Consider the following 72,089-nt stretch of genomic DNA (forward strand, 5'->3'; position numbering starts at 1 on the left):
TCTTCAGGGCTTCTTTTCCATGATAGGCTTTGACACAGGATACATTAAAATACACGGAGTATTTTAGCCATGGAGCCGTGAGAAGCTGGGGTATGCTGGGAGCGGGAGCAATGGCCTTATCTAAGCAATAGACCTCTAATTAGTTATCCAGTCTCAAGTGGTCAGCCCTAAGATCATATATATGTGGGGGTTGGTGTGGTGTGTGTTTGTGTGTGTATGTGTGTGTGTGTCTGTGTGTGTGTGTGTGTGTGTGTGTGTGTGAGAGAGAGAGAGAGAGAGAGAGAGAGAGAGAGAGAGAGAGAGAGAGAGAGAGAGAGATAACAATTAGAGAAAAATATAGAGAGACATAATATAGTGGGTAGATTACTCTGGAGCTATGCTCCGGGTGTCAAATATTTACCCAGAAATTATTGGGAATACTTACAGATTGATAAAGGTTCTTTGTATATAAGGCCTTGGAGTGACCAGAAGCAATAAGATTTAATCTGTAGATACGATGTTTAAATGCATAACTGCAAAATCAATTAAGTGAAAATACACACCAATATTGTTCCTTAGTAACCCAATGAGTCCTGATCAGTTAGGCTCTTTCTTGGACCACGGTTTTCTTCCACGAGTTGCTGGACTCAGGTGTTTCTAGACACAGGCTGAAGAACTCAGAATAAAACACACTCGCAGCATCTTTTTCAGCTGAATGTTTCTTTATGCTGAGCACAGTTAATAGCAGAGAAAGCTCAGACTTGTATGCCTGGAATGACATCCATCTGACTGTAAAGACGTATTTATTATAAGACACGGATTAGGATTGTCTGGCTTTTTATCACGAGATCCCACATGTAGGCTTCAACCATCAGCAGGATAAGTACGTCTTCTATTATAAAGCTTCCTCTCAGTCTCTTCTCCCTCCCTTCCTTCCTTCTTCCCTGCCTTCCTGTGTCCCTCCCTTGTCCTCTCACTCACTTGATTTGCTCACTCTCTCCTTCCTCTCTTCTGTCCTCCACGCACCCCCTGTTGGTTTATATCCGGGTCCTGTTTCTCGTCTGTCATGTATGCTGCTGGCTCTCCTTCATCCATACTCTCTGCTTCATTGTCTTTGATCGCAGTGACTGAAAGCATCGACTGCTTGTGAATTTTCCTGACTACATGGTTCTTTTGTTCACAGTATTGCCTTTTGACACTGTGATTGAAGGAGGGGGGATTCTAGTTACTTAGCTTAGTTCAGATGCCCAAGAAGCTGAGACCCAGTGGCCCAAACAACTGAACATACTTATATCACAGACAGAACAAGGCACTTCCCAGGGAGGAGGTATGAGTCTCATTTGCCTCTTGCCCATGAGATCAATGCTCTTTAAGGGTATTTCATTTTTGAATACATCTGATTCCTTGACTTCCGGGCTTCTCAGTGATACCATGCATAGTCTCTATGATATTTGTAGACATACCTAGATGTGTCATTTACTAGGTCTCTCTATTTTCTGGTCTTTCCCCCATTCAAGCTCTGCCTCGGTGGATAATCTACCTCCTCTATTGCTGTCCTGAAGTTGGCACAAGGTTTGTCTGGTACAAAGTTTATGCAATATAAATGTTGGCCTGCCTTCCCACACAGGACCCTACAGCACCTGGAAGCACCCAACATAAACTTTGATTGCCACTAACTTTCTTACTCAGGATGCTGTGTTTGGGAGTTATCATCACCATAAACCCAACTGTAAACTATTGTAAATTTTATATAAAAAATGCATTTATGGCCGGGCAGTGGTGGCGCATGCCTTTAATCCCAGCACTCGGGAGGCAGAGGCAGGTGGATCTCTGGGAGTTCGAGGCCAGCCTGGTCTACAAGATCTAGTTCCAGGACAGGCACCAAAGCTACAGAGAAACCCTGTCTCGAAAAACCAAAAAAAAAAAAATGCATTTATGACAAGAAATAACCAAAAAAAAAATCCAAAGCTTATTAACAGCCAAGCACTAGGTTGTGAGTTCAGACACTGCTGACAAGAAGGTCCCAGAGAGCAGGCACAGAGAGCCTTAGTGGCTCCGTGTTCCCCTGCAGCATCTACTGCCAACCTCACAGAATACTTTCCCTGTACCCTTGTCTCGTATGCACTCAGACTGGTCATGTGCCTAGAGTCTGGGCAGCCTGTCTGAAAACTAACAGGAGTTAATGCGCATGTGCAGTAGGAGAAAGGACCGGGAGTCACTGTGCAAGTGCAGTATGAGGCAGGACCCTGAGTTAGCCCAGAGTAGCTAGAGACACGAGAGAACAAAGCCCAGAGGAGGACACTTTGAATCAGTATTTCTTACAATGTATAAAATGAGCTGTCGCCTCTGGACCTGGCCACAGAAACCGCCCAAGCTGGTCGAATTATTTTAGACATGTTTTCCCATGCTAGCTTTTATAGTACGCAGAGTCTCCTTCTCCTTGGCTCCCCCTCTTCTGTCTCAAACCCTACAGCCTGTTTACATCAAATCCTGCAGGAGGAAAAGGGAGCCAGCTCCCAATTACTCAGACTCCCCATGGGCAATTGGAACACAAGTTCAAACTTGCTTCTTGCTCTTCCCTTGATGAGTTTTGACAGCATGTCAGTTCTGCCCTCCTCTCAATAGCCATCAAATATTGATGGGTGGAGCAGGTGTGCTCCCTGGGGTGCAAAGAAAATGATGATCTGAACTCCAAGTCCCTTTCAGAAGCATAATTCCCTGGTATGGGCACAGAAGAAAGAGGCTGTCTGTATAGTGTTGTGTTACAGTTCTAGTGTGCAGTGACATATACCGTGCGGATTCTTAAAAGACCCCCCCTAGCAAACCATGCTGGTAGCAAACATGGTCCCCGGGTCTCAGTTAAAGGGTGCTGTATCAAGAACTTGCTGCATCAAGAGTAGACATTCTCTCCTAGTCTGAGGACCGTGTGTGTGTGCATGTGCATGCATGCATGTGTGTGCATGCGTGTGTGCGTGTGTGTGTGTGTGTGTTTAAAGTGGCTTCATGAGAAAATGGAGCACCAACACAGAGGCAGTTAATGCCTGGTGTACAACTCTTCACAGTGAAGAATGAGGCCAGAACAAACACTAATTTGGTGCGGTTAGCCCAAAATGATCTTTTGTGAAGGTACACTACTCCAAGTCAGCAGATTCTGCTTCCTCAGAAGCCGTCCTGAAGAGGTCACTAACCAACTTCAAACCTACCCTCCCAGTGCGTGTTCTCTGAGTCATTTGATCAATATGGCCTATGGGAGAATTACAAGCATATCATCCCATGGGAGAATTACAAGCATATCGCTATGTATCCACTAGTACACTTTTTTTTACTGACATCTACAATTTTCCATCATAAACATAAAGAGTTGCAGTGTATTATAAAAATGACATTTAAATGTAAAACTGCTGCATCACTCTTCCGAATATATTAGATGGGAATCTAAGCTCTGGGGCCATTTGACCGCTCACCATCATCCATTTTAAAAACACAACCAGCTCTTCCTTAACAATAAGAAAACATATTTGCTGTTTTTTTCTCCTTTAATTTGTATTTCAGTCCACTTCATCCACGTTCCTTCATCTCAGTGTAATTCATTTACTATGCTTGAAAGTCTTTTATTGATCAACCTATCAAAGTTCTCAAAAAAAAAACCCTTACATATGTAAATTAGATTTTCCCCCATTTCCTGGAACATAAATCACTGTTAATTTTTTTCTTCTTGATTGAGTTGTAATTATAATTATTATTTACATATTAATCAAACCATGTGCACATATTTTAAGAGAAATAATTATTAGAAATGGAAACAAGATTTTTTAGAAAATGAATATCAGTCAGATAATTCTTTCATTCGGTGCATGTGTCCATGGCTGACTCTAACTCCCAAAAAGAATGACAGAATACAGAATAGAGCAGATTCAATGTCAGTCTTCTTATTATCCAATACTTTTGCTAATTACAAGCATTGAGAAGACGTTTGCACACACATAGGTGAGCACAAGTAGACAGATTCTGTTACAGCAACCCCTTTTTACTTTTTATCTCCCTTTGAATAATATTCCAAAGATCATAGCATGATCTGTCACCCAAAATTATTTTTTAATGATTCAACAGTTGACAGTTTTATTAGGTCTTTCTTCACTGTCTTCGATAGCCAAGAATAAGCAAGTCCTTTGCCAATGGATTTATGACCAATCTTGGCCTTTCTGCTTTGCGATTCTTCAGCCACCTTGTGACTTATCCTCTGCTCAGTGGCCATCATATCCTTCTTGCTGGAGCAGTGGGCTCAGGTGAAGCAGGTCTGGGTGATGGGGCCTAATTGCTTTAATGGAGGAGATGCATGATCAAGGAGAATTAGAAAATACAAGTCTAGTATGCATCTCACTCAATCCTCATGGCCAAGGCTTGGAAAAAGTTGTCTCCAAGCTTAGACAGAATTTCTTACCTTCATGCTGCTTGAAGATTTGGGGAACCTCTCATTTATATGTCTATATATGTGTATTTACATATTTATTTACATATATTTGAATGAACATATATAGACAAAAATGCACTGCTTTGAATAAACATCTCATTTCTTTTTCATTTCCTGATCTTTTGCTCTGCCCAAACTCCTGGTAGCTCTACCTAGAACCAACATTTAGAAAATATTTGCGGGGAGAGATAACATGAAATACATTAGATTTGAATTTTCTAGTAGTATGTGAAAATAGTAAAAAAAAATGCCAATTGCCTTAGTAATAAGCAAATTTTAAGCCATAAGAGACGTATTACCTTTTCAATGTATAGACTTGTAATAATAAGCTTTGTATTACTTTGTACTCAGGTTGTTACAATCTGCGTGCACCTTATACTTAAGGTCCATCTCTATTAGGACTAGCTGTACTTGAAGTGCTTTTCAGATACATTTGGCTGGACTACTAGCCAACATATTACAGAATAATACCCCATCAGAGTGCTATACCAATCATAAAAAAAGAAAACTCTTGGCTTTTACTTGCACTTTGGGATGGATCTCAACCATCTCTGGAGCAACACCTGAAGTCCTTCTCATGGGTTTGGCTCCGCATTGTCACTGCCCACCATCCTTCTTCTAGTCCCCACCCTGCTCAGAGTCTATGCTCTTTATACCCCCATCTCCTCCTTGTCTGGTGCTCCCCTCATAGAGCGTACCCCTCTCTACTTTCCCCCTCTTCTGTGATGTGCGATCCAAGGCTGATCCAGAAGCTGAACCACAAAAATAAATTACCCGGTGAATAAGTTGCTCAATAAATAAATTTAATAACACTGTTTACCAGATGATGATCTTTTTAATGTCAGCCATTATGTCTGCAGAACAGAGTGGAGGAACTTGTGGGAGTATATATACAATGTTGATTCTTTCTTAAAAATAAAGATGGTGTATTTCCACATACTGCTGTACTGAGCAATTGAGCCAGTGTTTAGTCTCAGAATAGAAGGGGTTTTCTCTCTGTAAGCTCTGGTGCCTATCCTGAAACTCACTCTGTAGACCAGGCTAGCCTTGACCTCACAGATAACCACCTGCCTCTGCCTTCCTAGTGCTGGGATTAAAAGTGTGCACCAACACCATCCAGATAGTATCTCCATCTTTTAAAGGGAAGCACTTAGCCAAGGCCAGCTCCCACTCTATGCTACCCAACAGTTAACAGATTACCTTTAAAGCAAGCTCTTTTCTCAAAGACTAAGTCAAAGATGCAAGATGACTTAACAGTGCCGATCATGGGGATATGGGACAGCACTTTCCTTTATGATTCCTAGAGTGAAACTCAATATCAATAACCCAGTGCTGAAAGTCACCAATGGAGGCTCTCTCTGTGGGTGACGGTCCCATTTTCTGGATATTGATGTGACAGAGGGTCTTGGTCACAAGGAGATGATATTATCCACTGCAGCATCTGCTGAACATAAATCATGAACGTGCCTGTCTTCTGATTGAACACCTTAGTAGGAAATCTGAGCCTGCAGAAAGCTGCTGCTAATGCTACTTACTTCCTAGATAGAGTCTTGTGTTGCAATCATATTATCATATTCTTAAAGAAAATGCTAGATCTCCGATGTCTTAACTCTTAACACGGCCTTGACCTAGGATTTAGACAGACAGTGATAAATTAGTCTGTCTCCCTTCTCTGAGGATTTAAAACCTCAGAGTGTTGTTGAAGGGAACATGCAAAGATAACTCCCTGCTGGAGGTGTGAAACCCTCACCCTCGAGCATGGATGCTTATGGAGTATGTGGCAAAGGTGAGACAGTACACTTTTAGGAGCTGCCTGCCAGGACACCTGTAATCCTCACAGTAAGAGGTCAGCAAAGAGCATCGGAGCACGTGAGAGGAATGTGCTAGACATGTCCCCCATCCTCTCGTGTCACTGACCATAGTTCTCTCTCAAAAGACTCAGGACATGAGAAACAAGGGGAGCAGAGAGAGAAAGTAAAGTTGAAATGCCCCATCCACTACTCTAAGCTAATGACCCAGCCAACCCCACCCTTGAAGGGTTTTCCATTGGAAAGATCTGACTGAAATGTACCCTGGCATTGTGCTGAGTTCACCCATACAATCACCCTTTGAGTCTAAAATGTTTCTTGATAAAATTGAAAGAAGAAGGTATTGGAAGGGCATTCCAAAAAGATCTCTGAAAAGTTTAAATGTCCATTCCAGACACAGGCCACTAGTCTTCATGTGTGATACTCATTCACTGGGGAGATTATGACTGTTATTTTGGGAGCTCTGCATGGAATTGCTTTGTATACAACTTTATGTTTACCTAGAAGACCACGTCCAGATATGTCAAACAGAGAAAACAGAATATTTTGCTAAATCCCCTATTAAACAGTAGGGCATTTGTTTGTCGTTAGTACTAATTACCCAGTTATTTGTGAGCAAATAAGAGTTTTATCTTGGTTACCTAATTGAAATTTTATTATGAACAAATGAACAAATGAAAGTGTAGGAAATGCCCATTCATGTGTACATACACACACATGCATACAAACACACAAACACAGAGAAAGAGAGAGAGAGAGAGAGAGAGAGAGAGAGACAGAGACAGAGACAAATTCTACCTGCGATCTCTGATATATCCTTATCTTTCCAGAGCCACTAGCATCTGTTCCCCTATACCCAGCTCCCTGTGGTAGAGTCAAGGAGGGGAGCATTACCCAAGCTCCCTGGAGGCTCTCAGTGCTTTCACCTGGGACTGAGGCTTCTTGTGGGAGGCTGTCAGAACCCCAATTCTCAAACTGTATATGATGTAGTTTAGAGACACAAATTGTTTCTCAGTAACTTTGTATATTTATATTCACAGAATTCTAATTGTATTTATCTTGACTGTAAGGAAGCTCAAAGAAAATTGAAAATCAGTTAAAATACTCCAACTAATTTTCAAAGCATTTTATTCTTTTACTCCATTATTTTTATTATTTACATTTGTGTATAATATGTATGCTAATGAACTTTTTTAAAAGAAAGATACTTTTATGTAATCCACAATGGGAATATCTATCTATTGTTACAAAGAAAAGTACTATGACTGTGGACTTAAATTCAGTGTGGAGTAGCAGAGATTCTATAAATTGATGTTTTGTAATTTGTAAATGGAGGAGGGCATTGTCTAGCTTATCTTAGTTTGTGAAAAGAAAAATCATTTCAGTTTGCTATCAATTTATGGGGCTTTCATTTTTTGTTTCGTTTGGTTGGTTGGAGATGTAGCTCAGTGAGGGGGAACATGCTTTGTACATACAAGGCCATCAAACACACAAACAAATCAGATAAAACAAATGTGGTGGGGGTTTTTTGTTTGTTTGGGATTTTTTTTTTTTTTTTTTTGGTTTTTTGAGACAGGGTTTCTCTGTAGCTTTGGAGCCTGTCCTGGAACTGATGGAGGAAGGTCATTGGTTGAATAAAAAGAAACTGCTTGGCTCTCATTGTTTAGAAGATAGGTGGGAGGAGTAGACAGAACAGAACGCTGGGAGGAAGAGGAAGTGAGCTCAGACTCGACAGCTCTCCTCTCCGGAGCAGATGCCTCAGAGAGACGCCATGCTCCCTGGTCCAGGGAAGATGCACGCTATGAAGCTCCGACCCAGGATGGACTTAGGCTAGAATCTTCCCGGTAAGACTGGTGCTATACAGATGATAAGAAATGGGCTAGTCCAGGTGCGAGAGTTAGCCTAGAAGAGGCTAGGTAGAAATGAGCCAAGCGGTGTTTAAATGAATACAGTGTCTGTGTAATTATTTCGGGGCAAAAGCTAGCCGAGCAGGTGGCTGGGGTGTTGGGGACGCAGCCCCGCTGCCGCTCCTTATTACTACATGGAACTAGCTCTTGTAGACCAAGCTGGTCTCAAACTCAGAGATCCGCCTGCCTCTGCCTCCCGAGTGCTGGGTTTGTGTGTTTTTCAGTCATCATCATTATGATTTTGTTGCACTTTGATTCCAGTCATGGTGGTGAAATTGATAATATTTTTATTTATAATTAGCTTATGGGGAAGTATGTTTTAGAGGTAGGGTGGGAATTCTCTAATATATTTCTGCCGGGTTGAAAGGTACCAAGGAAGCAAAGCCCAGGAGATAACCAGGAATGTCTCCTGGACCGGAGGAGGCTGGGAGCTGAATGTCACGTTGTTAGTTTTAAATAATACAGGTGAATAAAGTGTGTTGATGTAATAAACAGCTACATGAATGAACGGTATTGGCAATTCTTCTAAATAGAGTGCCACGCTTTCAATTGTGATCCTTGATAGGGATGATTGCTGCCTATTACTCTCCTGTCTGAGGGCTTTCTCAAGAACTCGGAATTCAAGAATGTTCATAGGCTCTGAGACAGAAAAGATTGTAAGTAAGGGAAGGAAAGTAGAAGCTGTGTAACAATCAGGAGAGTCCAGCTATTAACTGGGCATGTCAACTTCAGAAATCCTTCTATACTGGGGAAGTTGGCAAGAGTCATATACATTGGCTAAGATAACTCTAAAATCAAAAACCAGTTCATGTCCTTTAGAAGATAGGCTTACTGTGTGTGTGTTTCTGTGTTTCTGTGCATGTGTCTTGTGTGTCTGTGTGTTTGTGTGTGTGTATTCTTAGTGAACTTTCCATTCAGAGGTCTCCTTTGGAAATGATTGGGGAATGATAAATTTATCAGAGTTCACAGCTTTTGCTTCTGTTTTTATTTTTAATCTAAAAGTAGAGATGATGGTGAAGATCTCTGTGATGTGTTTGGTGCTCTAAAAATTTCTATAACTTCTATTAATCTCAATGACGAGACTGTAGCTTTCCAGGTTAGAGCTGCACAAGTCTTCAGTTTGACCTAACCTTAAGTCCCCTGCTGTTACTACTTCTGACTTCAATGCTTCTAAAAAATAGGCACTGGATGGTGATGGGTAAGAACCATGGGCTCAAGTTTGAGCTGAACTTGAAGGAATTACTACAACATTAAGATTGATTCAGTTGTCTTTGCAGATGGAACCCTAAATTATGAGACACATATTGACCAAAGTCATCAGAAGAGACTTATAATGTGCGAGAGAAGTTTTGACAGTTTTCTGCCTCCCAGAGATGAGGAAGAGTGAGGGGCCACATACCCAGGCTTTTTCATATCTGAGAGTGCAAAGTTACCTTCTGTAGAATGGTTTCTGAAAAATAATTCACAATGTTTCATTTATTACATTAAGCAGATGCTATATGTAATATAACATGCAGATAATTAGATGAGTTAATAGGTAAATAAATAGATAATTAGTAACTGAACCAGTGGTTTCTCAATCTGTGGGTCACTACCCTTAGTGTTGAAAGATTTTTTAACAAGGTTTCCTGAGACCATCAAAAACCACAGATATTTACATTAAGATTTATGACCAAGGTAACATTACAGTTATGAAGTAGCAAAAAAAATATTTTATTGTTGGGAGTCATCAAAACATGAGCGACCCCTTCCGAGTCACAACTTTAGGAAGGCTGAGAACCACTGATCTGACCAATGGCGAAAGCCCAAAGGCATTTTGAACTTGAAAATTTCTACGGCAGTGGAAATAGACATTGTGCCCCTACGATGAGGATTGCTTTCAGGGAAATACTAGCAATCCTGGGCTTACTGCTTAATTTGGAATCAGGCATTATTTTACAGATAAAGGATGCTGAAGACGCCTCTAGACTACCAGGAGCATATCTCTTTACAGGGAGGAGAGTATCAATACAAGTAGCATACATCTCACTTTGGAAAAAAATCCCTCGTCCTTGTCCACAGTTGTGACCACCTTCCTATGCATTCCTGCCTTCTTCTTCGCTTTTCTCTGTAATCATGTGTTTGTAAAGCCATCTGATAACAATGCACAGCTGCCGTATTGGGGCAGCAAATTCCACAGTAAATAGTGAATAGTGGCTGGAAAAAAATAGTAGGCGTAATCTGTTTCCTTAATAAAAGCAGGGAAATTGTTAATATAAATTTTGTTCAGAAAGTACAGAAATAATCAGCTCATGACCTTGCTCACAGTATCCCGTTTCTCCAGTGCCCTAAGCCAGGCTGGTCCCTGGAACTCATGGCATTTACTGTTCCAATTTGTAGCCTTCTAAGTAGTTTCCAGAAGTAGAGATTATCCGGACTAGGCAGTCTTATTCCGGAGAATCAAGATTCACCTCACAGAGACACAACTTCCATTCATTCTCTGCACATAGGTACAAGCTGCATTTTCTTTCAGGCATTCTGAAGGACAGCAGATACTCCCCTGATTGCTTCAATTATTAATCTCTTAATAAAGAGAGGCAGTGAATGCCACCTTGGTTCTTGGAAAAGGGATTCCAGGTCAATCCGAAAAGAACTGAAGTGAAGTGAAGTGAGTTGAAGACAAGGATACTTCAGCAAACAGACTTTGGCATAGGGAGCTCACGAAACCCTGCAGCGTTAGCCAATGGGTGCAGATGCAGAGGAAAGAAGAGACAGGCAACAGGCTGGAAGGGGACACATCCGGGCTTCAACAGCCCAGATAAGTGCTGGAGAACACTGAGACTGTTGGTTTCTTATCAATTACACAAAGGAAGGGGCACTTTCCATAGTAATGAAAACCTGTGTTGTTGTGTAATTAAAGTCTTTCTTCATGTGCTTTCCTCTCTTCCTTTTCCTTGCAAGTCTCCTGAAGTTTCTAAGTGTGGTCCAGTGTGAGGCTTCAGCACTGTGGCTGTCAGAAAATATGTTCTCTGAGGAAAAAAGAAGTATAAGCCTATTTCACGTTCTAATGAAAATGATTTGGTTTTGGATTTTGGCCCAGCTGACACTGAAGACCAAAGTAGTTAAGGCAGGCAGGGACCTCTCCACACTGGGTGTTTATTAGACTCTCTTGTATGTAGCAGCAGAGATGCCATTTGAATTGCAAATTAAATGTTCTCTATAGCTCTGCCGGTTCTCTAAACAGTATCAGTGTCTTGAACTATCTGCCTCTTCATTTTCCAAGTGGTTTCTAGCAAAACCTGCTTTAAATGATTAACGAAGGAAGCCTTTCCAAGACAAAGTGAGAAAAGCCAATACTAGCAGAGCAAGTTCGTGCAGTAGCTTCAGGAATATGGAGTCCTACTGCTCTGGGTGTAAATTCGAGTACACACTAGCTGTGTGGCCTGGTACAAGTTAGCTAATGAGTTCCTCTTGCATTAAATAGGAATCAAACCATATCTGGTTAATAGGGTAGTTCTCTTAAGTGCATGTACATATCTAACAGTGGAAAATTCATAAATATTAGCATTCTTTATTTTCATCTTTTATGAAGAAATGAATTACAGTGAGGGACATGAGACACTGAGATCTTGACTCATAAACTAAATTAGGGGCAGACTCCTTATGTGAATGAGAATCTTATTCTCTATATATAATCACGATAGGTTTGCTAGACTACAAATTTGCCAACAAGGTTTTCCTAACACACTGGCATGTTAGAGGGGAAGATTTGACTGTGCTTTTGGGGTCCTCTTGGGACATTCAAAATAGTGTTTTGTGTTGAAGTGCGGGTCCCAACCATTAACCACGTAGTATTCTAGTATAGGTGTGTGTTCTTGTGACGTTATTAAAGTGAGTGGCGCTGGCCAGTGGCTGACCACGTAGATGAGTGGGTGATGTGGATTTGCCTAACTTTCCATTCTGTAGGCCATGTGACCATTCAGTTCCCCATAATTAATCACTTTATTTGGCCAGAAAGTTGAAAGCCGTGGTAATCCTGTGTGACGGGAGCGGTGATGACAAAAGCAGGTGGGGACAATGCCCGCCGTAAGTGCTGATGAACGCTAGTTTACCAACTGGCCTCTTTTCTGAGGATACACAGTAGGTCCTCATTTCCCAGCTCCCCTTGCACATATCATCAAGCTGGTAGGACACTGGTGAGACAGAATCAACCTTCGAAAGCAGTTATTTAAAACAAAGAGAAAGCCACATACAACTCTGTAGCACTCGTGTTAGCGATACATTGATTTGATAAAAGCAGCCAGAGCCTGGAGTCACGACTCAGAAGTCCTGGAGGGTATAGGGCTTCCAAACACACCGGTTTTAGAGTGACGGAAAAAATAATTCTTTGCGAAGGTAAGCCTGGGGAGGAAGCTAATTCACTTCAAGGCCAACCTGGACTCTTCTGCTGCTGCAGCCATGGACACTCAGCCCTGACTGTGCCTGGCTGATGCAACATTCTCACCACATAGTTCAGTCTCCGAAATAGAGATCCGAAGTACCTACAACCACTTTTCAGACGGAAATAAAAATTAGATCTGTTCATAAAACGGCCCAGAACTTAAGAAGCTGAGAATGGACGAACTAGATCTTATACAATACCTGGTGGTCTCTGAAGCAGGCGGCAATGCTAAATACGTAATCTTCCCATGTCATTGATGAATAAGTTATTGGGCTGAGCATGGAAAATCTCAGCATGTGAGTCAGCTAACACACTGGCTGCAGAGCCGATGCAATGATGCACTGCTCAAGAGGACTCCGGCAACTGCACAGAGCACAGCAGTGAAGTATCAGAGGCCACTGCAGTGGCTTCCACCACACGCAGAGGCATAACGTACCGAGCTGCGTGCTGAGATCTCTGCTGGCTAATTTCCTGTCCACTTGACTCAAGCTGGAGTCATCTGAGAGAAGGAAACTCCATGGAGGGAATACCTTCCTAAGTGCAGGCTGTGGGCAAGCCTGTGGAAACTTGCTCTTGGTTAATGGGGGAGAGAACAGCCCATCCTGGGTGGTTCTGCCTTCAAGCAGAGGTGGTCCTGAGTGGTTCAAAGAAAGCAAGCAGAGCATATCATTGAGAGCAAGGCAGTGAGCAGCATTCCTCCCTGGCCTTCTTTCAGTTCCTGCCTAGAGTTTCTGTTCTCACTTCCCGCAGTGATGTTGTAGTAAACAAGCCCTTTCCTTTCCTGTTTTTTTCTGGCCATGGTGCATCACCGCAATAAAAACCCTAAGAAAGACTTTTCTCAGGTCAAAAGAAAATTCCGGTTCCCCAAACTTCAAAAGGCAATCCAAATATCGAGAAATGAAGTTAATCTGGACTCCGGGATTTCTGCTAGTTAGACAAAATCCAAAATTGCTCAGGAACTTGCAAAACAAATTCCCATCTGTCAAAGTGAGCTATTTCCCTCACCTCTAGCAGAAGGGACATATGCTACCTGCGGTGCCTGTCAGCATATCAAAGCCCATGGTGGCCTCCAGGCTCCCTAGGTGTCACAGGTATCTTTGACACATTTCTTTTTTTTTTATTTTTATTTATTTATTTATTTATTTATTTATTTATTAAGGATTTCTGCCTCCTCCCCGCAACCGCCTCCCATTTCCCTCCCCCTCCCCCAATCAAGTCACCCTCCCTCATCTGCTCTAAGAGCAATAAGGGTTCCCTGACCTGTGGGAAGCCCAAGGACCGCCCACCTCTATCCAGGTCTCCTAAGGTGAGCATCCAAACTGCCTAGGCTCCCCCAAAGCCAGTACGTGCAGTAGGATCAAAAACCCACTGCGATTGTTCTTGAGTTCTCAGTATTCCTCATTGTCCTCTATGTTCAGCTAGTCCGGATTTGTCCCATGCTTTTTCAGACACAGGCCAGCTGGCCTTGGTGAGTTCCCGATAGAACATCCCCATTGTCTCAGTGAGTGGGTGCACCCCTCGCAGTCCTGAGTTCCTTGCTCGTGCTAATATACCCAAGAGAGGCCCTATCATACAACAAAAGTATATGCTCAACTATGTTCATGGCAGCATTGTTTGTAATAGCCAGAACCTGGAAACAACCTAGATGCCCTTCAACGGAAGAATGGATGAAGAAAGTATGGAATATATACATATTAGAGTATTACTCAGCAGTAAAAAACAAGGACTTCTTGAATTTTGCATACAAATGGATGGAAATAGAAAACACTATCCTGAGTGAGGTAAGCCAGACCCAAAAAGAGGAACATGGGATGTACTCACTCATATTTGGTTTCTAGCCATAAATAAAGGACATTGGGCTTATAATGCATGTTCCTAGAGAAGCTAAGTAAGAAGGTGAACCCAAAGACAAACACATAGGCATCCTCATGAATATTAACCTTCATCAGGCGATGAAAGGAGACAGAGACAGAGGAGCACGGGACAGAAATCTCAAGGTCCAAATCAGGAGCAGAAGGAGATGGAGCACGAGCAAGGAACTCTTTGACACATTTCAAACTCTAGGCAAGCAACCCAAATTTCTCACCTCCTCCCCCACCCAAAACTTTCTTCAGGGCACAGACTTCCCTTCCCCCAGCTACTCACCCTTCTTTTTTTATTATTATTATTTTCTATTTTTTTAAATTTCTTTTATTTTTATTTATTTATTTTTTCTTTTTGGTTTTTCGAGACAGGGTTTCTCTGTAGCTTTGGAGCCTGTCCTGGAACTCGCTCTGTAGACGAGGCTGGTCTCAAACTCACAGAGATCTGCCTGCCTCTGCCTCCCGATATTTTCTATTTTAAAAAAGTAAACAAACTACCTTTTTTTATTTTACATACCAATCCCAGTACCCACTCACTCCCCTCTACCATTCCCTCCACCTTCCCCTCCCACCCTCCATCCACTCTCCAAAGAGGGCCAGGAACATTGCTCCTAGGAAAGCCTAAGGCCTCCCCACTATATTCAGACTGAGCAAGGTATCCATCCAAAGATTGCATGTCTTTTTCTTTCGGTTCTGAAAGGTGAAGATACGAGGGATGACATCAGACTTTGACACCATCCATTCAGGATTGGGCTTTCAGGAGACTTGTGTTTGGGCTCTAATTTCCTTGCTACCCACACAGCAGAGATAATTTAATGCCTGCTGTCTTCTTTGAGAATAAATCACACAAATGCTGCAGGATAAAAATCAGATAAACTAGGAAAACAAATAAGCAAAAACTATTAAGATTCCTAATATCATTTATTATTTATGTGTACCACAGAAACTAATTCCTTTTGCATCCATAAATATTTAGTTGTGCCCCAATGTCTTAAACTACTTAAAATGACTTGCTGGACACACATTCCATCCTATTAATTCCAAGTATAATTTGCCTTATAGGTAAAAAGAGAAACCACTTAAATCATATATAGTCTATCTTGTAGGCCTTTATAAACTAACCCATATCTCACATCAAGTACTTTTTCTTAATAATTTATTTGTAATTAATGTTAGGAAGATTATACCTATGGCATGGTTGGTTTTGATCCACAATTTTAGCATTTAGTGGTTCCTTTAAAAAATATCATCTAAAATCATTGAGTTGTATCTCAATTGGTAGAGTGTTTGCCTAGCATGCCCCAAAACCTAAATTCAGTCCCCAAACTGTATATGCTGTTGCATTTTTTTAATTCTGGCACTAGGGAGGTAGAGGCCAAGATCAGAAATTCTTTCATCGCATAATTAATTTGAACCCATCTTGAAATATTGTGACCCACAGTCAAAAATCATTAAAGAAAAATAATGAATTGTGGCTCTCACTTTAAGACTTAAAGTAGGAATATTTACAAGGCGATAAATATGGTATGTGTTTACACTTAGTTGGAGCATATTAAAGTGTATGTCACACACTTCTGAGAGTCCCAACGTAGGGAGCCAATGAGGTCAAGACTATTTTCATTACAGTGCTGAGCAGTTACTTTCCTTTTAAGCTACGATGACATTTGAACTAATGATGCAAAATTAGAGGCAGGCAGAGTTGATGACCCACAGTGTAAATCAGGGCAGTGAAGCTGGGATGTCACTGTGCTCCTCTGGATTATTTCCAGTTAAATAACAGGAACATTCTTGATGAGCTAGGAGTACCTCAGTTTTATCAAACTCTAGAACACACGATGCAATGTTCTTGTCTGAAGTAAAGAATCTCACCCTTAATTAAGATGTGACTTTTAAGTTATGAGATAAACTAGCCACTTGTTCACTGGACATCATTTTTATTTGAAATAAGAATAGACAAATAAAATTCTCGTAATTCGCAATTGGCTCTTGGTGGACATTATCTTGAAGATGGAAAAAATGAACCTGTCACTTCAAGAAACACCTTTGTTTCAAAAGATGCAATACAAGCTTCCAAGAAGAATCTAGAGTTTTAAGAAGCTTGTACTTACCACACTGAGCCTGATACCTCCCCAATACTAACAGATTCCTGTGCTCATACCAGGGGTGATATGAGCAAAGCCCTATTTTTTTGGAATATGTATAACGAGCTGTATCAACATCTGGAATATCTGAATAAATAATGAATCACTATTTCTCATACATAACACAAACTCCAGCATAGATGAAACACTCATCAATGTACAGAATAGGTCAAAGGTCAATGGATATAACATGAAAATGTATTGACATGCTTTTTCACAGTGCAGCTAACCTGCAAGAGCTCCACTTGTCAAGTTTCATGCTTTATCAATTATCTGAAAGAGCTATTAAAAGAACCTTTAATTTTTAAATTATATATGTGTGTGTGTGTTTATATTTTCTTCATATACTTCAGTAAAAAATACATGTATATAAAACCAAAATATACTGTATGGAAAAAAAGTACCCTAATTAAGACTATATAGGTAAAAGAAGAAATTTATGAAGATTGCCTCTGCCCCAGCCTCTGCCTTTCCTCTCTTCTTTCTTTCCCCTTTTCTTCTCTAATTATTGCCCATTCATTTTTCTACCATGGATTCAGTGTTCCTATTGAAACTTCATTTGCTTGCAACTAAGGTATCAGTGATTATGCAAAGAAACCAGTGCTTACAGATGAAGCATTAGCTATGAAATTAACAGGGATCATATAAAATGGGGTGATGGGTATACGTTTATCTACAGAATTATAACAGCACTCATCTGTAACATGAACAGCAAACTTTTGGTTTGAATGATTTTTTTTTGTATCAGGCCTATAAAGGTTTAAGCACAGATCACTTTTTAGCCACCAAGAAGTGTGCGTACTATCCTAGTGACAACCTTCTGCTTGCCATAAGCGTCTCTGTCATCAAAAAACACATGGCCTTATTTTAGGCTGATATAATACTTTCAAGACTTTTGAGTTTTTAAAAAATTGGGCTTTTCCACATCTGAATGAGCTTGACATTTTGAGATCTCTGTAGCTGGATTCTAGATTATGGGAAGCACAGCAGCAAAGTTTGCAGGGCAGCTGGACTTTTGACAGATAGATGTTACGTTCCTGAGTGGAAGTCCTTCACGATGCATAAATTGGTGACACTAACCTCTCCTAGGGCTGCACACACCATTATCTATTCCCAGAAATTTGACAGTTTCTACTGACTCTGATTGCAATGCCAGCTGTGTGACAGACACTCTTTGGCAGACACAATAACTTCACTTCAGGAGAACTTCAGAGTACTGTGTAATCTTCCTGAAGACATGTTCAGTGGCAATTAGGGGTGCAAATTTAATACACACTCAAATACCTAACATCATAAATCAAAGTGGTCTAACTTTGTTAATAATAGTATAAACACACGTATGTGCAAGGCAAAGGAATTACACTTACAGGCTGTCAATTTGTTCTTGCATTACAAATATTATAGTGTATATTCTAATGTTAGATAGTTTGGAATGCAACAAACATCAATACATATATGTATATGTGCTTGATTGTATACAGTCATTAGTAAAACAAAATTGCCTGATTATTTGTGTCATATCTTAACGACAATATGTTCACTTGAACATATGTGCATTGAAAAGGCAGTGGGTCCAATACCCAGCAGCCGTTTTATCCTTCACACTGAAAGAAGAAAACTGAGATGTAAGATAAGTGAGCAGCTTTGAAAGCATACAAAGTTGTAACCGATCCGTAAAGCATGGAGACATGTATTATGTGAATGCAGGACTATTATTACTTCTTTGTTATATCAAACCTCTCTTATGCTTATTTTTAAAAAGAAAAATATATACGCATAGATGTCATTCATCTGTCATTAATCATTATTTGATGCATCCTAGCTGCCTTTTCCATTGCTTTGATAAGAGATCATGACTAGAGATACTTAAAGAAGAAAGAGTTAATTTGGCACAGATGGTTTCAGAAGGTTGGAATCTTTGACCATCATGGTGGGGAACGTGGCACCGGGTAGGAGGGTGTGGCCCTGCAGTGGCAGCTGAGAGATCATGCTTTGAAATACAGCCTGGAGGCAGAGAGAGCTGACTGGCAAATTGTATGGCTTTTTGAAATGTCAAAGCCCATTCTCAGTGAAACCCTCCAAAACAAGGATTACCTCTTAGTCCTTCCCAAATAATTCCACCATATAGGGTCCAAGCATTCAAAGACATGAGCCTACGGGCGCCATTCTCATTTAAACCTCCACTCTTGCCTTGCCTAATGAACTCTGATGAAAATCTACTCACACCGATGTATGTGAACGCAATTTGTAAGAGTTTGTACTCCTTAAGAGAAATAATTAGTAGTTTCATTGTCTTTAGCTGCAGTTGGAGATAACCTCAATGTCTATTAAAGCTGCATTCACCCTCAGAGAACACCTGAAAAGAGCAGTATGACTGTGAATGGTTCTAGATTTTTGTTGCTGTCAAATTAGAACAAAGTAGATAAAGATTAGAAACATAAATGGGGCCGAAGCTATACCCCAACTATAGTATACATTTTTCTTTTTTTTCTTGGTTTTTCGAGACAGGGTTTCTCTGTAGCTTTGGTGCCCGCCCCGGAACTAGCTCTTGTAGACCTCGAACTCCCAGAGATCTGCCTGCCTCTGCCTCCCGAGTGCTGGGATTAAAGGCGTGCGCCACCACCGCCCAGCTACCTTGTGCAGGCCCAGGGTTTTATTTATCCCCATATAAAACAGTCAGTTCACTAACAAAATAAACAAATAAACTGAATTTTTGCTCTCACTAAAATTTTAGATGCATTAAAACATTCCAGACACTAACAGGCAGCTTTTATTATTTAAAATGTCTGAAGTGTCATGTTCGTGTTCTGATTGGAGCACCGGCATTATCTTTCCCTCCAACAGTGAAGTGATCAGTGCCTGAAGAACAGACCTTCTTAGGGATGTTTTCATTGTAAAATGCATCTTCAAGCTGTGAAGTTGATCTCCTGTCAAGATCACTAGCCTATCCTGTCTGCTAATGTATAGGTCACCATCTCGGTTTCAACACTGAGTTCTTGGCCTATGTGACTATTTTTGACACTAACTAGAAAGCAAAGATCTGTAATGTATAAAGGTCACTCCTACTTTACAAATTTAAATATATATTTTTCTTTTACAAAATTGAGAAAGTATCTCAAAGGACGTACAAACAGTATGCAACAAATTTCAGCACGTCTTCATGATAGAACTAAAGAAACTAGCATTAGACAGATAATTTGACGACATAATAAAATACATGTGACCTAGAGAAGCTAAATAAGAAGGTGAACCCAAAGACAAACACATAGGCATCCTCATGAATATTAACCTTCATCAGGCGATAAAAGGAGACAGAGACAGAGGAGCACTGGACAGAAAGCTCAAGGTCCAAATCAGGAGCAGAAGGAGGCGGAGCACGAGCAAGGAACTCAGGATCGCGAGGGGTGCACCCACACACTGAGACAATGGGGATGTTCTATCGGGAACTCACCAAGGCCAGCTGGCCTGGGTCTGAAAAAGCATGGGATAAATCCGGACTAGCTGAACATAGAGGACAATGAGGAATACTGCTAACTCAAGAACAATCGCAGTGTTTTTTTGATCCTACTGCACTTACTGGCTTTGGGGGAGCCTAGGCAGTGTGGATGCTCACCTTAGGAGACCTGGATAGAGGTGGGCGGTCCTTGGGCTTCCCACAGGTCAGGGAACCCTGATTGCTCTTCGAGCAGATGAGGGAGGGTGACTTGATCGGGGGAGGGGGAGGGAAATGGGAGGCGGTTGCGGGGAGGAGGCAGAAATCCTTAATAAATAAATAAATTTAAAAAAAATAAAAAAAAGATGAATTAGAAAAAAAATACATGTGACCAATCTACTTGCAAGATATCCTAAACAGGGACAAATCAAGTGCAATGACATGAATACCTGTTGGACCAGAACTTAACATCTAAGTAAATGTTTACTGAATGGATGAACTTGAGTGTGTGTTCAACATAAGCCCCCAATGAGTCAAGCCTACAACTTCGGCCCTCTCTCCTTGACCTTGAAGTCCAGACTGAGAGATCTGATTTTGAATACACTTGTACATCTTTGGAAGTGATTTGGACAGAGCCTTTCTGGTTGTTTGAACAGCACAAGAATGTTTAGAAATAGGGCAGACCATAAGAACTGTCTGCTTCCAAATTTATTTTTAGATGGTTCTGTAGGATGGTTAATACTTCATGCAAAATCTTTGGTAGTATAGCTCCATTCTGACCATTCTGAAGAGAGTTGTAAAAATTAAAAAAATGCTGGTGGCAATTCTCACAATGTGCTGGGAATCCTGAGATGTTCTTTGGGGTTGGAAGAGGTGTTTGGATGTGTATTTCTGTGGTTACTGTTTGTTTTCTGTTCTTTTTTTTTTTTTTGAAAGAAAGTGAAAAATAGATTAAAAGAGAGACAACACTCAAAACATATTTTGTTATGTTGTGTAAGATGTGGCGATAAGATTGGAAGCTGCTTCTAGCTCCAGGCACCCTTGATGGCAAGCTGCCTTTCCAGATCTGTCACTCAGTGTCACCAGTGCTGGCTTCTTGTGCAGCAGGGACAGATCTGAGTTCCGCCTGCCATGGTTTTCAATCTGCTTTATTATCTGAGCTGTCCACCTGTGAGTGTGCTGTGTATTTCTCTGTGTGTTTTCCTTTCCAACTCCCCCAGTCCATTTCCAATACTGAAGGTGATGTAGGAACTGATAATGGAATGACCTTGAGGCCAAAAAAACGTGCAGTGAATAACGTTCAATAAAATGGACTATGACAGGTATTTCATAAAAGACGTTTGCGAACAGATGACTTCTTACAAAGAAAATAAACTAACATTGCTTTGTTGTTCAGGTGCCAAAGTGATTTGCTGTGCTCTGCTCTAGCAGCTTCTGATTGACTTTTTCTCTTGTGAAAAATGAGGGAAAGAAAAGAAAAAGATTGCTCTGTGTGAGCCATTCAATACGAAGGCAGGCCATTAATTGTTGTTTGTCTTGTTCTAATACTTCTGTTCATGCTAATACAGATAATGTCAATGTGGTTAAGCTTCGAGAATGACAGCCATCCTTACAGCCAGTACTGGCTGGGCACAGGCGTGTTCTCTGCATTACCATAGCACACATGTTATCTAATTAACCTAGGAACTCTGAGGAGCAAGGAAAGACACCGTGGAGTTAGGGGAACTCACCAAGAAACAGTGAACTAAAACTGAGAGTCAAACCAAAGCCTCTAAAGAAACAAAACATTTGTACTTCTGTGCATTACCCCTTTTGAAATTTTATTTCTTGGAGGGTGTGCAGTGCCAGAATCTAATAATAAAATTGCAGAATTAAATGAGGGAGAGATATGGATGCCAAGAGAGTAAACACTTACCTGGAAATTACATCAAATACATAGGCATTAGAACAGAACAGTGTAGAATTGGCAACATGGAGGCTGGGGCAAACTAAAGGAATCTGCCCCCTGGAGAAGAGTTATCAATATCTAGGCTAAACTAGTTAGTGATATTGGGAATACAACCTGCAGCTATCTGTTTGCGAACTATTTTTCAAGAGAAGCTAAAACCGAAGTTTTGTGTGATCTTTGGCAAATTGAAAGATAAATACAGCTATACATCTGTACTTTGGGCTGTAAATATATTAAAGGATTATATATATCAGGGGAACTGCACCTGGGGAGAGATTAAGTAATCACTCCTCTAATAAATATATATGAACAGAGAAGTTAGTCTGCCCTCAGTGGTATCGCCACACCATTGCAAACTAACTTAGGAAATGGAACAAGCGACTTGATCTCTCTGAGTGCATTTCCCTTATCATAATGTTGTTCAGACATTATTGCTAGACTTGTGAAATTTATGCTGAATATTTAATAAGATAAAAATGTATAAACTCTTTGGAAAAGATCAGGACACAATTGGCCTCATCTCTTCCCCTTTCTTCTCTAATATGGAAGGTGAATTTTGAAAGCATATAGATTAAATTCAGAGAAGGGAACATTTGACAAAAACCTAAAGGAGGGGGATTATTTGAATACTCTGGGTGAAAATAGTAGGAAAGGGGTTTCTACAGAAATGATATCAGCAAGCTCCCAAGTGCTGGGAATGTTTGCTACACTCACCTCTCTAATAACCGATTCACAATGTGATATAAATACCAGGCAGGAGATTAAATTAATCCATGTAATATAAGACTTAATTGCCAGAGTATGAGGCAGAGCTGTAATTGAGGATCTAGAAGAGACTCACTTTTAAAAAATTGTGCAATGATAATACCAAGTTGACTTAAAAAGCATTTATCTTATAACTAAATATTTAGGGACAGATTAATGGGTATGGTCACTGAGCTATCATGACTGAAAATAGAGAAAATCTGAGAACAATTCAAGAGGTTCATGGGAGAGACCTTGCCAGGCAAGTCTCCCTTGAAAGAGTCGCTGATTGAAGAGGGTAATAAAGAATCAGAAGGATCAAACCTGGCTTCAGATCTAGGATGACAAAAGAGGGAAGTAATTAGGATCCATGAGGACTCAAATGTTTACTTGGTCCCTGACTGCTGATGTGATTAGGAGCAAACTGCTAGTTTCTTCATGTATCCCATAGGAATAGTATATCTAGTACTAGAGTTGCTTTGCTATTTAGATACCATTTTTAAGTAAGATAGACCCGACATGACGTAACCTTGTAATAAATAGTAATCCCAATGTTCTACGTCCCCAACAGGGTATCCATTGGAGCAGTATGTAACTTTCTCTGTGCATTTTTAATGGATACATACATTTCATAATCTGCTTCCTCCAGCTGTGTTCCGCTTGCCTTTCTCCAAAGGAACATGGAAGCAGGGGGCTGAGGCTGGATTTAAGCTGCTCTGTCTTCTCAAGAAGCTTTTCATGGAGAAGCTTTTCTTTTACTAAGTTTGGAGTGCCTTTAAAGGCACCCAAGATTGTGGGACTATGACAATAATAGTTTGTTAAAACTTCAAACGTTCTGGGTAGTACTCCATTAAAAGAAAACTTCAGGAAGACAAGAACCTAAGAAAAAAATCCTGCATCCCAGAATTCCCATAGCATGGCGGCCAATGAAACAGAAAGCAGAACTTATTTCAAAATTTGGGCTGCATGCAAAGTCTTACACTGTGGGTATGAAAATCTTGAGGCCAATTTGCCCTTTAACAATAGTACTTTTTAAATCAAATTCAGTATTTTATATTGCAGCTCTATAAACAGTCTCCAAAGTCCAGGTTAGCAATGTTGAAGTTGGCTAGCTGCACATTATAGTGCATTCAACCTGTGTACGTTTAGCCCATTAAATGAAAATGCTACCACCGAATACCACTTGACTCAAGGTGTACATGCCTCTCCGTCTTCATAAAGGAACTGGTCAATTCCGTCATCTCCTCTGCCTAAAGGGAGAGTCACTTAATAGTTGGTCAAAGTGCTGAGAATAAGTGGTTGTATGGACTCAGTCTTAAATGGAACATCTCCATCCCTCTTTCCTCCACTGTCGTTCATAAAATATCACAGGAAAGAATGCAGGAACCGGAGCACAAGGAGGAGTGCCATGAATACTGTCTTCTGGGTGTGATATGACTATAGCCATCACAAAGTCACAACAGCTGTCATAGCCTGTGCAAGACCCACACAAGGTCAAGCTCGTTGACATTCCGACGAGAATGGAAAGAGGCTAATGTGGCCCCGTCTCTAGCTGAGGAACTATGTTAGTCAATGGCAGTGGCCACTGGGAGGGCTTCCCATGCTCACACATGTGTTCCCAGGTCATGTGCTTATGAGAAGTACTAGTTTGATACATAGGATATATAATAAGAAACATGAAGTTGGGATGGGAATACGTTGAGGGTGACTGAGGTGACTGGAAATGGGAGAGGGGTATAAATGATCATAATACATTGCATACCTGTGTGAGATTCTCAAAGACTAAGATCCAATTCTTTTGAAAGTGAAATGTAACTATGTTGTTCTAGGAGAAGGGCCATAATCTTACTACCTGATTCTGAAATTTTCTGATGATTTTTTTTATATCATAGAAGTTCTCCTAAGACTTTGCTACCTAAGTTGCTAAAACAAATGCAAACTTATTTTTTTTCTTATTTTACAATTGGTTTTGGCTTGAAATGAAAGATCCTCGGTCATTGTATTTCAGCAGTGCTGACTGATACGTTACCTAATGTGTTTCCACAATGTATGGAAGCCTTAGGCTGGGGGATAAACTCCCCGCCCCCTTTCTCTCTCTCTCTCTCTCTCTCTCTCTCTCTCTCTCTCTCTCTCTCTCTCTCTCTCTCTCTCTCTCTGTGTGTGTGTGTGTGTGTGTGTGTGTGTCTCTCTCTCTGTCTGTCTCCTGTCCTGGTTTCAGAGTTCTGTCCTGGGTGCTACCTACAAAGGATGTTCCCCTTGTGCATACATGGATGACATTAAGATTAAATTCTAGGACTGTCAAATAAACATTTTCTCAAGGTGCCTACTCAGGAATCTAAATCTTGCCCACTTGGGCATGGGCATTAGTGTGATTCTATGCAGCAGTCAGATAGTCAGATTCTCTTCTGCCCTAAAGAAGCAAACACACCAAAAATAACCTGTGAAGCCCGAGAAACTGCTGGGTATCCACAGTGTGCTCTGCCATATGGCTGGCTTCTCACATCCCTCCACCTCCTTGCCAATGAGCCTGACATGAAAGGAGCCATCTGAGGGAAAGGTTGTAGTCTGATCGGGCCCTGCTCTTGGAGGGATGTTCTTCACATCGGATCCTCTGGCCCCGAGGCCCTGGCAGTGGCCAGGATCGAAGATCTCCTACCCTGTCTCAGGAGCCAAGTAACAGAGGAAACGAAAGCAGCCTTCTCCACCCAGAGCCAGCTGGCAGCAAACTTCATATCTCTGTTTCAGGGTGCAGCTGATAATTGACAGGTGATCTATATTCACGGCATTGCTAAGCCTAATGCTTTTTCTCTTTTAAATTACTGTTGAACCTATAAATAGTAATGTCAAGGCGACTGTTTAAATAAAGTGTCTTAGACAGATTATGATATTAATATTATAGTGCAAATCAATTAGATCTAAAATTATTAGGTACTTGGACATAGAGCGACTTGGCCGAGCCCTTCATTTTATGGTGGCCTCTTCAGTCATTGAAACAATTATTCCCAAAACTGAACATAGAGACATCAGCATTTTTCACAAGTATTTATTCTTTGATAATATGTATATTTAATTTTTCCAGCATTCTAATGTATACCGAAAAAACACTGAGTGGCATTGGGACCATACACAATAGTGAAAGAACATGCTGAAATAACCATTTGATTGAGGATGAAACTGAGATCGAGAATATGTGAGTGGTGGTCCCAGAGTCTAATATTAGGAATTTTTAAATTAAAAATGATTTATTGATTTAAAGTGATGGCTCCTTGGTACCAATATTTACTGTACAAGCATAAGCATCCATTACAAATCCCCAGTGCTTACACTGAAAGCTGAGTGCTGGCCCGCACCTTTAATCTGATCACTCAGGGGGCAGAGGCAAACGGATTTCTGTGAGCCCAAGGCCAGCTTGGTCAGAGTGAGTTCCAGGACTGACTCCACAGCTCCTGGGAAGCCCAGTCTGGAAAAAAGCACAAAACAAACAAAGTTGAGTGCATGTGAATCTGGATGAGAGGGGAGGTGCAGGGAACTGGAAGGAAGGGAGGGAAGAGATACTGAAGTCGAGATGTTTTGTATTGTATGAGACAAGAATTTATTTTCAATATAAATACATGCATACAGACCTACATACATGTATACATACATGCATATGAACACACATAAGTGAAAATCTGAGTATGCCTACAAGCCCTTTTTATCCCAGCCCTGTAGAAGTCCTGAGCAGAGGGTTCCTGGGACTCTTGGCCTATTGGCTAGATCCAGGTTCAGTTAGAGATCAATCTCAAGGGAATAAGATAGAAGGTTTGTAGAGCTGGACACCAGATGTCCATGTATTTACTTCCTTCCCATACGTACAGGCACTTCTGTCCTCACACACAAGTGTGCATACACCATACAAACCCTCATACACACACACACACACAAAAGAGGAAAGGGAAATGAGTTATCAAATTTCTACCAGCATTTCTAAACTAGATATTAAAAGAATATCAACTACAAAATAAAAGACTTAGAAAGTAAGGAGACTGTTCATGAATAATTAAAGTGAAACAGAATGCCAAAGAAGCAAGAAATAAAATTTATTAGTAAGTTACTTCTGGACTAATAGGAATAATGCATTGAGATGTTTTTCATATATCTGTCCCATTAAATACTGAACCCCCATCTTAATTAATTTTTAGTAGAAATGATGCGAACAAAATAAGGCATTGCCTTGTTAAACTTACTAAGTATATTTATGCTATTACACCTGGGATTGGCCTCCCAATTTACTTTTGATTGGTTATTGTTGATACACAGAAGGATTTCTTACTTGTACTTTAATTTTCCACCATACAACGTATCGCATTATCAGTTTTGACAATCTTTGGTAGTGTTTAGAGTTCTCTGTATATGATAAAACAAACCAGAACACGTGACTCTTGCTTTTTAATTTAGATGGTCTTTGTGTTTCTTTCTTGATTTCTCAGGCTGCATGCAGGCACAGGTGGAACGGCGTGATGGGATGAGCTCTGAACCCTGCTTTATACTTAGAGGGGGGCACTTTCCACTTCCACTGCTGTGCACGATGTTAGTTACGGCCTTTTCACACTGGTGACATTCTTCATATGTGAACTTTGTTATTCTAAAATAACTTTTTTCTGCTCCTAACATGTTGAGCGTTTTATCACTAAATCTAATGTTCTTCCTAACATGTATTGAAGTTTTCCCATGGTCATTAGCCTTGATTCTAATAATGTTCAGAATGGCATTGACTAATTTGAATTTCTTGAACCTTGGTTATGACCTTGCGCCCTGGAAATAAATTATATTTGGCCATGGCCTTTGAAAAGTATGTTGAATATTATTCATTAATGGGCACCCCAATGTTCAGCAGGGTCATGAATCTGTGACTTTCTTGCATCTTCTTTGTGAAGCTTTTCTGTTACAAACTACATTGGGATGTGTTGATCATCTAATTTCCAAAGAGATTAAGAAAAATCATGGATACTCCATCATTAAATGTTTCATAAAGCTGATCCATGAAGTCACGCAGTCTGGGATTTCCCATGTTGAGGGATTTTGATTATTGATTCATTCATATCTTTTGGTTATGGTTTTCTATTTCTTTTTGTCTGAGTTTCAGTAAATGCTATTGCTTAGGAATTTATTCATTTTTCTGGATCTCTAATATTTGACATGTAATTATTCAGAACAATTCTGTCATTGTCACTTAATATCTCTTCTTTTAGCTGGACAGTGGGGGCACACATCTTTAATGGCTACACTTGGGAGGCAGAGTCAGGCGGATCTCTGTGAGTTTGAGGCCAACCTGGTCTACAAGACCAGGGCAGGCTCCAAAGCTACAGAGAAACCCTATCTTGAAAAAACAACAACAAAATAAAAAACCCACAAAACCTCCTATTTTTATCAGTAAAATACATTAGTAAATTTTTTGCAGTCCTCCTTGCTTATACAGTTACAATTGTATTTATTCAATAGGTAGCTAGGTTCTCAGGTAAATGTCAACAAATCTTGTTTCCAGGGCAACTTGGGCTCATTTTCCCTGGCAGTGTTTAACTTGGCAATGAGGAGAAGGAACACTCTAATCAATTGCTATGTGCTATTCCAAATATAACAGCTTAATGGGGAACGTGAACCTGCGTTCTCCAGAAGAAGTGTTTATGTATCGGCAGCTTGCTAGCTCATAATGTCAAAATACCGTACTTTAGCAACATTTTAAAAGATGGAGGGTGGTCATATTGGGATATATCCCCTCTGTAATTAAAGTTCTCACCTCCATCCCCAGACTAGCCAGATCACAGTTACTGCATCAGTCCATCTGTTTGAGGTATCCAAACACTACGGAAAAGGACTACATCCTACAGAAATAAGACAGCACTTACTGATGACAATCTCATGAATTTCTTGAATGTTTTACAGCTGGTTTCTTTCACTATAAGAAGTGGTAAAGTACAACCTGGGCCATAAGTTTCTGTGAGAATAAAAATATGTTAATGTGCCTCAAAATTATACAGTTAGAAAGAACAGCCCCTGGAGTAATACTGTAATGTCTGACCCCCGAGCTTCAACACTGACTTGAACACTGATTAACCTTGAACAATCTGTTGAACCTCTCACAATAAATTTCCCCATATGAAACAGAAAACAAGCTCAAGGTTTATGCCCTGTGGGATACTAACGGGATCATTGATATGATTCAATAAGATAATGCATATCAGGTACTTCTAACTCTTACATAATAATTATTCAGTGATTTATAATACCTTTAAATTTTTGACATTTTTATTAAAAGAATCTTTCATACAATATATTTTCTTCATGGTTTCCCTCCCCTAATTCCACGCAGATACAAAGAGATAGAGGAGAGAGAAAACTATATGTAACTTAAAAACAAACAAACAAACCAAAACAAGAAATAATAAACCCTACAAAACCAAATATTTGAAACCAAAATACAAATCAAAATTCCAATAAAACAAAAAATCCTCTAAGAAAAAAATGAGAACTGTCTGCAAAATTACCACCGAGTTTGTTTTGTATTGGTCAACTGCTCCTGAGTATGGGGATTTCTCTGACATGTGATTAATATATCCAGTAAGAATCCATTGGATAAAAAAGATTTTACCTTTGCCAACAAGTAACAATTGCAGATAGCTTCTTGCTCATGAGTGGGAGACCATGTCTACTTTCCCTTTTGGGTGTTGAGACCCTGTCTGACTGAAACCTGTGGAGGTCTTGTGTGGGCTGCCACAGTCATTGTGATTTTATGTGTATGTTAGTCATGTTGTATCTAGAAGACACTGTTTTTGTAGCATCATTTATCACCATCGGCTTTTACAATCTTCTTGCCTCCTCTTCTGCACAGACCCCAGAGCCTTAAGGGGCAAGGGTTGCATGGAAATATCCCATTCAGAACTGAGTGCTCCAAAGCCTCTCAGTCCCTGAATTGCCCAGTTTTAGGTCTCTATTCTCTTCTATTGCAAGAGGTAGCGTCTCAGAACTGGGCTGAGGGAGGTGCTGATCTTGGGGTAAAGCAGTATGTCATTAGGGTTCATTTTATTGCTATATTCCTTTTGCAGAGTAATTGTATTAGGCTATTTCTATAACTTACAAACGACATGACGAACTATTAAATACTGTGTTAGTTCCATTATGGCTTTTTTCACATAATAAATTATAAGAAGCCTTCATGTTGGCTGTCCGCATCGAGATACAGTAGTCTGGAGGGCATATTCAGTCTTCCCCAGCATGCCAGTTCACACAAACCCAGAAGCACTTGGTAGAACTCTGGATGACTCTCCGCTGGAAGGGAAGGAGTCGGGGGCAGGGAACTGCATGTCATTCAGAGTGTTTGGACACTGAGTGCATCTGGTGTATGAGCAGTTGGCCTCTGTACCACTGCTAGACAAAATACAAGGTGTAAGTGCAGTGTTTGCCGTGGAAGTTGCCACACAGCTGGAAAGCAGCACAGAGCCCCTTGCAAGGTTCATTTTTCCTTTCTTTGAGATTCTTGCTCAAATGACACCTTAAAAGTTCCGCCCTAAATCCTTTCTGTAAAATTGCTACCCAGTTTACTTATTTAGAGTACTTTGATTTGGTTTGTGAATCCCTTTGGTTTTGAATTTATTCATGTGTGCATTTTAGAAATCAGTGTGGAATTCTTAGCTACACAGTACACGCATAGTTTACAGAGAGATCTTGAAGATGTAATGGTAAACTAGATGCAGAACCTGTATTCAAAGAAACAAGTCTAGTAGGAAATACAGGGCTGTGGTGACTGCTTTAGATAGATACAGTTTACTTGTGTTCTCATGTTTGCAGATTTTAAATAGATACACATAACCATTCATACAGATTTATATATATAATCTGCCTACCATTTAAATATATTTCTTGTCATATATATTCAACAATATATGACAGTATATTTGTCATGTATTTGACACATGCATCATATATATTTGACAATATATGAAAAGAATTAAATTTATATATTATATAGATACACATGTTTCTGAATATACATAGACATACACAACATATACATATGCACGTATATATGACAAGAAAGAATAATTTGCAGTGGGGGATAAGGAAAAAGAATAGTAAAGATGAAGGAGAAAGGAGATAGGGTGAATATGACCAAAATATATGTCTATATAAAAATAATTTTATGAAGCCACCATCTTAAATGATGAGTGAATTCTAATAAATAGAAATTATAGACAATTAAATGATGGTTTTGTGTCTGAATACTGTGCTGAGCTAACAACAATGGTACAGGAAGCAAAAGGAATCTAGCTAGAGTTTAGAGAAGTCTCCTCGAGAGTGATGGCTAATTGGTACTCTGAGGTGGAGTGGGGACTACGTGGCTGAAGGAGGACAAGGAGAAAATGTCCCATTCCTTTTTAAGGAAAGGCCAAGTTTAAAATGTTAGAGGAAGAAATGGCACATCAGACTTCAGAAGTCTAAAGAATGATAAAGGACACTCACTGTGCAAGAATAGCCGGCTTTAATAGAGGAGAAAGTGGAACTAAAGAAGAGGTGGTAGGCAGTATGGAAGGTGAACCAGAGGGCAAATTCTGAGCAAATTGCAAAGTCTGACGTTGTTGCAGGAGCTGTATGAAGTTGGGAATGTCTTGATAAGATTTCCTTGGATTTGCTCAGTCACTTGTTTGCTGGATTGTTAGATTACTTTAGGGTCCTTTCATGATAGGCCGCTAACCAGGTTAGAGCGAGTCACGTTTAATTCAAACTACGATTCTATAGCGGTAGGTACAGATGAAGAACAATGGAGGCCAAGAATGGAGAGCAGAAAAGGGACCCTTTGATGAGGGTTACTCACACTCTGGTGCGTCTGTATAAATACGGCATATGTGTGAAGTAGGAATCGATACATGCCACCATTTCCAGGGGCAGTCATCAGAGTAGTCTTTGAGGCGCAGTATTGCACAAAGGTGAGTTAGAGAAGAAAGATGAGAAGTTCTCTTGTAATACTAGTACAGGATTCCCCAAAGGAGATAGACTTAATTCTTCTGATTTTTATTACCAATTATGAAATATTGCATTACATTTTATGTTGATGATGTTGTTGCTTTGTGTCTCAGATAAATCTCCTCTGTGTTTAATTCAAATCACCAGTGTGCTTAGTATTTTCTAATTTCTTCATGTTGAGATTCTCTGGTGACTATTAAGGCTGTTGTAAAATTTAGGATTTATTGTTTCAGATGTGTGTGTGTGTGTGTGAGTATGTTAACATGCACACACATGTACACACTTCCAGCAAATCAAAATTTACCTGTATGAGCTACCAGAGTTAGTGAAAAATGAGACCAATCCAGGCCAACTAGACTTGGAGCTAGAAGAAGTTACCATAGAACATACCATAGAACATACTTTGTTCACTTACTAGTACTAAGGCTATGATTAGTACTATATCTATAACAATGTATTTTAAAAGACACAGTATTGTGAAAGCAATGTATGGAGCTATCTCTCCTTCACACATTCCACTCAGCTTTCTCAATAAATAATATTTTTGTCAGCATCTCTATCAAAATTATGAATAAAACTCACTAAGTAAATATGCCAGGAAACAAATCTCCAAATATTTGGAAGCTGCTGTATGTACTGGTTACAGATGAGACATCTGAGATCTGTGTATGTATGTTCTAAAGACAGGTGCTGGCCTCTGACTTCCTCTGTAGACATGGCAGGATGATTTAGTGTGATAATGGTCATTACCCATGTGAATGATGAGGCAAAGAAGATATTGTATCTTATAATGTAGGGAACTTTTCTGATTGCAGACATTTTGCACGTGTATATAATTTTTTAGTTCTACTGTAGAGTTCATCTTTGCAAACCAGGATGAAAACAATGTCCTCCTTGGCCAGGAGTCATGAATATTAAATGTGTTTCTCTACAGCGTGCCCTGGCACAGGGCTTGGCATTTACTGTGTGAGTTAATATCTATTCCCATTATCATTATTGTAAATTTTGTGTGAATGAAAGAAGACAAGCAAGTACCTTGTTCAAAGTCTGTCAACAAATGGTATCAAAGTCAAGACATAAACCTGTGTTTCGTTATCCATAGGATTCCGTAATCTTTACATATATCTTCATCATTAAGAATCTGCTTCCTGGGCAATAGGTGGTTGACATATTGAATGATAAAATCTAATGTTAACTACTCTTTTATTTTATTGACTTCCAGTTGCATCATGGAATTATAAAATCATGTTAAATATATTTGAATATGTATGCATTCTGCTATGAATTATGACTCCAAGTAGCATGGACCTCACTAAATGACTGAAGTCCAGTTAGCACAGCCACAAACTTATTAAAAATGTCCATTTGTGAGTCTGTAATTTACAATGAAAGTTCACAAAGCTCTGAGCTTTGTGGAAAAGGGCAGACATCTGTCTTATAATAATTGGAATTCATAACACAGTATAGTACAGTTGTCCCGCATCTGTTAAAGGCCAAAATCTTATTAAAGCAAATTGTAAATTATAGGATTTTCCTCTGAATAAAATAATCCCCCAATAATATGAAACATCAGTAGGAGAAAACAGTTGAGAAGCAGCCGTGGTGACAGATGGCAGGAATAACCGACCTCTGGGCTCAGGCATTGCTATGTATCATTTGAAATACTTTTATTATTTTGGATTTTACTTAGCAAATATTTCTTGGAACCTACTCCATGTCATAGAGTATATTATTTAATGGCTACATCGACCCATTCAGAGAGTCCATCTTGATACTGTTTCCATTTTGATGGCCATCAGTTTTCCATTCACTTCCCTGGGTATCTTCAGAGTGGGACTGATGAAATTTGCAGGCAGAAGCTTAGGTTACTGACTCAGTGGCGAAATGCATGTGAGTTAGAGAGACGCATGTTTAGTGCTGTGAAAATATTCTATGTGCTTTCTTTCTCTGTGATGGAGGGACAGGCTGAACCAGTGGTTTCTAGACTGCCGAATGCTGCAATTCTTTAATGCCGTTCCTCATGCTGTGGTGACCCTCCACAACCATAAATTTATTTTTGTTACTTCTTTATAACTATAATTTTGCTACTTTTATGAATTATAAAATTACATATATCAGATATGTAAATATCAGATGTGTAGAATAATGGTCTTAAGTGACCCCTGTTGAAAGGGTTGTTTCACCCATTTGCTCAATGGGGTCATGGCCCGCAAGTTGAAAACTACTGCTCTAAGCTCACTCATAGGTCAATGGTTAGGACAAAATATATCCGTGACAGGGTGCCACCAGATTCTTTATATTTAGTCGCTGATAATTGTAGGTTTAACTACGGTAAATGTTCTAGTGTGTGTTGTTTAAATCTTATCATTCATCCAGGCATAGATAGCATCGCCATTACAATTTGCTGGATGAGAGAGCTGCAGCCCGCAGTGTGATGGAGAGAACTCTTAGTCTGCGGACCTGGTCAGCTTTGACCTTCACCAATTCCATCTCCATCTCGTATGCCTGATCACTCCATTAGACTGACCGGAAAACGCTTTGGAGGAAGTGATTTAAATAGAACCGCACAAAGGTGGCGGTGTGCTATTCTGTCATTGTGGCAGGAGTTCTTTAAACAGAGTGTGTTGGGGCTTGGGGAAAATGAGATGTATTCATCTTTTCAGGAGACCACACTGCAAAATGAAAAGTCCTGCTGGGCACCAGAAACCCTGCTTTCTAGCCAGAATCATGTCTAATTCCCTGAGTAGGCTCTGCCATTTAATACATTTGCAATGTATTATTCACATCACTTAAGGTCACAATGATTCAGCTCTTCATATAGTCTAATCACTGAACATGTAATTCTATAAAGAAAGATAAGGTATTTGTATTTTAGTTTGTTTTACAAAATTAGTGCAAGGAAGATAAAATGGACAATGAAAAATTACTCAAGAACCCTGTTTTCTAGAAATAATTCACAGTCAAGTGCAATTTCTGAAGGAGAAGGCACTTGTGTCATGGGAAGAGTCAGCCAATGCTGTTACAAATTATGTCTGTTGTTTGAGTATCTGCTCCACTCCATTCTGTGCCATTACATCCATAATAGTCATTTTTAGCATACATTTTAAGGTATGTTGTATATTTGGATATTACATAAGAAGCAATCATCTGTCTCTGTCCCTGTGTGTGTGTGTGTGTGTGTGTGTGTGTGTGTGTGTGAGAGAGAGAGAGAGAGAGAGAGAGAGAGAGAGAGAGAGAGAGAGAGAGAGACTGGGGCTACATCATATATGTGCTTTTTATAGAAGGAACATCAGTGAACATAGCACAAGAACTGCTATCATAGTAGAATTTTAATTCTAGAATCTGGATTCACAACTTAACAGGGAAAAATGGAGATTTTAAAAAGAAACGACATTACAGAACAGTACTGGATGTATGCACAATGAATAACAAGGAATGGGAAATTAACTTCAATATTTAAACTGGTATGGACAGACTGGCTTCAGGGAGAAGGGCCGGATCTCAAAGGACCTGCAGCCCTAAGTAGCTAGCTGAATGGACCCAAGGTTTTAGAGTAAAGAAAGGTACAGGTACAAAGTCGTGATATAAGTATGTGCAAAGTATGTGACCGAAGTCAAAGAGCCAGAACAGATATCAGCAGAAAAATTAAGAGAAGAGAGGAAATGAAAGTAATAAACTGAATATTGAAGAACCTTGAAGGTCAACTGAAAAGAAGGCATTTTGGATTGATTTAGAAGGCAATGTGGAGCCAATGGAGCCGGTGTGGCAGGAATTGGGCAGCTACTATCAAAAAAAAAAAAACTATCAAAATGTTCGGGCATGATTTGTTCTTAATAAAGCTCTGGAAGCTTCAGACTGTGGCTCCATTGTCCTCGGAATGGTCACAGATTTCATTGGCGGATAATTTTCCATTAGCTCCCTCATTACTGATCACTCCTTGAGGTTCTTTCTTGATGAACACACATGACTACAGGAGAATTCAGCTCATTTCTAATACTTGTGAATGTCCTCTGCCTCATTTTCTACCTTCCTGGACTGGGGACCATGATTTTTTCATATCACACGTACGGTAGAAACTTCAGCATTTGGAATAGGTTTGTTACAGTCATCCTCAGTCTTGATTTTGGCTCAGGTTTAGTGTTTATTTCACGTTACAGAGTCATGTGCTTTCTAGATGTCTTTTGGCAATAATTCCTGAGGTTTTAAAACTGTTACACTGCATTTTTTTTAAAAAAAGTTAAATAGATTGTTCCAAATTCTGTTATTTTCCATAAGTCACATTCCTTTATGCATTCATCACCACAGTCTTGTGTTCCATCCTTGGTTTCTCTGTGTAGAGGGCAACCTTTGTTTCCAAAGGGTTCAGACTTCCAGAGGAGACCAAGAACCCCAATGGGAGAAGTTGTACTGCACAGCTTAACACAGCATGTTTGTGTGCAAAGACCCAGGATTCTGTCATACCATGGTGTTGCTGAGACTTCGCAAGAGATCGAATCTCGGCGTTTGCCAGAAACGTGGTGTAGCATGCTATACAGAGGTAGAAAGGTCTAAGCAAAGCAGTTCGGTGGTAATGCATCAAGCAGGAAGATCTGTTGTTACTACTGAGTTTACATAGAGTAGAGGAGGTGATAAAATGGGATCAAGCAGACACATACTGACACAGTCCTCAGGAAAATCACATTTGTCTTTGAGGAGCTTGGGCTCCTTCCATGTGGGGAGGAGGAGACACTGAGTCAACCTAACAGACCGGATAAGATTTGGCGTTAGATCTCAGCACAATGGCAACTTCACTTCCACTCTGTCTCTGATCCTTTTATCCTTTCTGTTCTGTTGTCTGCAGTCAAAGCTGGACCTCTCAGAATGCAAGCTTTAATCTCTTTGCATTCTGGTCCCAGGTATTTTGCCACCAATCCCCAGCAGTCTCTTCCTCGTGCAGCTTCTAGACTCTTGCTGATTGTGGAGCCTGCCTGGGAGATCCCAAGCTGCTGATTGATTTGATTTCATTCCACTGCAGTGCATGCAATTTCATGCTTCCAAGTGACAGAAATTTTCTGAAAATTCTCCCCAAATTACTTAGTGTTATATATTTATTCCTGGCTTCATTGGACTCTAAATAACCCAGTTTTAGGATAAAATGCTTGGCACATGAAGTTCTGGTCATCAAGATTCAACAATTACTTTGATTGGCTCTTTTCAGACTGTTAGAAACTATCTCAATGGGAAAGAAAATCAGAGTGTGTCAGATGAAAAGAGAGGAAGCAAAGCCGCGCAGTGCTGCAGCATGCCGGGAGGCTCTCTGCAAGCAAGGAGGAAGCTGCTGCTTCTTAGTGCAGAAGAAAAGTCTATGGGATGAGTAAAGTAGCAAGAGGTACCCAAAGATAAAGCGACAGAAGTTATTTCAAGAAAATAATGTCCAATAATTGTCACAAAAGAATAAGGAAGATTTACTGAAATACATTCCCCAAACCTATTATTGCTAATATTGCCAGTAACATACTTATGATACCTTTGTATGTATAAGCACTGATCTACAATTTTATATATACTGAGCCACTCTTTGCATGCAGTTTATTAAATTAACTTTATTTTTTCAGAAGAATACTTTGAGATTTATAGGGAAAAGATACCACCGAGAGTTCCTATGTAGCTTACAATTAATTTCCCATTAATAAATGCATGTCTTTAATGTACTTATCAAATCAATGATCCAACAATAACGCATTTTTACTATCAATCTACTAAGGTCCAAACTTTATTTATAGTGACCTGGAATTGGGATTATTTATTTGTTTAGTTATTATTCTTAGTTTCAGAATAATATATAGGTAGTATTTTATTTCTTCATAAGTGTCCCCTTTGGCTCCTTTTGACTGTGATCATTTCTCAAACATAATAAACTTTCACAGCCTTGAGGATTTTGGGTCAGATAAGATATTTTATACAAAGTTTTTCAGTTGAAATCTGTTTGCTTGTTATTAGACTGACCTTGCGGATTTGGAAAAAGTAAAATATGGAGAGAAAAGGTCATATTCATTACATTTTTCCCAACGTATATAGTTTCAACTTTACTTATATTGTTGAATTTGATTTCTCAAATGAAATATATATATATATATATATATATATATATATATATATATATCCATCAATACTTTCTATGCTGAGATAATTATGAGCTTATATCAGTGTCTGCAATACCAATTCATTGCTAAATAGATTGTCATAGCCTCCTACTTTTGGTTAGAAATAACCTACTACTTCTTTGCATCCCTTCACTCAGGCACTCTAGTAGACCATTCTGTGCTGTTGTTTATGCAGTCCCAGGTTCCACACTGAGCGCAGTTCTTCAGGGTACTCTTCATCTTGATTTTGAGACAAGATCTCTCACTGCCCTGAAACTAACTGATCCATTTAGGAAAATCCAGGAGTCTTTTAACAATGCCTCCTCAGTCCTGGGTTATGAATGCATGCCACCTTCTATCTTTTATACATGGGTGCTAAGGGTTGAACTTCTAACCTCTGTGATTGACTAAAAAGCATTTACTAGCAGAGGTAATTTCCAAGCCCTGTATTAGTTTTGTTTCCATTGTCTATGCTGTGTTAATATCTCTGACCGCAGAGCAGACTCCCAGGCTCTACAACTTAGTGCCCTTTGCACCATTGCACTATTTACACACTCTGTGCCCTCTGCACCATTGCACCATTTACACACTCTGTGCCCTCTGCACCATTGCACCATTTACACACTCTGTGCCCTCTGCACCATTTACACACTCAGTGCCCTCTGCACCATTGCACCATTTACACACTCTGTGCCCTCTGCACCATTTACACACTCAGTGCCCTCTGCACCATTGCACCATTCACACACTCAGTGCCCTCTGCACCATTTACACACTCAGTGCCCTCTGCACCATTGCACCATTTACACACTCAGTGCCCTCTGCACCATTGCACCATTTACACACTCAGTGTCCTCTGCACCATTTACACACTCAGTGCCCTCTGCACCATTGCACCATTTACACACTCAGAGTCCTCTGCACGATTGCACCATTCACACACTCAGACTCCTCTGCACCATTGCACCATTCACACACTCAGACTCCTCTGCACCATTGCACCATTTACACACTCAGTGCCCTCTGCACCATTGCATCATTTACACACTCAGTGCCCTCTGCACCATTTACACACTCAGTGCCCTGTGCACCATTGCATCATTTACACACTCAGAGTCCTCTGCACCATTGCACCATTTACACACTCAGTGCCCTCTGCACCATTTACACACTCAGTGCCCTGTGCACCATTGCACCATTTATACACTCAGTGCCCTCTGCACCGTTGCACCATTTACACACTCAGAGTCCTCTGCACCATTGCACCATTTACACACTCAGTGCCCTCTGCACCATTTACACACTCAGTGCCCTCTACACCATTGCATCATTTACACACTCAGTGCCCTCTACACCATTGCACCATTTACACACTCAGTGCCCTCTACACTATTGCATCATTTACACACTCAGTGCCCTCTGCACCATTCACACTCTGTGAGGATCCACCTGTGTTCCCTACTGTTTTTCCCTCCGTGCTAGGCATGCTGTGATCAAACCTTCGAGTCTTTTAACTGAGGCACCTGGAGGTGACATCAACCTGGTTCACCTTCACTCCGAGATCAGCTCAGTTTCCCCGAATTACTTCTCTATTCTTCGTCATGACATTGTTTTTGAATCTTTTCCATTTGACTTTGTTTGTTAATCTCAATGTCCCTGATTTTGTATATTCTGATATATTTTACAAACATAGTTATCACTTCTCTGAAGTAGGTCTTGCTTCAGATATTTTACGAATAAATTATATTTGGTACATGCTGACAGTAATGTGTTTTTAAATTACCTATTTAATATCTATACTTGGTAAATTCGGTCATACCATTTGAACTTCCTGGCCTTACAACCTCATTTGTAACATGGGCTTGATAGTACCTGCTTAAACTACTGAGAATGTTGTATAACTATTATTTATTTTATATTTTCAGATGATTGTCACATGTATCATCTATCTCCAATTCCAAATGACGGTTATAAATCTGCGTAAAATGACTCAGAAAGATTTAGGAATGTGCGTGAATGCATTCGTTATGGATGGATGGATGGATGGATGGATGGATGGATGGATGGATGGATGGATGGGTGGATGGGTGGATGGATGGAAAATGTTGATTTGGGGCCAGTTTTAGTTTTCTCCATTTTAATTTTTATTCGGGATCCCAGCCCTTGCTATAGCGCCACCCACAGTTAAGGTTCATCTTCCAACCTTAATTCAGGTAATCTAGATAATTCCTTGAAGGCATGCCTAGACACTAACCTAGAAAATCCCTCATAAGCATGCTCAGACTAGCCTCTTACGTGGATTTAACATTATGACAGTATTAACTATTGAAATGGGGCCATTCACAATTGGACATGTCTTTGGACTTATTAAGACATTAAGAGTTATTCAGGAATCCAACAATCAAAAAAAAGAAATTGTTGCAGAGCTTTCTGATTGTCAGGCTTATACTATAGGATGCAGAGACACAGAAAACAGCTGAACAAATAGGAAAATCAGAAATTCACTTAAGAGAAATTATGTAAAGCTTAGACCTATATGCAAAGCTCTTACTCTAGTTAAGTAGAAAATGCCCAATAAACATCAGCCAGATCAAGAGGTCTTTGAGTAGTTTCAATTGAAGTAAGTATACTTACACCAATTATTTATTTAATGTGTTTACCTTATAGAGATTGCTTTCTATCAAGAAATGAGATTCATCAAGTCAAGTATAGCATACAGTGCCTGCTCTGCTTTTCTTAGAGATTTTATATAATCTGTAACTAGAATACTTTAACTGAAAGTGTGAATACCTTAGAGAAGGCTCCAGAGCTATGTTGGGGAGACAGCTCAAGGGCAGGCAGGCAGCCAGGCCCTACAATAGAAACAACACCAAGAGAGGGTGAAGTCATAAGGAACACCAAGATTTTCTCTCCAGACCTGCCTGAGCATCACTCTGAACATCATCTCCAGACCTGCCTGAGCATCACTCTGAACATCATCTTCAGACCTGCCTGAGCATCACTCTGAACATCTGTGCCATTCTTGTCAATTCTCTGCCTAGCAACTTTCTCTGCTGCTGGAGCCAAGTTGTGTAAAACATCTGATGTTTATTTTTAGCTTTGGATCTTGTTGTTGCTGTGGTGTGCTTGTGCATGCATTTGTATTGTTCGCAGTTGTTTAGTTTGTTTGTCTTTAATATTCTCCAGTTCCATAAACGAGAGTCCTATATGGACTGATGTAGCGTAGGCTAGGTGCCAAACTCCTGATGAATGACTTATGATTGGCTCAGTTTGGGTTTGGCCACCATAGTCACAGTTTAAATTTGGCTGCCCAAAACGTACCACTACAAAAATACCATTGCCTACTGAGGTTCAAAAGACACCTGACAGAGGCAGAGGAACATAATGGATACCTGGAAATGGTTTACAGTATCTCAAGGCCCTGTCTCCGCAAGGCAGAAATTTTAAGGATCATTTCTCTCTCTGCATATACAGAAAGCAGGTATCTTGAAGTCATTCATCTAGCACATACTAAATGTGCTGTCTATTAGTAAATGTGAAGCTATATGATGGGAAATGACATTTACTATCATACGTATATATGATAAAATGATATATAATATATATCATTTATATGATAGAAATAGTCATATATGTATTCAGATTCTATAGTCATCAGACAAATGTAACAAAACATTATACTGTACAGACATTTCAGGGTTTAGGAGGTAGGTCAGACATGTGTTTGGCCTTGAAGAACATCTCACAGTTATTTGAAAGTAGTTACGGATGCATGAGGAAAATAATGTGGAAATAAATTTGAGTTGAAGTCTGAAAGATGGGCGACTACTAACAAATGATGCGTCAGAAATCTGCTTAGGTAAAAGAAATGCCATGGAAGCCAGAAAAACAAGATAGTCCTAAGATGGATATGAATAGGAATATGTACATAGCAGCTGAACTGGGCAAGAACTTGATGTTCCTGTTCACACTCCAGGCATTTGACAAGTTAAAAAGTAAGTTTAAAAAAAGTGCTACCTTCAAGGGTTCAAATGAGATGATTAATGTGGTCAATTGCTGCTTTGTTATAAAGTGCTTGGAGCTACAACATCACAATGTATGAAAGGGGACAAGAGAAAGCGGGAAGAATAAATCAGGGAATATTTTACTGGCGCAGAAATAAATGAACGTATTGTTAGGATAATGATGAAATGGACAATAAGGGGTTACTAATGCAAGTCCTTACCCCTGTTCCCACCTGACTCTGTCATCCTGGTTCACTAAAATAGGCCAAGGAAAGCCTGTCAAACACAAGTGTTGAGTTGGGACTAATCCAGGTTGTAAAGGTCTTTACCCAAGGAATGATAGCATGATATAAAGTTAGCAGAAGGCAAGTGCTATGCCAGTATGATAGTCCATAATAATGAGCCAAGATGAAAAGAAAAATTATCCCCCAGGACAGAAAATGTCAAATTTAAATTTAAAAAATGCCTCGACATTGTCTCTTAGCTGTTTCATTTACTTTATTTTTATTTACTTTGTTATAGAATATTATGTATAGATGCAGCCTCTTTACAAATGATGTCCCCCCAACCTTTTCATTTCTTACTCAAGAGCACTTTCTTTTCAGCTTTTAAAGGGAAGGGTACAGATGAAAGAGTAAGAAAAAAAATGATTTGCCAACCCAAAGAAAACCCAGGAGCAGGCGAATGCAGGGGCACATGCTGTATCTTTTATTTTGCAGCAATAGCCAAGGATTTTATCTCTGCAGGAGTCTGCTCTGAAAATCCTCTGATCTCTAATGAAAGCCATTCCACTCCTGAACCTGCTATCAGAGGAAAGCTGGCAAGAATAAAACTGCAGCCTCTGGGGTCTACGAGCTGGAAATCCCCAATACCCCCAAATACTCACCCTTTCTTAGATGGCGATGGGAAATGTCAGTGGGATGGTCTGGGACAAGTAGCTTAAGTCCTAGGTATCTAAGTTTCCTCATCTATGAAATGGAGATTTAAATGAAGGCTCCTTGTGGGGTTCTGTTTAAAACATAATGAGGTGAAATCAATGATTAAATAGATGGTGAAAATGTATTGATTATCTACTTGAATTGTGTGTTATGTCAGCTTAACACAAGCTTGAAACATTGCCTCCACAAGATCCTGCCGCAGGTTGCCCTGTAGAGCATTTCTTGGTTGGTGATTGATGTGCAGAGACCTAGGTAGGCTCTTGTGAGTAGTACCACCCCTGGGCTGGCAGTCTAGAAGAGATGAAAAGCTTTTGCCTTCTCATCCTGTACCTTGCTTTATCCTGTTTGACTGACTTCTCTTGGAGGTCTCCTCTTTTCTGAAGAAAAAAATAAAGGGGGATTGGATCTGGAGGAGAGGGGAGGTGAAAAGGAACTGGGAAGAGTAGAGGTAGGGGAAACTGTGGTTGGGATATATGATATGAGAGAGGAGTCCGTTTCAATAAAATAAAAATAAAAGCTAAGAAGCCAGCTGAGCGAGTCATAAGAAGCAGGTCAGTAAGGGGTACTCCTTCATGTCCCTTGTTTCAGTTACTATATCCAGATTCCTGTCTAGTTGAGTTCCTTGGCTTCCCTCAATGGAATATGATTTAGGATATGGAAGCCAAGTAAACCCTTTTCTCTCCAAGTTGCTTTCGTCCATAGTAGTTCAGCACAGCAATAGGACCACCAATTATGTGACCTGGGAAAGAAGAGAGAAAGATGGTATCTTAGAAATGAGTGCCTATCTCTACCATGAATTTATTTATCACATATAACTCACAAACAAAAAAAATCATGGTCAAGATACACAGATTCTCCAAGGAAGACAAGTTGGCTAAAATGTGGCTGCAAGTTTCCCTCTTTGATTCTTTTTCAACTATTTTCAACTAGGTACCCATGCTCACCTCTTCATCAAAATGAGCTTATCAATGGCATGAGTAATAAGGTGACAAATCTGATGGCAATCCATCATGGTTACCTCACAGGATCACTCAGGAGTGCAAGACTCAGACGAGTGTGTACTGTTCCCTTCTTTGCTCTGTGCTGTGTCTTTGGCACCATGCTGACTAAGCGGGAATGGCGCAGATGTCATTGCTATAATGCTGCTTTCCACCCATCACTGGAGGGAGTCATCCTGTGCCACGGTTTAAAATGTATCAGCATGACTTTTCAAGTGTGTTCCTTGACGTATGGTCTCTCATCTACAAACACGACTTGCCAATGCATGTATATGTCTGACACCACCATGGTTAGTGCTGTGTGTCTCACAATTGCTATGCAGTCCACATCACACAGTTAAGGATCCCGTAACCGAACTTCTTATCCTCAGTGCCCTATAACCTACTTTGTCTATCTTTTAGCCTCCCTTAAAAATATTCATTTCTCTTTCTAGAAGCTCAAACTTAATTTTTTGAATCTTCCTTGAATGACCTTCTCTCATTTTCTGTCTTCAACCTATCATTCAATTCTGACATTTCTTTTACAACATGCATCCACTTCTCGCCAATGTTACCTTTTCTACTCTGAACCAAGACACTACAGTCTTTTATTTTGATTTATAGAAGTATCTCTTATTCTGTCTTTTTCCTTCACACATTTCTTTCTGTTGTGTGTTCTCAACACAGTGGGATAATCTCTGAGAATGTAATGTTGATCATGGCTCTTTCTGTGTACATTTCTCCGACGTTCATCTGTTTCAGTTGGTGTAAATGTCAAGTACTTTATGAGACAAATCTAAGCTTTCCCTTCCCCGTCATCCTTTTGGTTCATTTCGATTTCACCACATCGGGCTACTGAGCTGTCTCTACCAAAGGGTTCTTTTTTTTTTTTTTTTAATTTTCGAGACAGGGTTTCTCCGTAGCCTTTTGGTTCCTGTCCTGGAACTAGCTCTTATAGACCAGGCTGGCCTTCAACTCACAGAAATCTGCCTGCCTTTGCCTCCCGAGTGCTGGGATTAAAGGCATGCGCCACCACCACCCAGCTACCACACGGTTCTAAATTCCTTCAGCCTGAACTTCTTCATGAACTTTGTATTAATAGCTCTTACTTTGATATAATGTCTGTAATAACATCTCTTGATCTTTCGCATCCATCCTAGGGAATAGCTCCTTGCCTTCCCAAATTCCCTATTCCTTTTCCCAATAAGTTTTTTCCTTATCATTTCATGAGATTTATGAACATTGCTGTGTTTTCCTCCATTATGCTGATAAAATATCTGCAGGACAGAAGCATTGCTCACTATTTCAGTATGTAGTCAGTTAGTTAATCAGGTTCTGGCATAGAGAAGGCAGGTAAACAAATAATTGTTTTTTTTTTTTTAAAAGACTGAATGGAAGTTGCTTCTCTGGTTTCGTAGGCCTCACAAATACACTTCCCCAATGTTTGAGAGTTACCATGTTTCAGTACTTGTTTTTTGTAGCTCAGAGTATAGAGGTTGAGAAAGTACATACTTTCTCCTTAGGAGACAATAGATGTGATGAATAAGTGCTGGTCTAGCTGTTTGTACCATCCCCAATTCCACAACCAAAAGAACAGAGTCTGAGAAAAGACACTCCCTGAGTATCTTACTTTGTGAAGTGAACCAAGGCCTTACTTTCTGCCTTAGAGATTAAAAAGTAAGACTGAGAAACATAATATGATCTTTTCCTATGTCACATCGCTATGTACTAAGAAAACAAATGGGGGTTCTTTGCTCTTTGTTTTTTCTTTTTCTAGATGAGTAGTCGATAGCAGGGATTTCTCCCCTTTGGAGTTCTACTCAGGGATGCTCCCATGTCAAATCAGGCTCAGCTCCTTGAAGGGAACTGAGGCAGCCACTTTCCAGAGTAGCTTTTCTCCAGCAAGTGCATTTCCATCTATTCATCACCTGTGCTTTCAACATTTCTCTGCCCTTTCTTAGCCAGGCATCTCCTTACTAGACATCCTTGGAAACAAGCTCTATTTTTAAAGAGAGATATTTTTTTTCTTCTCTCTGAACCTTAGGTTCTTACAGTACACATTGAACCTTCTAGGAGCTTTGAAAAAAACTAAAAAACTGAGTCTAATCCATAATTCTGAAAACTCCTAGATCTGTTAAGCACAAAGAACTCGGTCCCATGTCCCCCATTTCTCACTCAACGGGTGCCAGTAACGGACATAAGAACTGGCATTTCAATTAAGTTCCCCAATTTACTGGGGATGCTGGGGACCTGCTCAACCCAATTCAAGGCTCTCTTGTTAGGAACTTCTTAAGGAATCCTCTCTCTCTCTCTCTCTCTCTCTCTCTCTCTCTCTCTCTCTCTCTCTCTCTCTCTCTGTAATTTCTAAGTCTTAGGCTGGTTAAAACATTTGTCTTCCTCTCCCAGACATAGTTTTCTCTTCTCCACATTCTCATCTTTTGTCTTTCAATACAAGCATCCCCCAAAAGTTCACTGTTCCTTAGATGAACGAACCTTACATGAGAAGTAAGAAATAAGCCATGAGCTGGCTGGGTGGTGGCTCACAACTTTAATCCAGCACTCAGGAGGCAGAGACAGGCAGATCTCTGTGAGTTTGAGGCCAGCCTGGTCTACAGAGTGAGTTCCAGGATAGACAAAGCCATTACATGGAGAAGCCCTGTCTCGAAAAAACAAACAATGAAACAAAAAGAAAAGAAAAAAGAAAGAAAGGAAAAGAGAAGAGCCATGAAATCCAAGGCCATTGTCTACTTGTCACTAGAACCATAGTTTACCAAGTCTCACATGGCCGAGTCTTTGCCTCTGTGGCTTTTATAGTGTGCCCACTCTTCTCTGTCTGACTTCTCTTTTTATGACAACCTATGCTACTGACTCTCCTGTTGACCTGACCTGACACTCATCCTCTTTGGAAATGTTCTGATAAAGGGCCCTCATTGTGGGGAGAACGGTTAATCCCATGAAAAAAATCTCTCAGTAATGTTTATGAAATATTTCAGTCTAACTAAAAGATTTTCTCCAGGCCAGTAATTATTGTCATTAACATTTAGATAAGTTGGCTATTCCCTACACTGTATTATTCTGTGTTCCATTGCCTCGTAATGGAACAGGATAGCAAGGGATGAGACATTTCAGGCCAAATGATCTTTGTTAATGAATCTGACTGCTTCATTTAGATATTCATTCTATATTCTAGCTAGCTAGCATCAGCTACATTTCCACCGCACTCTTCCCTCCACGGAACGCCTGTGCTCTTCATTTATTTTGTGCCAAGGAAGGCTCAGTTCTGCTCCTGCCTATGAGAAATGGGTGAAATACCTGAGCCTCCAATTTACATGGTTCTCCTACATGTTACCCTGACTTTTACCCCTACATTTTTTACCAGAAATTTGGGGACACAGAGTCAAGCACATACTAACTTTGCTTTCAAGAATTTATTTCCACTCTGAATTCTCCAACACTGGTGGAAATGATCAGGATTGTACTCCATAATAATAGCCATTTTTTTTCAACACAGGTATATAAACAGTGAAAACCAGTGATCTTTATTGAAAATCTGATCTCATGAAGTTCAGGAAGCCTTGGGATCAGATAAAATGAGCCCAGTGATATGCATATTATATAAAGCACATTAAGAAAACAGAATGAGTCTTTGTGTGGTTTTGGTATCAGAGTAACTGTAGCTTCATAAAAGGAATTAGGTAATGACCCTTCTGTTTCTATATTGTGGAATACATTAAGGAGTATAGGTATTAGCTCTTCTTGGAAGTTCTGGTAGAATTCCGCATTGAAACCATCTGGTCCTGGGCTTTTTTTGGTAGGGAGGTTTTTGATAACAGCTTCTAATTCTTCGAGACCAACAGGTCTGTTTATATTGTTCACCTGGTCCTGGTTTAACTTTGGTATATGGTATTTATCTTAAAAAGTGTCCATTTCTTTTACATTTTCCAGTTTTGTGTTATACAGGCTTTTGCAGTAAGATCTAATGATTCTCTGAATTTCCTCTGTGTCTGTGGTTATGTCCCCCTTTTCATTTCTGATCTTATTTATTTGCATGTTCTCTCTCTGTCGTTTAATTAGTTTGGATAGGGGTTGTGGAGAAAGGGGTACACTCACCCATTGCTGGTGGGAATGCAAACTTGTGCAACCACTCTGGAAAGCAGTGTTTCGGTTTCTTAGGAAATTCGGGATCAACCTACCCCTGGATCCAGCAATACCACTCTTGGGAATATACCCAAGAGAGGCCCTATCATACAACAAAAGTATATGCTCAACTATGTTCATAGCAGCATTGTTTGTAATAGCCAGAACCTCGAAACAACCTAGATGCCCTTCAATGGAAGAATGGATGAAGAAAGTATGGAATATATACATATTAGAGTATTACTCAGCAGTAAAAAACAAGGACTTCTTGAATTTTGCATACAAATGGGTGGAAATAGAAAACACTATCCTGAGTGAGGTAAGCCAGACCCAAAAAGAGGAACATGGGATGTACTCACTCATATTTGGTTTCTAGCCATAAATAAAGGACATTGAGCTTATAATTCATGTTCCTAGAGAAGCTAAATAAGAAGGTGAATCCAAAGACAAACACATAGGCATCCTCCTGAATATTAACCTTCATCAGGTGATGAAAGGAGACAGAGACAGAGACAGAGTCCCACATTGGAGCACTGGACAGAAATCTCAAGGTCCAAATCAGGAGCAGAAGGAGACGAAGCACGAGCAAGGAACTCAGGACCGCAAGGGTGAAAAAGCAGGGGATAAATTTGGACTAGCTGAACATAGCAGACAATGAGGAAGAATGGGAACTCAAGAACAATCGCAGTGGGTTTTTGATCCTACTGCACGTACTGGCTTTGGGGGAGCCTAGGCAGTTTGGATGCTCACCTTACTAGACCGGGATAGAGGTGGGCGGTCCTTGGGCTTCCCTCAGGTCAGGGAATCCTGATTGCTCTTCGAACAGATGAGGGAGGGTGACTTGATGGGGAAGGGGGAGGGAAATGGGAGGCGGTTGCGGGGAGGAGGCAGAAATCCTTAAGAAATAAATAAATTTAAAAAAAAAGGAAATGCAAACATAAAAAAAAAGAAAAGAAAGTCAGATTCAGGAAGACAAATAAAAAAAAAAGAAAACAGAATGGACACAAGTCATGGGAAGAGAGAAAGCCATGTCATGAGGTTGTAGTTGGAGAGGGAGCAGAATTGAAAAGCATCCAGAATTCCATGTGTAGCTTCTAAGATGATAATTTTCAAATATGACAGGTGCCAATTTCAGGTGTTTTTGAGGATAAGTAGTGGACTTCTGAATTCCTCTTTGCTCACATTGCAAGCGCTGACATCCACCAACATCTTAACTTACCTGCAAGTAATTTTACTCTAATTACATTTTAGTTTATTTTCTACTTTGTATTTTTATAGGATTCAAAGTTATAAAATACATTCATCAGTTTTTCTATTGCTGTGACCAAGCACCTAGCAAGAAGCCTCTGAAGGAAGGAAGGAAGGGTTTATTTGGGCTTATAGTTTTAAAAGGCATACTCTACATCATGGCAGTAAAAGCAGGAAACAGTCTCGCTAGACCCATGGTCAGGAAGTAGGAATGACAGGAAGTGAGGGACCAGGCTGTAAAACCTCAAGGCCCATTACTAATGACCTACTTTGTACACAAGAGCTTCACCTAAAGGTACTGCCTCCTACAGGTTTCAAAACCTTCTAAGACAACATCACTGACACTTGGAAGCAAGTATTCTAATACATGAGTTTCTGGGGAGAATTCACGACATAACTACAGGACAAGTACCGACTGCTTCAGGACTGTTAACATTCAGTGGTGCTTGCTTGAAAAATGCCTTTTTCCTCTCTACCTCTTTCCCTATTTTATCACCCATGCACCCCCCCACACACACACATACACACACACACACACACACACACACAGAGAGACAGAGACAGAGACAGAGAGAAAGAAAGACAGAAAGAGACTGCTGAACTAATTGAAATAAGTTGCAGAGTTGATGAGATTAATCCTCTTTTTAAAATCCCTTGCTATCTGCTATCTCCTGGAACAAAACACTAGCTATGAGCCTAAAACCATTCTCATAACTTTATGGAAAAATGTTCTTCTGGCCTATAAATTCCCTAAAAGTAGCTCTACCTTACTTTCTGGTGTCCTGGCCTCATCTGGTCTCCTCATCACCTTTCCAAACAGCAAGGATAATGTCACATAGTTCATATCTGCAGGGATAATAGGGCCAACACATAATTTGTCATCTATCCCAGGGTACTGTTGTTGAATGACTGTTAAACCTACAGGCACTGTCCTTGATTAATGGGAAGCATAGGCACTCCCAGGATAGTTTTTGCGGTCATACATCTGCAACAGCAGGCACCGGGTGTGTGAGTTCAAGGTTTTGTTTAACGTTGCTTAATTTGTGACCTTGGCCTCATTGTCCACCTAATTTGTCTGCACTGATGTATTACTGCGAACCATAAAAAACAAACAAAATGTTCTTGGTAAGATGTTTCCAACACTGTAAAATGATAAACAAATATGAAGAAAGCTTTTCCATGGAGACTCATGCAGTAATGACCTATATAACCTGGCTCTGTCGTTTTCTAGGCTAATAAATTCACCAGGGACAGACACAGTATCCAGGTATTTGCCTCTTCCTTGGAAATGCCTTGGCAATCCCTTTACCTTCTCTGATCTCATTCCCTACGTGGCACATTCTCCCTCATCTTTTTCTCCCTATCCAGCTACTTTTCTATCACATTTAATCGTCATCACCTCCTCTTAGTAGCTTTCTTAGAGTTTTCTTTTATACGAAGAAGATGTTCCTGTCTCCTAACACCTGTGAGACACACCCACCCTGTATTCATGCACTTCTTACCTATAGCTGTTTTTCTGCTCGAGTTATCTGACACACTTGGAAGTCAACAATACTCTTTAGCCAAAATTGGATGCCTTTGTCTTATATGTCAATGCCATACGCCTATAGCTCTGCATTGTAGTGAGACTCCAGGTGTCTCTTGGTTGCTTTTTAGATTGCTGAATAGAAATTAAATCCCAAATGGTCTAAATAAGAAGAGTTGTATAAGTTCACATTAAAAGAATGAGAAGGTAGGGGAGACAAGCTATTGCGGGATTGTCAAGGTTCCTCCTCTTCTGTTAGGGAGAGGCCCATGAATGATCAGAGAAACAAGTTAGTTTCTCTGTTTTGTTGTTTGTTTGTTTTCCATTAGTTCAGCAAACAGAAAGAACAAGCAAACTTTGTTTTGAGCCAAGGACTATAGTCTAATATTCCAGTCAAACTTTGCCTAATTAGCTAAAATATAAGTCATGGCCATAGCTCTTGTAAACGGGGTTTTGAGAAAGTGGAGGTGAAGTTTTCATGATCAATTCAAACTCTGGGAATTGTTGCACAGGACTTTCTATGATTAGGGCGTGTTGTAGTCTGCACTGGCAGTTCTGGAGTCATTGGCTGGGCATGGCTGCCAATGCATTTAAGACCTGCAGGAAAAACTGGAGAAATAAAATTTTATTTTACTTAATTTTGATTCACTTAGACATAAACACCACATGTGTTTGGTAATTAATTTATTGGACTGAACAGTAGAATGACTGAAGAACATGTTGAAGCCAGAGAAAGAAGCAGGTTCCCCAAAGATGTATGGATGATATAGGACAGAGGAAAGAAGACAGATATTTTGGATCTTTCTGGAAAGGAAGAATTAGACATGTGGGTCTTCTTTAGCATTGCTGCTAAAGTAGTGTGTGCACAGGCTACAAAATAGGCAACACCAGCCAGCATTTCAGAAAGCAGAGTCTGAGTTCCACATAACAGTATACTCAATAACCCCAGCCTTTGGGAGGCTGAGGCAAGAGAATCAAAAGTTGAGTCATGACTGGTTAACATAGTGAGACCCTAAGAAGGAGGAAGAAAAATAAGTCAAGAATGAGAGAAATAAAGGAAAGAGAAAGAGAACTGTAACCCTTATGTCAGAAATCATAATTTTTCTATGCATTTTTTCCTTGTCTTTGGGCTTTTGAGATAGCCAAGGCTAATAGCTACCTTTCTCTGACTGCTTTGCTAGGACTCCAGGTGTAGTCATCATGGTCAACTAGAGTCTGCAGCAGAACAAGATCTTACCCCACGTCTTAACCGATGGTTTGTAAAGAGTTAGGCTTGGAAAGCTCTCAGCTTCCCCACCTGGCTCTGCTACGAACCACCTGGGAGTGAATTAGCCAGTGTACTTCTCGGCTCTGTTGCCCTACATTTATGGAAGTTATAATAAACCTTACCTCCTGAGGGTGTTGCAGTTTTTTTCAGTGAAGTCGGATGAAGTGCTTAGCATAGAACACAGCATCCCACTCTGCTCATAAAGCCATGGTTTGTCTGGCCTCCCATCTAGGGCAGTGAGGGATCCCCGTCCACAGCCAACCTTTGCACACACTCAGTAATGATGTTTAAATCGACAGACAGAAAACCTGACTGTTTGAACGAATTACTAAATACCTGAGAAGGTGACAAAGCATAAATCGTTCGGGATGATCTACTGTTTGAAAGAACGAATACATCTATTCCCAACGCACTTTCAAACCAGTAGCTAATTTGCCTATTTTGGATGAAGTAAGTTCTTACATTGATCCTTTTGCCTAAACCTTCTTTCTTAAAAGAGAAACTAGGAAAGTTAAGTCTTGCTTAGTAAAGTCTTGTCGGGACTTGGTTTGCAAAGCATTACAGATGCCGCAATCGCTGGATGCATGTGGTAGCAGTTAAATGTAATTGGTCCCCATAAACTCATAGGGAATGGCACTGTTGGGAGATATGGTCTTGCTGAAAGAGGTGTGGCCTTGTTAAATAGTCTGTCATGAGGGGTCAGGCTTTGAGGTCTCTTTTGCTTAAGGTTTTTCTCATTGTGACAGTTCACTTCTGTTGCCTTCTGGTTAAGACGTAGCCAGCTCCATGTCTGCCTGCATGGCGCTGAGCTCCCTGCCATGATGATGATGTACTAAGGCTCTGAAACTGTAAGCCACCACCTCAATTAAATGTTTTCCTTTATAAGAGTTGCCATTCTCATGGCATCTCTTCATGGCTTTAGAAACCCTAACTAAGTCACATGCTCTTGCCTCTGCTGTCTCTGAAGGCATTTGTATACAGAGAAGGAACATTCTTATGTGAAGAACTTGAGATCTTGGCATGTGGCGCATGCACACCCCCCTCACACCCCTGTCCCCAGTAGTTATGCGGTGTTGCGCGAGTTCCTTCAGCCCTTTCAGCCAGTAGCCTTTAAGATACCAGCCCACTTGGGCATGGTCTCTCCTGCTTTAAAAAGCAGCAGTAGCTCGGGAGGCAGAGGCAGGCGGATCTCTGTGAGTTCGAGACCAGCCTGGTCTACAGAGCTAGTTCCAGGACAGGCTCCAAAGCCACAGAGAAACCCTGTCTTGAAAAAAAACAAAAAACAAAAAAAAAGCAGCAGTAGCCCTGCTCGCTCTCTCTCTCTCTCTCTCTCTCTCTCTCTCTCTCGCTCGCTCGCTCGCTTCCGGCTCCATTTCCAGGTACTAGGCTCTATTTCTGTTCGTACAGAGGGCTGTTGTCTAGTACAGTGATCTGTAGGTTTTCCCCTTAAATAAATAACCCTTTTATTAATCATAATTCCAAACTGGTGTGGGATTGTTTTGTGATGTCTACACCGCCAAGTTTCATAATTTTAGGGAAAAACCTCCAATCCGAACTGATCTTTCTAGATTTCAACCTCAAGGCCTGATGCCGTCCTAGAGCTTGCTTTGTTCCTTTTCTGAGAGACACATGAAGTCACCCTTGGGTTTTCTGTGCCTTGCGTGCCCCTGTGAAGAGCCCTAAGGGAATAACTGCTGTGAAGAAGGTTTATGGCTCAACGTGAGATAAAGAATACTTCCATCACTGTACAGAATAGCCACTTTGACCCCACCCTTGTTGGGTGAGCTAACATGTGGAGACTAAGGATGTGTCTAACATGCTATCACTTTATCTGCAACAAAAGTGAGCTAGTCAGACAAGCAAATCTCTTTAATGCTGTGTTTAACTTAGCATCATATGGCTAGACACAGCATGCTCATCTCCTACTGTTCTTAACCACCCCTCCTTTACCCACACATGCTTGTCTGTTATTGTAGAGTGACAAAAATTACAGCCCCTGCCTTCCACACACAGCATAAAGGAAGCTAACTAAAACAAGCAGGCAATAGGCCAGGGCTCTCTGAAAAGGAAGCTACTGAACTTACCAGAGATGAGTAGACATTCAACAAACACATAAGGACAGGATGATGCCAGAGGGCTTTTAAATCCCTTGATTCTTCCTGCAGAACACAACCTACTTGTTTCACTGGACAGTAGATAGAAGTGAAGTTCAGGGAAATGGATCCCTGTTCAGAAAGTTGCACAGTATCCTAGCTAGCTGAGCTAGACTTTGCTAGTGCACAGTCTGGCCATCAACACAGCGTCCTGATCCCTGACCCAGAAGCCAAGTGATGATTTTTTTATTCCCTGTGGTACTTTCTCTTCTAGTGCCACTAAGCACAAACTCACAAGCAGAACTCTTCAGCCGGATACAGATCATCTTTCAACAGACTGTGTGTAGTGGCTGTTTCCGATGAAGGGGGATTTTAAAAATTAGATCAGAGAGTTCTTGGCGTATCCCCACCTGGCACCCACACTCACTCAGCTTCCCAGAAGGCTGGGAAGGAAAGGCTGAAGGAAAGCGTAATTAAAATCAAGTCAATGGAACTCTTGCTGAGAAACCAATAAGACAACACAAATAAATTAGCCCTTTTCTCATCCTCTCCCTTTTTGTGGTTTTGATGCTCTCGGCCCAACTTTTGAGTCATCTACAGGATGTATATATGTAAACCACCAACTTCTGGTTTTTCATTTCCTGGTTTCAGGCAGGTCAACTCCATGCCTGGCATTTTAAAAAGCTTAACGTTTTCTATAATTATTATGCACCATGAGTATTAGAGAAGGTAAAAATAAACAAATTACCTGACTTGAAATTCACGCCTAGGTCCAAGCCTTTGTGTTAGAGATAGCAGGTTGTACACGGACTAGGGAACATGTCCAATGTGTAACTGGCTACAGCAGTGGTTCTATCCAAGCTTACCAATTTTTGACATTGACATTTACTGCCGTGACTTGCCTCTTGGGCTTATTTCTCCCACCATTGTATGTTCCCCTTATCAGATAATTAAATAAGACTCTTGGTATGATAGACAGTTGGACATCTTCTCTCAAAATTCATGTGCTGATAGCATCAGCTGCCATTTGCATTGGTAGGGGTGTGTTGCATCGCCCTCAACTACGTTAAATTGAGTGTTCAGAAAGCCCCCTTGGAGAAGGTGATGTTTGAGTGGTATCCTGAATAGGAGGAGCCAGCAGTGTGAAGTACCAAGGCTAGAGGATTGATTTAAAAGGGCCAGCCATACAAATCCCCTAAGGAATGAAGGCACTTGGGGGAAAGTCGTGAATAGAAAGCTCCATAGGCACTGATTGGTGTTATCAGAGCACAGTGGGCAGGATGAGGAGCAGCTGGAGAGGAGACCAGAAAAGTCCGAGGCAAGATTCTGAACAAAGGGAGAGAGAGACTTACTGTAGGGTAGTGGAAAGCCATCAGGGAACTGAGCCCAGCTCTGGTAGTGTGTGAGCTCGTATGGTATGTCACCTCTCTACATATGCAGCTGCTTCTATGAAACAGGCATAAGGTAGCTAGCTGAGTTAAAGCTGCTTGTTTTATTTGTTTGGGGGTTTTGTATAAATTTGCCATTTGCTTTAAAAAAATCTTTATTTTCATCTATATCATTTCCTCTCCTTCCCCCAAACTCACACTCAAATCTATTCATAGCCTCTTTTTATTTAATTATTATTACATATATATGCCTGTCTGTACACACACACACACACACACACACATAAAGAGAGAGAGAGAAAGAGAGAGGGGGAGAGGGAGAGAGAGAGAGAGAGAGAGAGAGAGAGAGAGAGAGAGAGAGAGAGAGAGAGCGAGCTTGCCTACTGAGTCCATTTGGATACGAACTTGTTGAATCTCTCCCACATACATTGATTGGTCAACTGTCGTCACCATTATTCTGATTATATTCAGACAACCGTAGTTTTGAGATGTCATCATCCTATATCTAGAACACTATCTAGCAGTAGGACCCCTGGTTCGCTGGCTCTTACAAACTTCCTTTCCTCTTTTAAATCAGTTTCCTTAGCCTTAGGGGTAGGGTCTGTTGCAAATAACAACTGTAACAGCACAGACATTTATTATCTACATCTCGAACGGTGGGAGATCTCTGTAATAGTTTTCATCCTTTGCAAAAGGAAGCTTCTCTGAGAGGGAGGGAGAGCTCTATGTTTCTGTGAATATAGGGAGAAGTGTCTAGAGTACAGTTAGAAGTTATGCTAGGTTAGGAAAATGGAAGTAGTGGGTTCTCCTTTGATGTCTAGGACCTTTCAGCAATGGATAATTGATTAAGTTTTAGGTACCAAGCTTGAATTCCTGTATATCAAATAAGCCTAAAGTCCAATTAAACAGATGTTGGTTTCCTCCAAGATAAAAGTACCACTGTTGCACCATTGACAAGGTCAGACATTGCCGTTATTCTTAGGCTTTATGGGTAAGAATAGCTCGTGATTATTAATTCCCTCCTCTGCCTTGACAGCTTGCACAGCAGATTCCAATGCTATGAGAATCAACTCTCAGGAAAGAGGCTTCCAGGTCATTTCAGCTCAATCCCTCAAACCCTTGCATCTGAAATAGTTGGCATCAGCTGCACGAGGGTCTTACTTTCAAGTTCTGGAAGGCAATCCGGGACAGGAACAGCAGTATATACTCTTCTGAAAGATTCTTATATTTCACTGACCAACAACCTGAGGGTTGTTTCCTAGGCTTGGCGTGAGCTTTTTGCTAATTCAGGGCTCTTACAGGGAGCACCAATTTTGTTTGAAAATTACACTCTGTGTAATGTTTTTAGTGCTTGTCCCCTGACCAGCGTTACTGAATTTACAGGAAATGTCTAGAGATCTTGAGAGCCTTGGCCTGAGACTGCAAACCTGAGAGGAAAGCTTGGGATGCGCAGGCTGTGGACACAGCGTGTTGACCTTGTGGCTGAGATCAACTTAATTGTCCTTATTATTATCCCACTTATGTTAATAAGAAGGTAGAAGAATATCAGAAAACAAAAATAGATATGGTACAAAGTCGGCTCTAATGCTCTAAATAGCAATTTGTTTCCACGTATGAAATAATTCTTGCTTTACTTTGTCCATGATTTGTATTTCCTCCTATTCATCCCCCCAGAAGCTGTGCCCTCTGACATTAGAAACTCTTGTTTAAGTCCATGTCAGGTGATGCCTAGATTCTGAATTCCTCTGTGGCTGCATCTTCTGGCCCTGGATTTAAGGGTCAGGAAAGGAGATCTCTGTATCAGACCATGTGCCGAGTACCCAGGTAGCTATCAGGGAGGACAGACAACCCTTCCGGAAGCTGCGACAGCCGATGACTGGTCTTCAGGGTGGATAGCAGGTATTTTAACTCGTCTGTCCTGAAAATAACATTAATAGAGCACAATGCATTTATTTCCGATATTATCTCACAATGCCTTTACAGAGAATGCCTAGCAATCCCTGGTTTAAGTGTGCAAACTAGAGAGGCGATCTGTGAATGTCCTCATTGTGGTAACATTCACAAGCTTTGTGCAACTCGGGTTTGCCTCCCTCTTACTCCTGGACCTGATGTGTAGGTGTTTGAGAGGATGGACTTGCTGCTTGAACATCTTGGAATTCTGCAGCATGCCTGTCTTTCCTTTTTATTTACTCTCTTCATTTCTCCACTTCAGCTTGATCTTAACTCCGTTTCCCTCTCGAGCCTGTCTGTTTCTTGACATGTTCTTATTTCATATCTTGTAGCCCTTTTCCTCAGCCTCTTTGTGGTCTTTCAACATGATCTTTCATTAAAGAATCAGCTGGGAACATGAGATATGAACATGAATATCATTAACGAATTGCAGCTATAGAATGAGAGAATATCTTTGAAGATACACCCACATGAAGGTGTGGTGGCCTTCATTATGATGTCCAGAACTTGTATACTTTTGGGTTCATAGACAGAAGAAGATAAAATGAAACCATCTGCAGCCCAGCAGACAGCCAGAGAAAAGGCTCGGAGTGTGGAAAGCTAGGCTAGAAGTGTGCGATACATCAGCAAGGCAGGGTGCTTCACCCATGATAAGGAGGTCAAAGTTCAACTTGGAAGAAATGGATAACCACCGACTCCTAGGCACCCTAGGCTCAGTGTCAGACACCACGTGTTCTGTATCACATAGATATCTTTACTTCTAGTTATTGATGAATGTGTTTTGATGTGGGAATCAGTGTAGGCAGAGCCCAGGAAACTGAAAAGGGGCCCATGAGAGAGAGGAAAGTGGCTTTAAGGGGGTTGGTTGTGGAAGTTAGCAAAACCCATGCAATATTAGGGTGAAAGGGGAGGACTTTGGATGGGTGTGTTTGAGGATGACAAGGACAGAGAGATGGGGGAGAGAAACAAGGCAGGGACCTGCCCAAACTAAGAATGTGTGAAACACCCATAAGGAAGTCTGTTCCTTTGTAAGCTAATACAATTTTAATGACATTTTAGCAAACAGAATTTTGAGTGAGGATGTATCATGAATAAAATCAACGTTTTGACAAGCAGTTCTCTCTAGTACCTGGTTTTCGGGGTAAAACCAGCCTTTTCAGACCCTGTGGCTTGGGAAGTCAGTGATGTGTGGTAATTGAACCGAGAGAGTCACACAGCAAATGGAAAAAAAAAGAAAAGAAAACTAAAGAAGAATGTATTACCATGGTAAAATCTTCAACACTGCATTTGCTTAACTCGGAGAATGAGACAGAGAAAGTGGTGCGATGTATTTACAAATTTTCAGCCCTTACCACTGGGTTTGCTTTTGTAGAGGTTCAACAGTGTGAGGAATAAGGATTGAGAAGTTATCAAACAGTGGAACCTTAGTAAACAGATAAGTACATTGATCCTAGATTTGAAAAATCAATTTCTAGGCATATTAATAGAAGGACTGCTTTTGTCTGTATTAGTTTTGGAACATGCCAGTAAATTTCTTAGTGCCTAGAGTGTATAAATGCTTCTAAAATGTTAATTGCCTCTTTCCTCTTCCAGATGTCTGTAGTTTTCTGTTTTTACTTTTTATAGACCCCTAGGGACAGCATTATCCTTTGGGAATTTTGAGAAGAGCAAATGGATTGTTTATTTAGCCTAACACCCTAAGATCAACCACACATAGGGTAGAGAGGAGATAACTAATGTATACTCTCTTGACTCTTTGCTTGTGTTGATATAGTGCCTCATCATTTTCTATCAGCCACCGTGTTTTGTTTTATGAATCCCTTCTTCCATTAATCACAAAATAAAGGCAAAGACTTAGGCCCTTGTAGTGAGCAGGAAAATCTTCTAAGTAGTTGCAGAAATGGAAGAAGTTACAGGCTGCTGTTGCTCCTCTTCCATGGATCATGAATGACTTGGAAGGGAATGGCCAGTAGGCAAAGGCATTCAATAACATGGTTTTGCAACAAACTGTGAAACCAAAGGCCGTACACAATCAGGAAAAATGGTGACTAAATTCTTTTACACACCTAGATAGTAATTTTAGGGCCCGTGCACAAGCATAATGCAATCAAATATAAGAAACAGTGTGAAATAGACTTACTCTTAGCAGGGCAATTAAGAAAAATATTTGATACAGTTAATCCATGATTGTTGGAAAAGAATCTGGGTATTAAGACAGAAGTGTGGCTCATCTTGATCCCGTGCTGCTAATATGGAGGTGAGGGGCAGACTGGGACCACTGGACTTCAAGTATTTTTGATGTCTCTATCTTGTCTACTTTTCTGTGAGAATGCTGAGGGGTGGGATGTTCCCTGATGCCTGTCAGCTTCCAATTCATTTATCTCCCCTATTCAAACCCCATGCTCACAACTCACCTTCTTGATTACCTCTTGACCTACCACTTTAACTCAAGAGATCATGCCATGGTCATCCACGTGACAGATTTCATCAAAGCAATAAACAATATGGTCTCTGGTTACTTTTTTGTTTTGTTTTGTTGTTTTGTTCCCATAGAGCTTGAACCCAAAGATTTTATGTGTTGATTATTTTAGTACAAACTTTCTCATTCATCCCCTTCCATATTACTCTCTCTTTTTCCAAAAACACAAATCACTGCCCCATAGGATCCATATACTTTATTTTAACCTTTCTGCTCTAATTAAAGCTTAAAGTACCTTTGTGCTCTCATTAAACCTTAGCACTATATGAATAACTCTTAGAACAACTAGAAATTTGCACACAGCAACAATCCAATGCATGGTTGATGGATAAAGACTGCTAGTTTTCTGATTCCAAATGTGATTACATAATCATCTATGCTAAAATCTAGATTTATCACAACCTGGGTATGGGCAGGACAGCTACTGCACAAAGACATTTCTTCAATGAAAGATGCATTATGGATTTATAGGTATAAGGATAAGTACTTAGGATGCATTTAGAAAGTACGCCAATTTGAGGGTAGTAGTAGGTTTTCTTCTAGTTTTCATGGCCTCACCATTCATGGACGGTTATCTATGCTTAAATTACCAGATATGAGCTTCTTATCAAGTGGAACTTAAATTCAATTAGACAAATGTTGGTCACCCCCAAGATGGAAGTGACACTGTGACACCTTTTATAATATCTTATTGTGGTGACCATGGTTATATTTCATAGGCATCATAGAAAACAACGGATCAAGAAGTTCCCAGCTCTCATTGATATCTATAACACAACACCAACATTTAAGACTGCGGGTGCATAGTCAATATCTCTTTCTTACATTATGGGCTGTAACTAGGGGCTTTCATTTGGGTGAATAATTCTTTATCTGATAAGCTAAGTCACAATGCACTCTTGGAAAAGAGCAGAAGTTTGCTTTCTTCTCATCAAATTACATTTATTAAGATCTTGTGTTTCTATCAGCATGTCATTTTTAAAAATACTTCAAATATATTATACTGCTCTGTATTGAGAGTGACTGAAAGGAGAGTTTTGTAAAAAGAAAAAGGAATAAAAATAAATCAAAAGGAACTTATACTATAGCTGCAATCATACGAATGATTTCGTTTGTTTTCCAAATGTTCTCCTGTTGTTGAAGTTGGAGTGATAAACTGTGGAATTCTAGATCTCCTTCAAAGCAATAGTACTCCTAACAGTATAAAACTGCCATTCTTTTCTTCTCCTTTCTTTTCTTTTTCTTTCCTTTTCCTGCCCTTACTTTTAAGCCAGGGCCTTGCCATACCATGCAGACTGACCTGAGATTCATGATCCTCCCACCTCTCTCTACCAAGCCCTAGTCCCACAGCTCTACACCACTAAGCCCTGGTTAAGCACAACTTTTCATGTTAAATCCAGGTTCTCTAAAAGATTTAAATTTTCAGGTAATGGTCTTCAGTCAAGATTATTTAAGAAGGAGTTGACCATTTCTTCTCTTCTATAGGATTTGCATGCTTTAAGCTTTTGGCTTCTTATTTATAGTTATTATTATCATTATCATAGTGAAAGAAAGGGGCATGTGGAGATCAGAGGACAATTTTCCTAAATCATTTCCTTGTCTCCCCTGTCTGGGTTGTAGAGGCAGGGGACTAAAGCTCAGGCTCTCAGGCTTGGGTGAAGGTGTCTTTCCCTGCCGAGTCATCACCCAGGCCATCTTGAATAATTTATTTCATTCTAATTGATATTATCATTGAGAGAGAAAGAGAGGGATAGACGTGAGTGGGTGTGCACATGACACAGCATATATGTGGAAATCAGGGGGCAGCCTTCAGGGTTGATTCTCTCCCTTCCATGGTGGTTTGGGAGTAGGGCTCAGATTGTCAGGTTTATACATTTAAAATTTTTCCCACGACACCATTCCACCCTTAATAATTTTTTAAGAAATAGAAAACGTGGTTACAAAATGCAGGTTTCTTGTATTCTTTTCTTAAATTTACGTTAACTATAACTTGTGTTAATTATGGATGATGCAGGCCTTGGGGTTTGCAATCATTAGTTTCCTATTGCTGAAATGTATTATTGAGTCAGACGGTGGTGGCACCTGCCCTTAATCCCAGCACTCAGAAGGGAGAGATGGGTGGTTCTCTGTGAGTTTGAAGCCAGACTGGTCTACAGAGTGAGTTCCGGGACAGTCTCCAAAGCTATAGAGAAACTGTGTCTTGAAAAACCAAAAGAATAAAGAAAAAAAATGGAATGTATTTTTGATGGAGTTTGTGTGGCTCATAGTTAGGAAATCCAGAAGTTCAAACAGCACATCCCAGGCCTTCAGAGTCCTCTCCCATCACATCATGGACGGTGACACCTGATCAAAACATTTGCATGGAAAGATCACATGGTAGGGCAAAAAGCTGGAATGAGGAGAGAGGGGGCGGTCTTGCTCTCCCATGATAACATTCTTGAAAGCAACAACCACTACATGGAAAGAATTGCATGAGAGTTCGCCAAGGCCAAGGTCTCCAGTGGCCACCCACTAGGCCTCCTGTTCTCAAAGCCCTGCTAGCTCTTGACATTGCCACACTGGGAAGTGTGCTTTCAGCATACCCACTGAGCCATCTCACCAGCCCATGTTCTTCCCATTTTCCATGTAAAAACTGAATCTCAGAATGTTAAACAAAGTGCCTAAGAATACGTTAGTAAGTAGCCCAAACAGGATTTGTACCTGGGATTTTTTTTCTTTCTTTCTCTTACCTTTCCTCCCTTTCTTCCTACTTTTCTCCTCCATTCACTTTCTTCCCCATCTACCTTTCCCTTCTCCCCAGTTCCATTCATTCTTTTAGCAGACAAAATTAAGAAGTTTCCTCTTGATCTCTTCATACACGTACATCATTGTACTTCACTCACATACGTGCTCATCCGTCCTCCCTCCCACACCCGCTCCTGTTCCTGCACCTAAGGCCATTTGCTTGATATTTGGTGCTCTATTTTGGCCCAATTAACTTAGGAAACTGAGCACAGGGGAAAAATCCCCTTTATAAGCATTGTTTTCAGAGAATTACTTTTGAGAAAGCAAAGCTTGGTAGAGATTTGCCGTTCGTTAGAGTCCTTGGCTTGATGAAATATGTCGTCTTGTAGCTGCAGATTTCCTGTTGAGATGGAGATGCTCAGTTTCAATTTAGGGCTGGTACCACATTTGGGGGAAAAAAATTAAGAAGTGTTATTTCTTACTTTGCTTATTGTATTTCCTGGAAAATAAGATTTAGGCAAGTCTCAATGCTGAAAACAAAACAAAAACATAGGTCCAAAGTAACAGACAACTGTGTTAGTAAGTGTCCTGAATATCCACGGTTGAAATATCTAGAGATGTTTTTTTCTTTAAATTTGTGAGTATTTGTGTATGTGTACAAGCACTATATGGATGTGTGCACATTTTTAGATGGAGATAGGGTCACATTGAACCTGGGTCTAAGTGTTTAATCAGGCTGGCTGCCCAGTGAGACCCAACACCTGCCTGTCGCCAGCCTCAGCTACTCCAGTTACAGGCACGCACATCTATGTCTGTTTTGCACATGTGGTTGGGGATTTAAATTTGGGTCCTCGTGCATGCACAGCAAACACTTTCGCCCACTCTGCTACCGTTCTGCTCCTGAAGCAGGTAAACCGTTTATTCGTTGACTTCACACACCTGTTAGTGACGTTTCATATCCATGCAGCCTTATAGATCTTGTTCTATTTCCTTTCTGCTTCTGTGATAAACACTATGACCAAATACAATTTGAGGAAAAAAGGGTTCAGTTTGGTTTACCGCTTCAGCTGCCCTCAACCAGAGTTTCTGATGAAAGAACTTGGATCATAGTGACTCTGAGCCTGAGAGTCCTGAGCTACTGACCACCATGGAAAAGGGACACAGCCTTAGGAATTAAGGTGAGTACCACTGAAAGCATCTACGAAGGGACTGACAGCTGGAGGCTAGCTGTGAAATCCTTCTCAATGAGAAATAGAGGCTATTGACTTCTGCAGGGAGACGCTGCCTCTGCCATGGAGTCTCATACTCAATATTCATCCGGGAATCCCAGTAGGGCGCCATCTCAACGCTTAGAGAAAACCTGGCAAAGATGCCCCATAGTAGAGGGCAAAGCAAAGAGAAATGGCAGGGACTGTACCTTACACACATTCGTTTTATTAGTGAAAACTCATTCTGTTCTTAAATGTCAGGAGAAGCCTTCAGTCTGGATGATGCTCATCAGACACCTGCCAGAATAAGACTAAAGTTTGTTTTCAAGGAAGAGAGTGAAATGAGCATTTGGGGCTGGGTTGGAGCTGAGTAGTACTATGGCAGATTAAGCAGGGTACTGTGTAGCGACTGCCAGGCAGATGGAATGTGCCTGGGGGACTCAATAAGAATTCCATACTCAAGCTTCTTCTCAGAGTTGTGATTCTGGGACAGGTTTGTGAAGATCAATATTATTGAGCCTCAGTTTCTTATTCCGAATTCTGAAAGTTATAATTAAAACTGAGGCCATCAAGGTGTGTCTGAGATAGTGTACTTGAATGCACTCTGCAAATTTGATAATTTTAAAGGAGGAGTGAGTGGTGATATTAATCATTATTGACGATATCTACTGAATGCCTAGCATACAAAGCTACAAAAATGAACATAATACAGATAGATTTCAATTAAATGCACCATTAATTTAAAAAGACATGGTTTATTAAAAATCTCTTCTTGGTACTTCTTATACAATGATCTCTGTCAAACTAATTTATTCTGTCTTCTTTCTTGGTAAATGTTTTCAGTGTATTCTCAAACTTTCAATATAATTGTTAAGCTCTCAACATGGACAAAAGTCTCCTGGTCACATGCCTGTCTAGTATGTCTCCTATGTACCTTTCTATTCAAGCCACAAAGCCCATGTCCCTCCAAATGCATCTTCTCCTACTTTGTGTTTCATTTCAAATGTCCAACCACACCCACTCACCTTAACTCTCTGTCTTCCTCCTCCGAGCCTCCCTTCGTCTTCTACCCTGACTGTGAATGCCACTGTCATGATGCTTCAGTCTTCTGGGTGCTGGAATTATGGGCTTGTAATTTTCACTTGCTGCACATATATAGATGAACACCATAGACCACAGTGGTGTCGTGGTTCGGTGTCTACTTCACTACCAAACAAAGCTCTTAGAGAGTCCCACATATGAAGCTCTGGGGAACACTGTGCGGGAGTGACCTGGTGCAATGTTTAAGTCAGCTCTAGAGAGCAAAGAAGGTGAGAATGGTGGAAATAAAAGGATGTATAATAATGGTACATAGTGAGGGAAGGAAAAAGTGGAACCATATGTGTGCCAATGAGACGTCACTACCCAAGTTGATTGTGAGCTGAACAAAGGCAGGTAGAGTTCATGGTACCATTGAGCCTGCTGCACTGAATTATATGTGATGTCCATTTGGAGACAATAGAAGATTCCAAGCATCCAAGTTTTCCTTAGTAACCTATTACAGATTTGTCTTCAATGAATTCATACAGACTGTAGTTTTAAACGTTAACAAATTTAGTAAGAAAGCAGATGCCAAAGGAAAGGAGAAGTTAGAAATGATGTCTCTGTCCCTCTCATTTAAGATAAGTCAACTCTGACCAGAAAATTCATGTAACTTAGTCCTTGGTTGTCAAATTACTGTAACATACTTCGCAGATAATATTTGCCATAAAAAAAGGAAGATGTCCTCTTCTTTATCCTACAGTTAGGATCCTTAATTTTCAGAGATGGCTCCAACCCTATGTTAGGAACAGTATACTTGAATCACATGTCAAAAGTCCCATGTAGAAATAATTTCCAGCCATGCATGTAAAACAATCCTTAATTTATGGAAAGTAATTTTTCACCACCATAAACAGAAGCTGTTTCATAAAGGACCCATTCATTCATGAATGAATGATCGAATGAGCATGATTTCAGTGGCGTGAATTCAGAGTGACATTATCTGAGCCACCTTCTGTTTCTACCACCATGCTGTAGAATGCAAGCTTTAGCCAGCAGCATACAAAAGTACATCTGTGCTTCTCCATAAGAATCACAATCTCTGTCTGTAGCCCAGAATGGAAAAGACAACTGTAATCAGAGCTGTTGGATGGTGGCAGTTAGAGGATGGGCTTTGTAGTAAATTTAAAACTATCCTGAGCTACACGAGGTGCCTTGAGTCTTCTCATCAGATTTACTGAGGCACAAAAAAATTTTCAGAAATGTAAAGCACATAAACACACACACATATGCACGCATACAGCAGAGCATTCAAGGTAAGTTGAGTAATTATCTACAAAATAAATTGCTTAAACTCTATAAATAGCAAATGCCTTTAAAAGTTTTGTTTTTAAACACAACACCTGGTTGACTTTTCCAAACTAAAAGTAATTACAGGGCCCCAACAGATAAAATACCATCAACGATTCTTCTTTGAGTCTGGGATTAGAGAAAAGGTTGGCAGGGAGTAGAGAAAACTGGAGACATCTGTATAGTGAGGATGCGCTACAGAGAGGGATCGCATTGCTATCTAACTGGAGGCATCTGGATACTGAGGATGCGCTAGAGAGAGGGACCGCATTGCTATCTAACTGGAGACATCTGGATACTGAGGATGCGCTAGAGAGAGGGATCGCATTGCTATCTAACTGGAGACATCTGGATACTGAGGATGCGCTAGAGAGAGGGATCGCATTGGTGTCTAACTGGAGACATCTGGATACTGAGGATGAGTTAGAGAGGGATCGCATTGCTATCTAACTGGAGGCATCTGGATACTGAGGATGCACTAGAGAGAGGAATCGCATTGGTGTCTAATTATTTAAATGCAATCAGTGCTGCAATTTTACCAAGCTTTTCTTTCTTATTGATTCTTTGAGAATATCCTACAGTGTGTTTAGATCATATAGACTTCCCTCTGCCAACTCCTCCCAGATGCACCCTTACCTTCCCCCGCCCCACTTTTCAGGGCCTCTTTTTTTATACTTGTTTTGTACCCACTGAGTCCAATTTTTATTTCCCATTGACTCATGCCACTGGGTCCTGCCACAGAGTCTGGTCGACATGAAAGAAGTCATGCCATTAAAGAAAACTGAAACCTCTCCCATCATGTATGACACGTCAAATAGCTCTCCGCTAGTGGGAAGAGGGCACCTCAGGTGGTGCCAACCCCACTCACCCCATCCTTTCCATGCTTGGATTTTGTCCAGCTTGAGCTTGCATAGGTCTCGTGCTCATTTTACAAAAATAAGGACTAAAGTGTTTAGAGTACTCAGTCGCACAAGACTACACCCCACTTCACACCAGTCACAAAACTGGGACCATTCACACTCTGACCAGAAAGCAAGGACTCTCCTTTGCCAGTTTGCTAAAGGATCTTGTATAACATAGATAAATGGCTTGCTTTCATTTCATTGTTTATTACAAGAGTTCTGAACACGTATTAACTAGTTGAAAACAGTGACTAGGAACAGATATGTAAGGTTAGCTACAGTATTCTCAGGCCATGTTTGATGGTGGACATCTCAGCAGTTTTCAGAGCCCCCTCTGTGTTTCTCCTCCACTTTCCAGAAGCCACAGAATGACGGAAGAAATTTGGTCCTGCATCCTGTGTTTGGTCTTCCTAGAAACCAGTTCCAGTCATCAGACTATCTAGCCATGATGCCTCATTAGTACAAACTCAGGTTTCAAATTTAAAACTGGGCTCCTATAAAGGAGAAGTAAGACCTGTACCTCAGACTCAGAGTATTCCATAAGTTTAATAGCCTGTGCCAAGAAAAATCGGTAATAAAGACAAAGTACAGTTCTTAGGACACCATAGAGTCCATCATAGTCTGATATCATTCTGTGAATTAATCTCACCATATCTGCAGGATTTCCTCTTGAGGAATGAGTCCTCCAACAGACAAATTTTGATGGTGACAAAAATATAGAAAAGGCAGTGGTGGCCAAAGAAATTATTTTAGATTTTTTTTTAGCACAAGTTAGGTGGTTTGTCTTTGTTTTTAAAGTGTCTTTATGGAGAAGACTGGGTGCCTACTTCTCATGTACACACGTGACAGTGGCTTTCCTCTTCACCGAAGAAAGAGCTACATTTCCACTTCCTGTGCAGAATGACAGAGAATTGATTTTTTTTTAGAAATGCACATGAATAACCACAGAAAGATGAGGGTCTCAAGATTCTCAGAAAGGTACTGAATGATTGACATGCTTTAAATGAGAAGCACCCGCAATTCTCATAAAAGCCCCTTTCGCTGGTCCAGCAAGGGTGGCCATCTACCAAAATCTATCCACTATAGCTAGAGATGCAGAGGTAAATTCTTAGTATTTTGTCATTGCTATCTAATAAGGTCCAAAACTGAACAAGAAACTACATATAGCCATTGACATGGCTTCATTGATACTAAGTAAAAATGAAAGAAGTGAATGTTATCAGAACATATGTATTTATTTTATAATGTCAGTGATAGCGGGAATAAAATAAAATCATATATTCTCAGCAAATACCATGTATGAAAGAAGAGTAGAGGGTGAAATTTTCACACAGGAGTTAGTATCAATGAGTATAAAGTGATAGACTTTAGTGGGATTGCTGATTATTCGTAAATTCTGGCAATGATTGACTCAATCCATATCAGTATTATTTAATACTCTCAGGTGGTTTCCATTTGTCAAATATTAATGGTGACAGAAAGTACTTTTATAGATCATGAGCTTCTGAAGATAGCTTTTTGGTTACTTGTAAAATTGGACACCCCACCTTGGCCCTGTTGAGCTTATTACAGCGCATTCAGACATCTGAAAATCTCCTGACAATTCTGCTTCCTACCAAATGGAGCCAGCGCTTTCAAATGGGTCTCATTAGACTTCTCATAAAGCCACCGCGTGCTAAAAAGAGTTTCTATCTCAGACAGGTTCCTGCGTTCGAACTTATCAAGCCTCTATACAGTTCTATTCCTGATTAGCAATTTGTCCTCCTAGGAGCTTTAAAAAAAAATACCTTCTGTATCAGCAATTTCATCCTTTTCCCATTTTTCCTTTATCAGCACATTCAAATGTATTTTACTCTTATCTTGGATCTGTCACTCAGCGTACGTCAACTTCAAGAGTGCTGGACTGTAGCAGCGACTGTCAGTTATGTTTCAAGGGGAAAAATAAAAGAGAAAGAGGAGGATGTCAGGTTGCATGCATCACATCTCAGTAAGCTCTCTGACTTGATAAATAGCATTCTCATAAGTTCTAAATTATTTCCATCAGACAACCAAATGCCAGCCTAGGGTTTTGTCTAGGGGAAGCAAAGAGATCCTCTTTGACTATATGTTATCAAATTCTGAGCCCAATCTATCCATATCATCATTTTCCTTTCGTACTCTAAAGGTTTCATTTAAGGCTCTTTTCTTTCTGATCTCCTCCACCCCCACTAAAGCTCACATCTTCTGTGCCGTGTGTGTTCTGTCAAGGCTCCCTTACTCTCTCCTCTTTATCTGTGGCTTACCCACCCCTCCCCACTCACTCTTTCACAGGGGAAAACCTTGATCACTGTCCTTGCTGTGTGTTTTTGAAGGTTCTGCTCAGGCCTCTGCTTCCAGAAGTCAAAGACGTCCTTGCAGTGGCAGAGACGCAATTTATCCATAGCACCAGAGTCTGGCTCATGGGTGGAAAGTCCCCAAATGGTGGTCTACTGTGCTGGTGCTGAAAGCTCGACTGGATGGGTAGATGGATGGGTGGATAGGAGATATGCAAATACTGTTGAGCATCACTTCACAATAAGAAAGCTGTCTGAGAACCATGGCGGTTGTGATGTTACTTGTAAATGCACCTTAATAAATAAGCTTGATAAATGACACACTTGAGTGATATGGCATTATACTGACCTCTTTAGCCAGCTGTAACACAGTGGACGGGATCTGTGTATCTAAACATGTCTAAACACAGAAAGAACATAGTCAAAATACAATGCAAAGGGTAAAAAGGGGTATTCATGGGTTGGGTGATTTTTTTTTCTGTGGGACCTCTGACCGTGGATGAGAGGTGAGGATATACAAAGACCAAGGATGTTACTGTTCTCCATTCCTGGGTGCTTACACATGCTGCGCACTGGCGATATAGATTCCCCTCTGTATGTTGTGAGTATGTTTTATTACCATTGGTTAATGAATGAAGCTGCTTTGGCCTATGAGAGGGCAGAATATAGCCAGGCTGGAAGAGATAGAGAGAGAGAATAGGTGGAGTCAAGGAGATGCCATGTAGCTGCTGAAGGAGAAAGATGCCAGAATAGAACCTTACCTGGTAAGTCACAGCCTCGTGGCCATTCACAGATGAATAGAAATGGTTTAATTTAAGATTTAAGAGTTAGTTAATAGGAAGCCTGAGCTAATAAGCCAAACAGTGTTGTAATTAATATTGTTTTGTGTGATTATTTAGGGTGGGTGGCCGGGGGCAAACAAGCAGTCTCTGTTTACACACTGGAACTAAATTAAATGTACCAAGAATAAAATAAAATCCTAAACTAGCCTTGGCTTACTGCAACTCTCTATTTTATAATTTTTTTAAATTTTAAATATGTTTTCATCTTTTTATGATAACAGGAGACATGGAAGCATAACCTAACCTGAGTAAAACTGAAAAAGAAAAAAAATACAACAGAATACTAGAAATTCAGTGTAAATGTCTTTAGTAGAGAAGGAACTTAACTTTTTTTCTTACATAAAGTAATAAAATACTAACAGCTTTTCTAAAAACTTCAGACCAGGTGACAGATAATTTTTTCTCATTGACCCTTCTTAAAAGAAAGATTGAGCCATGTTGAATTAACATCATCCTTGGTCTATTAATTAATAGTTTCATTGCAACATGCCACAGTGGATTTGAAGTCAGAAAATCTTGGTAGAAATCCACCACTCTGACTACCTGTGTGACTAAAAGGTGGCTTTCACACAAAGATTAAATGATGAGCTGATCATTGTGGGCCTGCTCTTTCCATGCCCATGGTGAGATGGTTCTCCACATTCCAGATGATGAAATTAAAGCAATGTGGGAGAGAATGTTCACATGGCCACCAAGCTCCCAGGTTACTTTCCTATGGAACTAATGCAAAGTACCACAAAGTTGGTGGCTTAGAGCAACAAATTATATTATCTCACAATCCCAAGACCAAAAGTTATGAGTTTCTATAGGCCTAAGTTCAGACACTGGCAAGAGAAAGTCTATTCTTTTACCTGCTGAAGCGTCCAGAAGCTGCATGCATGCTTTTGCTAAGGGTCCCTAGTTGGTATCACTCCGATTCCTACCACATATCTTACTTCCTCTTCCTATCAAATTCCCACTGCCTTTCTATCTTGTTTATAATAGAGTCATCCTGGATGTTCAGAATAACCTTTCATCTTGACATCCTTCATCACACTCTTAGTGGTTTTGGTAGCTATGGCAAAACACCTGGGGCTAAGCACATTGTAGAGAAAAAAACCATCATTTAGACCATAGCTTTGGGCATCCAAGTACATAAAACTACTCTTTATTCAGCTCTCTGAGGGCTTTGGGCTATACCGTGGTAAGGCAGAAGGCATTATGATAAGGACATGCCTTAAAAGGCCTTGGGGCCAGGTTCACTCTCTCCATAAAAGCTTGCTAACTTGGAACTAACCAGTTCTTTGAAGACTGTTAACCCTTTGCAAAGATGAGCCTCTAGTGACCCAGCATCTTCCTTTCTGCCAACTTACCGTTCCACCACATCAATGCTGCCATCCTGGTGCCCGTGCTTGCAGTGTGTGAACCCATCTCAAGCACACAATGACTATAAAGTGTGCCTTGCATACAGTATGACATGTACAGCCTGAGACATGATACTGAAGAAAACCTAACAAAGCTGCCATGCGTGTAGGGAAGAAAACACGGAAAGAAACACTTCCTGGGAAGAGCGTACAACTTCTCCAAAGCATCCAAGAAGAAGGAACGCTAAGGGAAACTACCGAGAAAGTAGAGAGCATGAGAAACTGCAGGTAAAACAGGCACAGGACCCTACAGACTGCGAATACTGAGCCCATGTGATCTCTGTATTCTGAGCTCTGCTCTCCCAAGATTTGTATCCTGGACACTAAGTCCCCATACGGCAGATTGAGACTGCATTTGAACAGAAGATTATCTGAGGCTCTTAAAGAAAGTCCTAATGCAGCCTGTTTGTTATCATTGTACAAAGATAGGGTGAGGACACAGAGAAACTGGGGAATGTGCACGAGCGCACGCACGCCCCCAGCTCTCCCT

This window comes from Microtus pennsylvanicus, chromosome 18 (assembly GCF_037038515.1).
Source record: "Microtus pennsylvanicus isolate mMicPen1 chromosome 18, mMicPen1.hap1, whole genome shotgun sequence".
In the NCBI taxonomy this organism is placed as follows: Eukaryota; Metazoa; Chordata; class Mammalia; order Rodentia; family Cricetidae; genus Microtus; species Microtus pennsylvanicus.